The sequence below is a fragment of the Nicotiana attenuata genome, unplaced genomic scaffold, assembly GCF_001879085.1.
Source record: "Nicotiana attenuata strain UT unplaced genomic scaffold, NIATTr2, whole genome shotgun sequence".
Classification (NCBI taxonomy): domain Eukaryota; kingdom Viridiplantae; phylum Streptophyta; class Magnoliopsida; order Solanales; family Solanaceae; genus Nicotiana; species Nicotiana attenuata.
In genome coordinates this window covers 365,751-437,839 of record NW_017670765.1, presented here as the reverse complement: position 1 = coordinate 437,839, position 72,089 = coordinate 365,751, and the positions used below count along the sequence as shown (strand labels likewise).

General features: G+C 41.8%; 2 protein-coding genes across 2 annotated transcripts; both read left to right on the top strand.

The window, feature by feature from the left end:
- Positions 1-44,623: 44,623 nt before the first annotated feature.
- LOC109243116 lies at positions 44,624-48,044 on the top strand. The gene is made up of 4 exons (XM_019410013.1): positions 44,624-45,198; positions 45,327-46,167; positions 46,581-47,140; positions 47,237-48,044. Exons 1-4 carry the CDS (start codon positions 44,624-44,626, stop codon positions 48,042-48,044), a joined length of 2,784 nt encoding a protein of 927 aa, XP_019265558.1.
- Positions 48,045-49,171: 1,127 nt separating this feature from the next.
- Positions 49,172-51,140, top strand: LOC109243115. The gene is made up of 6 exons (XM_019410011.1): positions 49,172-49,199; positions 49,285-49,335; positions 49,866-49,933; positions 50,110-50,446; positions 50,603-50,841; positions 50,913-51,140. The coding sequence occupies exons 1-6, from the start codon at positions 49,172-49,174 to the stop codon at positions 51,138-51,140; spliced, it is 951 nt and encodes a 316-aa protein (XP_019265556.1).
- The last annotated feature ends 20,949 nt before the right edge of the window (positions 51,141-72,089 follow it).

Here is a 72,089-nt window from a genome sequence, read left to right as displayed (position 1 = left end):
AAAATAATCGGGCGTTTGCTCGAACTTGAGATAAAGATAGCCCTGAGGCTTTGTTAATAGTCCCTGAGTGAGAACTTACTCGACCTCGGGTAGCTCTTGGGCTTAAAATAATCGAGAGAGCGTTTACTCGAACTTGAGATGAAGATAGCCTTGAGGCTTTGTTAATAGTCCCTGAGTGAGAACTGGCTCGAACTCGGGAAGCCGTTGAGCTAAAAATAGCCGAGAGAGCGTTTGCTCGAACCCGACTCGTAGACTGTTCTTTAATAATTTCCGACAATCTGGTCCCCGAAGCCTGGGTCCTGACGTCAACATCATGACATTAGCGGTTGAAGAGACTGAAGGTTTGCTTTTTGCATGATTCCCAAAAGCATTAATATTAGGCGGCTGACGGTCAGTCTTTTGGCTTCTTCAGCACGTTCAAACGATCTTGATAAATAGACAAATCCCATAACCTTGCAGATATTACTCTCTTAGTGCTTTCGAAATTTCACTTTAGCCCTTTTCAATTTCCTTGAACTCTCCCTTCTCTTTTCTAACTATATTTTCCATCTTCTTGGATTTTCCACTTTAGAAATGGCAAAAACCTCTAAAATTGTTCCTCAAAAGGAAAAAGCTTAATCGTCTTCTCGAACGACCAAAGGTAAACCAGTAGTTCCTCCTAGTATCGAGGAGTGTACTCCCGAGCCTTGTGATACATCTTCTGATTTCTAGGTCGAAAACCCCTCCTCTGTTCCGGGACGATGCGAACCCATGTCTCCATATATCAGTTTAATAACTGAGATCAAAAAAGTGAAGGCCGACTACCGTTGGGGGAAGGCGGTGCAAGTAGAGATTCCTTCACGAGGAGAAGACATAACCAAGCACAAGGCCGGTTTGCTCAGTGTATACACATATCCTTTCACCCTAGGCCCGGTAGAAGCCTCTTTACCATCGATAGTGTTTACCTTGAAAATGGTAATTACAATTAAATTTTATTTTGTGTTTCTAAAAATACGTGATTTATTTTTATGCTTAGTTGTTTAGGAAATGGATGCGGAGTGCAAGACTAGAAAATAAGATAAGAGCTTGAACATAGGGTGGCAAGCAAACCTAGTGGCTGAGATTCGGGGTCTCGAACTAGCCTATATGGGGCCTTGAGGTCAAGCTAAAGCGTTGGACTGTGTATAGCCGATGAAGGACTAACAGTTCTAAGAGCTTCGATGAGGGCCCTTTATGATCAATGATGAGTAATAAATGAGGAACAATCAATGAAACGCAATAAATGTAAGTAATGTAATAAATATAAGCAATAAACTCAAGGGAGAATATGTTTAAGTTAGAGAGCAGAGAATGTTCTTGTTCTTGTATTCAATATCATGTGTGCAAAAAATGACAAGGATCCCATTTATATAGGGGGGGGGGGATCCCAACATACTACATGTGCATTTATTACAAAGACATGCGGCTGGTACAACCATTTATTACAAAGATCAACGGCTGGTACATCCATTTAATGTCACGGTACGGACTTGTACTATTCTTGTAGACCTGGTCAGCTTTAACAACATGCCTATTGGGAATTTCCCATTTGTCCAAGATAGCCGCCGATCTGCACTGCCCCAAGGTTGAGCATAGGGAACCCTCGGGGTCGAACCTCGAGCTGTGCGTTGGGCCTTCTGAAGACGGGCTGTGGAATGCCAAAATGATCGTAAAATCGGACTCTCCGATTTCATCCATATACAGATAGTCCCCGCGTTTCTTAGAGTGAAAATGATAAGAAACGACCTTGACATCGACTTCCTCGAGTCTCTCACGATGATGTCATGCTTATGACATAAGCTTTCATGATGACTAAAACATCCCATCAGTTCATCTTCCCATAATCATTCAATGCACTGTCGGTTTATTTACTCAAAAGCGGTGATATCACCGCCGATCCGTTTCCCAAAAAGGATTGATTGCGCCTGTCAGGCGTTGATTATGTCGCCGGTTACGTTACAGCTTTTGTATAAATGGGAGGTTGTTTGAGCCAAGATTTCATTCAATCTTATTCAACATCTTTTGGCTCTTTCCCTTCTCCAAATTTCTATCTTTATGGTTCAAACTTGTGATCATAAGGTCATACGGCAACCACTCAGCCAGTTATGCCATGGCTATTTTTCAAAGATTTTTCCCGCTGAGTGGGACTATATTGGGTTGATGTTGTTATTGTTTCTATTGTTACTGACCCGAGATAATGAGAGAGAGACTTCAAATTCTTCCAGCACTAGAAGATATACGGGCTTTAAACCGCTGCTCATCTCTCTTAACTTCAACCTGGTGTGGCGCCTCATTCCTTTTGCTTTCCATAGAGTGAGGTGGCATCATCTACTAACTTTTGCATCCCACACCGGTGAAATGTCTCAAGAAGTGGCTTCACAATAGTAGTGATGACGAGACCTGTACTGGCCAAATTTTTCACCAAGCCACAATTTTCTCTGCTTGTTAAAAGCTTTTGCTCTTTGATAGGCTATAGCTGTCTCAGAGGAGTCTCTCGAAGATATTGCTTTGAAGATCGAAACGGAGTCCTCGAGGGAACAGTTTTCGCAGATGTCGCGTCCGAGGATGTACCCTCGAAAGTAGTTTAGGCTCTTTAGCTGTTGTTTTTTGCTTCTTTGTTTCTATGTAAGGACCCCTTGTGGGCTTTTGTAATCGTCGCCTATTAATACAACAGTTTCTTCAATTTGCTTTTGTCTTGTGTTGGATTCCCTTTTGCCTGCGTTTGCAAAAAATCCAACCGTATGACTTTAGCGATCAGTCCAAATACTGGATTCGGACATAGGAATTCCTTTGGTTCTCGATTGGTTAATATGATATTCCCCGAAACCCTTTTCCATTCCTCGGACTAAGTCTGGATTGAACTCATACAAACTTAGGCCGCCGGGACTCCCGAGTTCGAATTGAATGAGGGAGGGGCCTCTAATTTCTTCAAAACAAAGCTTAGCCCTTTTAGTCACCATTGGTAGTTCTCAAGTGAATGTTCGCTTGATCATTTGAAGATAAAGACTGCCCTTAGGCTTTTGCAAATAGTCCCCGAGCGAGGATATACTCGAACTCGGGTGGCCCTTGGGCGCAGTAATTGAGCGAGCGTTTTCTCGGACTCAAAATAAAGATAGCCATGAGGCTTTATGAATAGTCCCCGAATGAGAACTAGCTCGAAATCGGGTAGCCCTTGGGCTTAAGAATCGGGTGAATGACCCGCACTTCTGATAGCAGAGATCCTCGAGATCGGGCACCATCTCGAGGCTAGGTTTATGTGGATAACTCCTCAAAGCCCATTATTATAGCAACAGAGATCCTCGAGATCGGGCACTAGCTCGAGGCTAGGTTGATATGGAATCTGTGACCCCTCAAACATTGTACGACTGCGTCGCTCGTACGACGTGGTCATGAAGTGCCTGAGGTGGTCCCGCCGGTTCACTTCTCCGAAAGTGATAATGGCCTAATCAGAATTAATTGGCCTTTAGAGTAGGTGGACAGTCGCCGCTTGCTCTATATATAAGCTTGCTTTCCTCTTACTTGAGGATTCAGCTACTTTGAGCAGTTATCCTTTTCATAGAGCTCTTATTCCTCACGTCAGCTTTTTCACCATTTTAATTCGAATCTCTCGCCTAAGTTCTTATTTCCCTTCTCTTGTTCCACCATAGTTATGGCTGCTACGCCCAAGCACATTCACTAAGAAGACGAGAGTTCTGCCTCTGCTTCCCGCTCGATCGGTGGTACACCGCCGACGTCTGGTGAGCCAACCTCGAGATGTTTTTTCTCGAGGAGGGATTTTACGTTAGAGAGGCCTCCCAATGTTCAGAGCCATTGGGAGCATGCATCGAGGTTTATCTCATCGATAGGAGGGGAATACCTCGAGGCAGTTAGGAGAAACTGCGGATGGGGAGAAAAGGTGATACTGAAGGTACCTTCCCCGGATGAGATCACCATGGCTCATGTAGAGGGGTTTTTGAGCGTATACATGTACCCCTTTACATTGGGCCCTCTCGATAAAGTCGTTCTTGAGTTTTGCAGAAGATATCGGGTTACCCTGGCACAGGTTCACCCGTCGCTTTGGAGGATAGTGTTGATGATAAGGTACTTTGCAGATAAAGCCGGGCTCGAGTTCACCCTCAGCCATCTCATTAGATTGTACCAGCCCTTGTATTACCGAGGCCTAATTACTCTACGACGTTGACCCACACGGCCCTTTGTTGCGAGTAATGAAGAAGATGGGGGCCGAGGGTGGATGAGTAGATTTGCCTGAGTGCGGACTGTCGCTATTATCCCTGCAGAGTTCCTCTCATTTCCTGAGAAATGCAATTGCATACGTAAGTGGTACACTTGTGTTCTTATTATTTTTGTCCATGGTGGAGACGGGCTCCGTAAAGACGTTTTTCTTCTCTTTTCTTCAGCTATCCCGTGGCTGCCATACGAGGTTCCCGACCTGGCGGATTGGTCTCGGAAACTTGCAGCTTGCTCGCATTACGATGAGCGTAAGTGGCGAGATCAGTCCAAGGGTAGATGGGAGGCAAAACACCACGGTACGTGCTGAGTGGTTTGTTTTCACTGAGAGGTACTTTCTTTTATGTGTATTAACTCCGTCACCGCAAGCATTGGAGAATTTTCTGAGATGAGACCGTGCCCCCTCGGAGAGGAGGAAGGATCATCGGCTTCGGGGCCGAGGAATGATAACAAACAGAGGGAGTCCTCGAAGGACGAGGGTGCTCAAAACGAGTCAAGCCCTACTCGGAGGCTCAAAGAAGAAGTATTAGCTGAGTTGGCTGCATCCGAGGCTTCTAGCCTCGGAAAAATGGTTCCTCTTTTGCCGCCGTCTTCTTTTCCCGTCGAAGTTACTTCGAGGGATAAAGATTTTCTGCCGCCTTCTTCTTTTCCCATCGAAGGTACTTCGAGGGAGAAAGATTTTCTGCCACCTTCTTCTTCTCTCGTCAAAGGTACTTCGAGGGAAATTCGAGGCCAGGGGCCGCCCAAATCGGGCGGGGTGTCAAGCGACCTTGTTCTAATCGGGAGTGGTTCTACCGGGGCTGATGAGACCAGGCCAGTAGTTGTGCACTCAACTTTTGAGGAGGCTCAGCGGCTCTGTTATGTGGTGAGTTTTGGCCGAGTGTATTGGCTTTTCAGTTTTTCACTTTCATTTTCTAATTGAGCTTTTTTTTCATAGGACTTTGACAAGCTCAAGTCCGAGCTGCTCCGCCGCGAATTCAGGTTGTGAAAAGCCTTGGAAGGGGAGAAATCCCTTAGGCTTCTTTGTGACAAAAGGGTGAAGGAGTTGGTATACCTCCGATACGAGGCGAGTCGATGTTCGGACAATAAAGGCTACCTTGAGAGATGGGTAACCTTTGTATCGAGGGGATGCATGTTTCTTCTTCTATCCTCGGAGACTAATGTTTCGATGCTTCAGTTGCAGAGAAAGACGGAGGACCTGGAACGCCTTTGGGGTGAAGTTGGTCAGGCCAAGTATGACTTTAATGAGCTAAGGGCCCAGATAGATGCCCAAGTTGCAGCCAGGAAGAATGCTTTGGCCAAGGCTTCTGCCTTCGAGGTGTAACTCCGGAATGCTCGTGAAAACAAATCGATCCAGACAAGCATGATTGCAAGGCTCGAATCTGAACATTTGAAGATGAAGGCCGAGGTTGTGGACGCCTGGGCTGAAGCTGAAGAGATTCGAGCTAAGGCTGACAAGAAAGTGGCCGTCTATTTAAAAGATGCTGTCGATTCTCGGTCTGAATTAAAAGGGGTTTGCGATCGGGAGAGCAGAAGTAATGAATATGCCCGATGCAGATCCCGTAGGGAAATCCTCGAGGAGATCTACGCTAGGGGCTTCGAACTCTCAAAAGAGATAGCGCAGGCCAAGGCGGATAAATATGGCGCCAAGTTCCTCGTATCCGATGTCGAAGATAGTGAGGAAGAGGCCGATGGGGCCGCAGTCCCCGATGGGAAAGTAGACTAGGCTTTTTCTTTTTGATTCTGCGTACAGTGTTCTTAGAGAACTTTGTAAATGAAGACTCATGTTATTTCGCATATACTTATAAAAGGAAACTTTTCGATTTCATCTTTCATGCATTTCCCTTTGCTTGTGTATGTCTTTCTTTGTTTCGAATTTAGACGTTTGTCGATGATTAGCCTGGTGGACTGGACCTCGAGGAAAAACCCTTATGTTTACAAATCGGCCCTGAGGCTTGTTGGGCTGGCCCGTAGGCTCTTACGCGTTGGGTCGGTACGACCTCTAACATAGGCTGGTGCTTAGGCTCTTATGCATTTTCCCTTAGGCGCTTTTTAGTTAACCGTTTCGCGCTCAATCTTTGAGTCGAATTTCGGCTCGAGCTCATGGACCCTTAGGTATTTGAATTTTAGGCTGGCCCTTAGGCTCTCACGCATTAGGTCGGCACGACCTTTAATATGGGTTGGCGCTTGAGCTCTTACGCCCTGGGTCGGTATGACCTCTAGTATTGGTCGACGTTTAGGCTCTTATGTGTTTGGTCGGTATGACCATTAATATTGGCTGGCGTTTAGGCTCTTACGTGTTGGGTCGACACGACCTCTAATATTGGCTTTATTTTTCCCTCGTTAAAGACTTTTTGAAGTTTTTGTGTTCGCTCGACTCTTTGATGGTTCGATAAGAACCTCGATTGTGAGTCATTATGTAGCGATAAATGAGCACCTCGAAAGGTTTCGCTCGATGGCTGAATTGTTTTGAAGCATGTCGTTTGGAGCTGACATGATCGAAGCTCTTTTGCTTATGCAGAGGGTGGCCTGATTAACCGGTTCTTTTCGAAGTATTTTTGAAGTAATTTGAAGGCCTGTGATTTTATGGTGATGGTCGGGCGTCCCCGAGTCGCGTTAGTTTGGCTGGTACAGCCTCGTGACCATAGTCATTGTATTTGGCCGTAGCCTTTTAGTCCCTAAGTGAAGTAGCTCCGGCGTCTATATCGAGGGTATGCCTTTTAGGGGTCTTACAAGTTCGAATATATAGCCTTAACTTTGAGATCGGGATTATACCTTTTGTAAGGTCTTATAAATTTGAACATGCCTTACATGAGGTCTTATAGATAGGTTACTTAGCACAAGTATGATTCATGCCTAGCTCGAGGTCTTACATATAGGTTACTTGGTACAAGTATAATTCATGCATGGCTTGGGGACTTACAGATTTTGTATTGTCTTCCGGAGGTCTTACACTGTTGATAACGCCTCGTGGAGGTCTTACATTTTCTAACATTGCCGCATGGAGGGCTTTCGGGCTCGAGGTCGCCCACATGGGGTCTTACGGCCTTGGGTTCTTGATACCTCGATGGGGTATCCGTCAGCGATAGTCCCCGATACATTGAGAGTTTTTGGCTCTGGAGCCGTTCTTTGTATATTTTGATGTTTCCTCATTAAGGGCTTACAAGCTCAAAGTTTCCCGTCCGGAGGTCTTACGGCTTCGAGTTTATGATGTCAGTCCCCGAGTGTTCAGGAAATTTCTGGCTCTGGGGCCGTTCCTTGTAAGAATAGTAAACTTCTTTTAAGCGCAAGGCAGTTTGACGGTAGAAGGTATTCCATTGATTTACAAGTATACATGTTTTTGTCCTCGAGGGTTTGATTATTCTATGCGGACACGGTTCCATCGATCATTTGGCCCGATACATCGTTTTCCTATTGAGACCCTTTTTGGCTCATCCTGACTTCTTCGAGGAGGTGATCTCTCGGGGGGATGCCCCCCAGTATTCGAGGTTGATTGAAGAGAAGCCTTGAATACTCGTTAAGTTCTCCTTAGGTAGCATATAGATATTGCCTCGTTAAAAACCTTGCCGGTAAAACCCTTCTTGGGATAAAATCCGGTCGAAGGAAAAGAGTGCAATGCATGCTTTAAACCGTAAGGTCTTCAAGCCGAAAAGTGCTTCGATTGTTCTAACTGGACTCCTGCACATAGGTTAGTGTAAGATGTAAATAAAAGGGAGATAGTTATACCTTAGTGGTGTTCAAGCCTCGATATTCTTCAAATGTTTGGTCCGGGAATGCGGTACAGTCCTTTGCTAATTGACTTGCGTACAACCGAGAATGTAGCTTGTGATTGCTACTTCACTGTTTACTCATCCTTTGGTTCCTCCGATGTTGAAAGTGTCGATGCTGGTGCCACATCGTGCACCGCGAACATCTCTCTTGCTGCATGTTGTTCCCCGTATATAGTTTTTATTTCGTCCTTCGTCGGAAACTTCATCATTTGATGAAGGGTTGATGGTACTGCTCTCGTGCAGTGTATCCATGTCCTTCCGAGTAGTAAGGAATTGTATCTCATGTCCCCTTCGATGACATGAAACTTGGCATTTTGGGTTGTGTCGGCCACGTTGACCGGGTGGGTGATTTCCCTTTTTGTTGTCTCGCTCGCCATGTTGAATCTGTTGAAGACTCGAGAAGCGGGCACGATTTGGTCGAGCAGTCCGAGCCGCTCCACCACCCTCGACCTGATAATGTTGGCCGAGCTACCTGGATCTACAAGTACACATTTAATTTGAAATGTATTCACAAGAAAAGAAATTACCAGTGCGTCGTTACGAGGCTGAGACAGGGTCTCGATGTCCTCGTCGCTGAATGTGAGAGCGTCCTCGGGGATGTAACCTCGCGTTTGCTTTTCCCTGGTGATAGATATTTTTGTTCGTTTGACAATGGGTTCCTATGGGATGTCTACTCCCCCAACAATCATGTGGATGACATGTTGTGGTTCTTCTATTTCATTTTCTTGTTCGCCTCTCTTTCCCGAATTGATTTTTGGCTCGGTCGCTGAGGAGCTCTCGGAGGTGCCCTTTGTTAAGTAGTCGGGCTACTTATTCTCGGAGCTGTCTGCAATCTTCGGTCCTATGACCGTGTGTGCCGTGAAATTCGCACGTTAGGTTGGGGTTCCTTTGCGAAGGGTCTGATAGTACGGGTTTTGGCCACCTAGTGTCTCTGATTTTACCTATTGCCGATACGAAGTCCGAAACATCAACGTTGAAGTTGTACTCAGATAACCGGGGTGCCTCCGTTAGCCCTGTATGTCTGTCGAATCTGGCTCTGCTCACGCGTCCCCGAGGATTCGGACCTCGATCTGTTCTTCGATTGTTTTGCGGTATGTTACACCTTGGGGCATTTCTTCGATCTTCCGTGTATGGTTGATACCTTTTGCTCATTCGGCCTTGGTTCCTTTGCCAAGAGCTTGCTAGGATATACTAAGCCCGAGGGGTTCCTAGTTGATCATCCTCAACCCTAATCTTCGGTTGATATCGGTTGTGGACATCCGACAAAGTTACGGCGGGATATTCAACCAAGTTCTGCTTCAGCTGCTTCGAAGCCACCGAGCTTCGTTCGTTCAAACCTTGAGTGGAGGCCTGCAATGCCCAGTTATTGGAGACTGGCGGTAATTCCATTTGCTCCATCTGAAAGCGAGATACAAACTCCTGCAGCATCTCGTTTTCTCTTTGTTTGATTTTGAAGACGTCAGATTTTCTTGTGGCCTTAATGGCACCAGCGTGTGCCTTTATAAAAGAATCTGCTAGCATGGCGAATGAATCTATTTAATTCGGGGCTAGGTTGTGATACCACATCATGGCCCCTTTTGAAAGTGTTTCTCCGAATTTCTTCAATAAGACGGATTCAATCTCGTCGTCCTTCAGGTATTTCCCCTTTACAGCACATGTGTATGCAGTGATGTGCTTATTGGGATCCGAGGTTCCGTTATACTTCAGGAGATCAGGCATTCTGAATTTATTCGCATGGGCTTTGGAGCAGCATTTGATGGGAATGGCTTTTGTACAAATTTCTTTGAATCTACACCCTTCGGAATCGGGGGTGCGCCTGGGATCTGATCGACCCTTGAATGGTCGGTCTCCACCTTTTTGTCGTTGGCTTCTATCTTCTTTTCGCCCGATTCAATCCTAATTGTGAGTTCCTTGAGCATCTTTATGATAGTGGGGTCGGCCGCTGACCCGTTTTTGCTTGATATTTCTAGTACTTGTTCGGCTCGAGGAGCCATTTCCGGTGCTGCTGTGCTCGAAGTTTTATGGTGGCTTTGCAGTTGAGCAATCTCCACCTGTTGTGCCTGCAACATCTCAAAAATGACATTAAGGCTAACCTCTCGTTCCTCACGAGTTGGGGTTTTTCTGAGCTTCTTATTGGTTTTCTTGGCGTATACTCCTGTTAGTGTGGGAGCTTATATCGACGTATTGGGCGTTGCACGAGACCACGTCCGCGGGAATGGTTTGTTTTGCATCCTCAAGGTTTTGCGGTGGTACACCGATCCCTGGAACAGCTACACCATTCTCTCCATGGTCCTCAAGACCGTTATTCTCATGTACATTCACTGAGTTAGACATTTTGACCTAAAATCAAAGATTCCTTGACAAGAAAAAGTGTGATAGATAACTTGCGTTATTCAGTAAACCAGCACGAAAAGAATCACTAGTATTTTTAGCCCCACGGTGGGCGCCAAACTGTTTACCTTGAAAATGGTAATTACAATTAAATTTGATTTTGTGGTTCTAAAAATACGTAATTTATTTTTATGCTAGTTGTTTAGGCAATGGATGCTAAGTGCGAGACTAGAAAATAAGATAAGATCTTAAAGATAGGGTGGCAAGCAAACCGAGTGGCCGAGGGTCGGAGTCTCGAACTAGCCTATACGGGGCCTCGAGGTCGAGCTAAAGCGTTGGACTGGGTATAGCCGATGAAGGACTAACAGTTCTGAGAGCTTCGGTGAGGGCCCTTTATGATCAATGATGAGTAATAAATGAAGAACAATCAATGAAACGCAATAAATGTAAGCAATGTAATAAATATAAGCAATAAACTCAAGGGAGAATATGTTTAAGTTAGAGAGCAGAGAATGTTCTTGTTCTTGTATTCAATATCATGTATGCAACAAACGACAACGATCCCCTTTATATAGGAGGGGCAATCCCAAAATAGTACACGTGAATTTATTACAAAGATATGTGGCTGGTACAACAATTTCTTACAAAGATCAACAGCTGGTACATTCATTTAATGTCACGGTATGGACTTGTACTATTCATATAGACCTGGTCAGCTTTAACCACATGCCTATTGGGAATTTCCCATTTGTCCAAGATAGCCGCCGATCTATACTGCCCCGAGGTTGAGCATAGGGAACCCTCGGGGTCAAACCTCGAGATGTGCCTCGGGCTTTCAGAAGACGGGCTATGGAATGCCAAAATGATCGTAAAATCAGACTCTCTGATTTCAGCCCTATACAGATAGATCCAGTGATCCTCGATTTCTGCAGCCAAACATGGTTGAGGGGATGCCTTTTACCCTCGACCATCTAATTAGACTGTATAGCCCCCGACTTTATCGAGGTGGCCTGGTTAAGCTGAAACGTCGATCTCCGAAGGCTTTTTTGCTAGCATTGATGAAGACAAGGACGAAGGGTGGATGAGCCGCTTTATCCGAGTCAGGACCTCGGACCTGATCCCTACTGAGAGAATGCCATTCCCCGAGAAATGGAATATAAATCGTAAGTAAACATGTTCCGCTGATCGGATACCTTTTCTTGGATTTGCACTAACTTCCTTCGATGATATAGCTATCGAGTGGTACCCCGGTGCTGTCAACGATCTCTTGGGCTGGGTTCAATGAATTGATTCGATCTGCCCATATACTAAGCGCGTGTGGCGCGATTTTACTAAGACCCGTTGGGAGGCCAAAAATCATGGTGAGTTTTTATCTCTGTTCATACTTGAGCTCATTAGAGAAGATATATCTCTCTAGTACCCTCATCCTACGTGCCTATGCAGGCCTTAGAGAGGCTGTTTTGATGAGGGAACCCCCGCCTAGGGAAGCAGATACCCCGAAGCTTGCTAAGGAGAAAAAGAGAAAGAAGAAATCACCGATCGTGTCCCCGAAGCCAAAAAAAGCTAAAGTTCAAAAGCCCGAGGCCGATTCAGTGGCCTCAACTCGGGAGGCAGCCAAAAGTCTTTGTGACGAGGGCGAAGAGAGTGATGACTGCCCGGTGGTACTTAGGGGGAGAAGAAGTGTTGCTGTCTCAAAATCTACTGAGCCGAAGGTGACTGAGCCGGAGGCTGTTGGAACTAAGGCCGCCGAGTTGGTCCCGCCCCGAGCTGAGGGAATTGTAAAAGGGGGCTTAGACGAAGTCCTCAGGCTGACCAACGACCAAAGCACATCGGGTGCCGAGGGTCACCTGGTTGATGAACCCGAAGAAACCAATGATGATGCCCTTCGTAGGAGGGAGAGGGCCCCCGTCGACCCAGTCGGGGTGATCAACGTAGATGAGCCTCTGCCGGGCCCATCATTCTCTCCTGGGCAGATACGGGATGCCCAAGGTATGAAAACTCCCATCGTGGGGGCATCCCCTGGGGAGAATAGTATGTTTTAAGGATATTTTGCTAGGGTTGAGGAAGGCCCCGATATCGACGCCTCATTGATCTTAGAAGAAGCCGAGAAGCTTCGACAACAGGTAATGTTGATTTGACCGCTGTGCTTTGAGTTTCGATTCTTGCCTTTCCGACTCTCTTCTTCTGTGTTTTCAGGCCGTGAAGCTCTCCAATCAAAATTTTTCCAAGTCACAAGCTGAGTTGGCTCATTGTGAGGACGAATTTAGGAAGCTCGTTTCTGAATTGGACGAACATAAGGTCCTTCATGCCCAAAAAGAGGGGGACCTTGGTGACCTTCGAGCTCATTTGGAGAGGATATCTTGAGAGCGAGCTGATCTCGATGAGCAGGTAATACGTCCTTCGTGGGCTTGTTTTTGTACTTCAGTCAATTGAGCGTTTGATGCCTTAATTTGACGTTTTTAGCTCAAGCAAAAAGATGATCTGATGCGAGAGGAGCTCAAAGTCGGAGACACCGAAATCCTTAGGCTGAAGCAGCGCGTGGATGAGGTGTCTTCCGATAATGAAACTCTTCGAGAGTAGCTGGCCTCGGTTGGGTGCCAACTTCAAGAGGCGAGGGGAGAAAACCACAAGTACAAAGATCTCCATGCCGAATCAATTGCTGAGCTATCTGCAGTGAAGTCCGAAGCCGCTGCGCTCATATCCTCATATCGAAAAGATGGTGTTGGTGCAAATTCTCGAGCCAGGAAGGTGTCCGAAGAGGCCGAGCTCAAACTGTCCCGAGCCTTGGAACATGCCCGATTAAGATCTCGGAGACAGGCTTTCGAGGATGTATATGCAGGGGGCATCGATTTGTCTGCTGAGATCGAGAGGATGAAGGCCATAGAGGAAGAATCGGCAACTCTTCTTTCTTCCGATGATGGTTCAGCCAGTGAATCGACCAGCGGCTCGGAGGATGATGAAAATGATGGTGCGGTCCCCGAGGGGTAGGGGGCCGTTGATGTTCCAGGGATCGAGGACCGGGCCGTTGAAGGCACAACTTCCGAGGGAGCTCCGTCTGGTCAAGTAACCCCGGTGGTAGATTAGGTTTTAATTTGTTCCTTTTTTGTGTATGGGCTCCAGGCGTGAGCCTTGTATATACGTCTTTGTGAAACATTACCATATATATATATATGGATTTTTGCTTTTCGTCATTTCTTGTTTTTGCTTTTCCTTTTTGGAATAAATTTCGATGCTTGTCGATAACCAGTTCGATGTCTGGCTTATGATATAAACCCCTCAGGTTTCATGCTCGATGAGTGATTGATATTAGTTGACCGTTCGGTGTTAAATCCTTGAGTCAAATTTTAACTCGGGCTCATTTACCCTTAGGTTTTCAACATATTGACCCTTAGGCTCTTTAGGCTAACCTTTAGGCTCTTGCGCATTGGCCCTTAGGCTCTTTAGGCTGGCCCTTAGGCTCTTATGCATTGGCCTTTAGGCTCTTTTGGCTGACCCTTAGGCTCTTACGCATTGGCCCTTAGGCTCTTTAGGCTGGCCCTTAGGCTCTTGCGCATTGGCCCTTAGGTTCTTTTTAGATTGGGTCGATGCGACCTCTAATATGGCTATAGGTTTCCCTCTTTTTGGCCAAAGACTTGATTATGCCTTGGCATGTTTTATGTTCGTCCGACTCTTCGACAACTCAAATAAGTACCTCGATTATGAGTCGATATGTGACGATAATTGAGTACCTCGGGAGGTTCTCTTGACGGCTGATTTTTCGAAGCCTTTTTGCTGAAGGCTGATTGTCTCGAAGCCTTTTTATTGTTTTGAGCTGATATGATTGAAGCTCTTTTTCTTATGCCAAGGTTAGCCTGATTAACCGGTTCTTGTCGAAGCATTTTTGAAGTATTTGGAGGCCTTTAGTTTTATGGCGGCAGTCGGACATCTTCGAGCCGCGTTAATTTGGTCGTAGCCTTTTAGTTCGACCGTAGTCTTTATGTTTGGCCGTAGCTTTTAGTCCCCGTGTGTGGTGACCTTGGCGTCTATATTGAGGGTATGCATTTTTAGGGGTCTTATAAGTTCGATATATAGCCTTGGCCTTAATATCAGGGTTATGCCTTTTTAAGGTCTTATAAATTTGCGTAAGCCTTGTCGAGGTCTTATAAGCTCGGTATTGCCTCATTGAGGTCTTATGAGTTCGGTCATGCCTTGCTGAGGTCCTACAGATTTGACGTTGCCTCACTGAGGGCTTATGAGCTCGAAGTTTCTTGATCGAGGTCTTACAAATTCGAGTTTATGATGGCCCGATGAACTGACTGTTGATGACAGTCCCCGAGTGTTCGAGAGTTTTTGGCCCTTGAGCCATTTTATGGGAAAGTAGTGAACTTCTTTGAGACATAAAGTGTTTTGATAAGCAAAAGGGGCTTCCTCAATCGCTTTATATATGCGTACTTGTTTTTTGCCTTTGGAGGCTCGATTATTCTACATGGACATGGTTCATTTGACCGTTTGGCCCAATACAACATTCTCCTATCGAGGTCCTCCTAGGCCTAGCTCGGTTTCTTACAAGGGCTGACCTCCTGGGGTGATGCCCCCCAGTATTTGAGGTTGATTGAAGAGAAGCCTTGAATATCTGATGAGTTCTCCTTAGGTAGCATATGGATGTTGCCTCGTTAAAAACCTCGCCGGTAAAACCCGTTCAGGATTAAATCCGGTCTAAGGGAAAAAGAGCGCAACGCATGCTTTAAAACCCAAGGTCATCGAGCTGGAGGGAGCTTCGATTCCTCTCAATTGAACACATGTAATAAGTTAGTATAAAACATTAATGCAAAGGGAGAGGTTTTGTACCTTAATTATGGTGTTCGAGCTATGATAAATTCCAATTGCTAGTTCCGGGGAGGCAGCACGGTCCTTTACTCACTCGTTTGGATGTAGCTGAGAATGTAGGTTGTGGTTGCTATCTGATTTTTTACTTGTCCTTTTGTCTCTTTGATGTAGTGGGCGTCGATGCCGGTGCCATGTCGTGCACCGGAACATCTCTCTTGCTGCATGCTGCTCCCCGTATACTGCTTTTACTCCATCCTCGGTTGGAAATTTCATCGTTAGATGGAGGGTCGAGGGTACTGCCCTCATACTGTGTATCCACGGCCTTCCAAGTAAGGCATTGTATCTCATGTCACCTTCGATGACATGAAACTTGGTATCTTGGATTGTACCGGCTACGTTGACCGGGAGGATGATTTCCCCTTTTGTTGTCTTGCTCGCCATGTAGAATCCATTGAGGACTCGAGACGAGGGTGTGATCTGGTCGAGCAGTCCGAGCTGCTCCAACACCCTCGACTTGATTATGTTGGCCGAGTGTTGGTACCCAATTTTCCCTGTATTTTTTTAAAATATGCAAAATACCCTTAAAATAGTCTATATAGGCATATATAAGTACATGCCAAGGTCCTATTATTTTTCCTTTATTTTTCAAAGATTTTTAAGTCAATTTACTGCCCTATTTTATCAAGAAAAACCCAATGATGGTCCCTAAAATTATCATTTTTTGTGATTCATTTATTGGATTCATATGTTTGTTCCAAAATATGGCTAAGATATTTTTTACACATTTTAATAAATTTATTTAGTATTTTAAGGATAAAATTGCATAATTGCAATATTAGCCATTTTGAAGTTTAAATTCGTCTCATATTTATAAAATGGGATTTTATATTTTTAAATTAATAATTATATATTATAAGACATTTTAGTACTTCTAATTTATTTTCAAAAATTTGTTTATTATTTTTTATAAATTAAGAGGGAAAAAGAGGCTATTTAACTTATAGCCACATGTGGCTTTCTAATTTGGCCTAATTAAACCCAAGCCCCAACCCAAATTAGACCAATCCAATACCCAGCCCAATCCTAATTATCCTACCCAACCCACCTACCCCATCCAATCTGGACCGTTGATCCCGTTGATCATTCAGATCAACGGTCCCCGTTTAACCTACCTAAATTAAACCAAACGACCCCCTCCCCCAATACCCCTCATTTCCCTCACTCGTCTCTATCTCTCTAACCTCTGGTTCTCTCTAGAACCTTCCCCACCCCCTCCTCTCCGATGAATTCTGTTCATCTTCTTCGGTCACTCTCTAACCTAGATCTATGGTGGTTTCACCACCCACCAATCCACCTATGGCTCCTCACGTTTGGTTGACTGAAGCTCCATGACTCGACCATGAAGGGTTATGTCCAGACCTATGTCGATTCGAGTTCCACGGCCATCTCCGGTCCCGTTCCGGCAAGCTATGTCGATTTCGAAGCCTGCTCTCGACTCTTTTTGCCTAGATCCAAGCTTTTCTCGTCGTTTGGGTTCCTCTGAAAACCCTAGTTTTGAGGTTTTTCTGATTTCTTTGGATCTGTTCCGTATCCATGCTTTCCTTAATATTTTAAACGAGTTTCCTGGATTTTCTTTCAAAAACTACTTTCAAAACCATTTCTTTTCCGATCTAGGGTTTTTCTGAAAGTCTTTAAATGTTTCTCTAACTTTCTTTTTTGTGTGTATTTGCCTCTATTGTGTTCTTGTATTTTTTTTCTACCATGTTCTTGTATGCTTCTTCTACGGTGTTCTTGTATGCTCCTTCTACTGTATTTTCTTATACTGTGTTCTGGCATGCTTTTTCTACTGTATTTTCCTCTACTGTATTCTTGTGTGTTTCTCCTACTGCATCTTCTTTTACTATGTTCTTAAAGTGTTTCTTATTAAGTTCCACATACTGAGTTCTGGTGAAGCTTCTTCTAAAAAATGTCTTAATATGCTTCTCCTACTATTCTTATCTATTTTCCCATTATGTTTCAAATTAGTTTCTTCTACTCTGTTTCCTTTGAGCTCTTTTATTGTGTTCTGCATGTTACTTTTCTATCATGTTTCTCATGAGTTTCTGTTGCTAAAAGAAACGTGTTAGAAGTTTCAGTTCTTTTCTGAGACCTCTGAACCTGCTTCGATTTAATTACTTTCCCTCTCATCTTTGCACTCGATTAATGGTGGAAACCCTAGAATTTGGGGGTTCTTCCAAGTTTAGCTATGTGATTTTCCTGAGCTAGGGTTTTATTTTAAAACCCCCAACTCTTCAGCCCAATTTCGAGTCTTTGAACTGAGTTAGGACATCCCTGCCTTTCATACGACTCTGACTTTTGCTAAACTCTCCTAAACTCTTTTACACTGGATTTTTCTACTGATTTTACAAAGACACGACATCTTTTTTCATGCTTGACATGTCTGTATGCTCTTTATATGTGATGAACTTCCCTCTAAAATGGCTTTCGAATTTGTGATTAGTTCAGACTCCCTTCTGAATGGGTCTGATTGATTTTTTTCCTTGTTTGCTGATTTTCCCTGTGACTCGACTTAAGTTAAAAACCTTTCTCAGCTTTTCTGACTTGGTTCATTCATACAAAATCTCTGACCTCCGATTTACTGGCTACTAATTGATTTTCTTACCTTAATTGTACAACCGCGTATTTCAAAATTCTGTACTTAAATAAAACTTCTATGTATTTACCCCTAATTGCCTACTTTGCACAAAGTGCTTATTTAATTTCTTTCCTCAAATAGTTTTTACCCGTTTCAGAATTCCTTAATTAAGGGAAGTCTTGTGTGATTGATTCTTAATTGATATTCAGTTCCTTAACTGCTTTCTTGCCTTATTTCTGCCTGATTTTCACACTACAAAGGCACGACCCTTTCACAAACTCAACAGAATTCACAATCCTTCTGAACTCATACTCACACACAATAGTGTTCTCTCTTCTTGTCTGCACTGTGGCCTGTTTACAAGACCTACTACTTTTCTCTATTTGTTTCTTTGAAACTGGTATGTCCTGATTTAAGCTTCAACATCACAACAATGTGTTTATTTACAGCTTGTGTATCCATGTCTACTTACTGTTCCTGTAGAGTTCAATATTTAAATTAGCATGCTGATTTCTTTCTGCCCGTTTCTGTTATGAATCCCTATTCCCTACCCCCTTTATGTGTTTGAGCTATGGTTTAAGACATGGCAATATGTAAGTTATTGTCCATGAATTAAACTTGATCCTTTGGGATCCCACCCTCTAAACAATATGTTCTAACAGGCATATGGGTATGCTAGCACTCCCTATTGCTGGGTATGCCAACAGCCTGCTCTTGCTTCTTTCAACTTCCCTATTTCCCCTGCACCCCTATGTGTATTTATTTGTAATTGTTTCCTTTTACCTTTCCCCCTTTCAGCACTTTATTTCTGCACTTGCACTCTCTCTTAGTCCCTAAGTTCTGCCGCCCTCTTGTGAGCCTTGCCTTGGGACCTTAAGTTCCCTCTGAACTTGGACACTTGAGGGTTGGCCCTTCCACACTGCACTATGTCTTAATCTGGTGATACATTTGGGTGTGAGCACTGCCCAGAGTCCATATGAGACTCTTAGTGAACTTTGACACATCCAAATGGGAGAAAGGCTTTGGATCATGATCTCATTGGAGTTGGTTTACTTCATATTTCAGACAGGAAGTCTGAATCAGGCTCTCCTTGGTTGTACTTCTAATTTCTGATGTATTCTTTTATTTTTCTGGGCTTTAATAATGTGTAATAAACTCTTGGGGATGGCTAGTGAAAAAGGGAGGGATAACTATGTATGTAAAGGGTAGATATCCTGTCTATAGGTACTTTCTGAATTTCTACACTCTGATATAGATATCCTGCCTATAGGTTATTTCTGAATTTCTGCATTCTCTCATATAGACACCATGCCTGTAGGAATTCTGCATTTCTCATATAGATACCATGTCTGTAGGAATTCTGCATTCTCTCATATAGATACCACGTCTGTAATTACCCAGAAATCTGAATTCTGTATATAGAAAATATGCCTATAGGTCTTTCTGAATCTCGCATATCCATTCTTCATTAGACAATCATGTTTATAGGTCTTAATCAATCAAGTGCAATTAGATATCATGTTCATAGGCTCAGCATCTAGATATCATGTCCATAAGGCTTCTGTATTTCCCCATGTCTATAAAAAGGTTTAAAATCAACAACGCATAGAAAGCATATCTATAGGAGCATTTAATCAAGTCTGAATCGCTTCACTCGCTTATAAGTCTAAAACCAGTAATAATGACGTACCATCAGTTGCAGAACTTATGATCCCTCGCTAAAACTTGCCTTTCTTTAATAATTGACAACTTTTCTCAAATAAGTATGTATTCAGTATACTTCATTGTTTCTGAATTCAGTAGATATCATGCATATAGGACCATCGTCCAACACTTAGGCAAACCATAGGGTAAATTTTATAAACTGAATCAGATTTTTATTAGCTACAACTAGCAGGCAGGCCTGATTCGGGCTTCTTATCTGAACTATGTAACAAATCAGTTTGCCTCAACCTTTAAGTTTTAATCAGACCCTAAACAGTATGTGCAAGACATGCTAAATTATGTGCTTCTCTGTCAAAGGAGGTATATCTGAGCCTTTTACTTGTTATGTGCTCCCCCAACTTGCTATACGTGTTTTTGTATGTCACCTTAGAGTTTTGCCTTTGAAACTATAAACAAGCCTAATATCCCTTCCCTTTAGGATTAGTAATCCTAAATGCCTCCGGGACTGATAGGATTAGGGCGGGTAATAGCATGCAATAAGTAAAGGAGACCATTCCGCGCTTCAATACCCTAACGGGGTAGAAAAGGGTAGATATGGATATGATGACCACGCGATAACATCACGTGTAGCCCCTCACTGAGGAGTTATTACCGATGTTGTGTGGGGTGATCCATATTATTTATAAACCTAGGACCCCCCCCCCCTCCCTTTGTTTCTTTGTTTCTTTGCTTTTTCTCAAATTTCAAACTATTTCTTTAAGAAAAATTAGCTTTCTTTTGGTTCTTTCTAACTTTGTTTATTTGTAACTATTATGTGAAAATCCCCTCTTACTTGAAGTCTTTATTTGCCTATGTGTTATTTGCGCTTGAGTTCACAACAATAGTTTCGCCGGGAACCACACTAGTGGATCTTGAGGGGTGCCTAACACCTTCCCCTTGGGATAATTTCAAGCCCTTACCCAATCTCTGGTTATTCAAATCAAACCCTTCTTAGTGTCCTAATGCACTTTAATCATTAGGTGGCGACTCTTCAAATCAAACCCAATTCCCCAAAAGGGAACGAGTTGTCCTCCCAAATGTCATAAACCCGATTTCGCGAGAAAAAGGGGCGCAACACCGAGCTACCTGGGTTCACGAGCACACGTTTAATCTGAACTTTATTCAAAAGAAAAGAAATTACCAATGCGTCATTATGAGGCTGAGACAAGGTCTCGATATCCTCTTCGCTGAACGTGAGAACATCCTCTGGTATGTAACTCCGAGTTTGCCTTTCCCTGGTGATGGATATTTTTATCCGTTTGAAAACGGTTTCCTATGGGGCGTCGACCCCTCCAACGATCATGTGGATGACGTGCTGTGGTTCTTCCGATTCGATTTTTCTATTCGCCTCTCTTTCCCGAAATTGGTTTTTAGCTCGGTGACTGAGAAATTCTCGAAGGTGCCCTTCGCTGATCAGTCGGGCTACCTCATCTCGAAGCTGCCTGCAGTCCTTGGTCCTATGACCGTGAGTGCCATGATATTTATACATCAAGTTAGGGTACCTCTGTGAAGGGTCTGATAGTACGAGTTTACGCAACCTGGCATTTTTGATTTTCCCTATGGCTGATACGATGCTTGAGATATCGACGTTGAAGTTTTACTCAGATAGTCGGGGTGCCTCTACCGGCCCAGTATGTCTATCGAACCCGGCTTTACTCATGAGTCCCTGGGAATTTTGACCTCGATCTGTCCTTCGATCGCCTCGAGGCATGTTACGCCTTGGTGCGTTTCTTCGATCTTCTACATACGGCTGGTACCTTCCCTTTTTGATCTTGGCTCACAAACTGTAAACCTTTGCTTCTTTGTAAAGAGCATGCTGGGATATACTCAGCCCGAGGGGGCTCCTAGTTGGTCGTCTTCAACCCTGATCTTTGATTTGTACTTGTTGTGCACATCCGTCCAGGTCACGGCGGGATATTCCATCAAATTTTGTTTTAGCTGCCTTGAAGCTGCCGAGTTTCGTCCGTTCAAGCCTTGAGTGAAGGCTTGTACTTCCCAGTCATTGGATACTAGTGGTAATTCAATTCGCTCCATTTGAAAATGAGATACGAATTCCCTTAGCATCTCGTTCTCTCTCTGTTTGATTTTGAAGACATCGGACATCCTGGTGGCGACCTTGATGGCGCCACCGTGTGCCCTCACAAAAGAATCTGCCAACATGGAAAATGAATCTATTGAATTTTGGGGCAGGTTATGATACCACATCATAGCCCCCTTCGACAGTGTTTCTCAAAATTTCTTCAACGGGACAGACTCAATTTTGTCATCCTTTAAGTCATTCCCTTTTACAGCGCAAGTATAAGTAGTGATGTGCTCATTGGGGTCCATGGTCCCGTTATACTTCGGGACATCGGGCATTCTGAATTTCTTCGCGATGGGCTTTGGAGCTGCGCTCAGTGGGAATGGTTTTTGTATGAACTTCTTGGAATCTACGCTCTTCAGGATCGAAGGTGCGCACGGGATCTGATCGACCCTCGAGTTATAAGTCTCCACCTTTTTTATCGTTATCCTCTATCTTGTTTTCTCCTGATTCAATCCTTTTGGCCAGGTCCTCGAGCATCTTCATAATAGCGGGATCTGTTGCTGACCCGTTATTACTCGATCTCTCCGGTGCCTGCTCGACTCGAGGAGCCGTCTCCAGTGCTACTGTGCTTGGAGTTTTTTGGTGACTTTGTAGCTGAGCAATAGCCACTTGTTGTGCTTGCAACATCTCAAAAATTGACAAGAAGGCTAACTTCTTTATCCTCCCCGCGCACACTTTCGTTGGTATGAGAGCTCACATAAGACATGTACAGTATTGCGTGAGTTTACGTCGACGGGGGTTTGTGCTGATGCCACACCTGGGTTTTGCGGTGGTACACCGGCATTTGCACCATTCTCTCCATGAAGCCGAATGCCGAAATTTTTGCGTGCATTTGCTGAGTTAGACATTTTTTGACCTGAAATAAGAGATTCTTGGACAAGAAAAAGTGTGAAGAATAACTTGTGTTTTTTAAAAAGTAGCACTAAAACAATCACTATTATTCTTAGCCCCACGGTGGGCGCCAAACTGTTTACCTTGAAAATGGTAACTACAATTATATTTGGTTTTGTGGTTCTAAAAATACGGAATTTATTTTAATACCAATTGCTAGGCAATAGATGCTAAAAGTAAGTAAAGAAAATGAGAAATGCAAACCAATAGGGTCACAAGGCTGGGCCTCGAGCTGGCTGGAGCAGGGCCTCGAGGTCTAGATAGGGCTAATAGAAATGAACAATTGATGAAGAATCAATGATAATGAGGGCCTCAAAGATGGCCTTTGCGGTTAATAATGAGCAATAAATGAAGAACAATAAATGAACTTTGAATGAACAATGAAAGAATAAGCAATAAATGTGTAGAACAGATGTTTTAGCAAAGAGCAGAGAATGTTGTATTGTATTCAATATGTTGCGTAATAACCCGAATCCTTTACAAGATGGCAAGGGTCCCCTTTATATAGGAGGGGTGAATCCCAACACGGTACATGTCTAATAAATGGCGAAGAAATGCTACTAGTACAGCTGTATAACGGCTCAGTACGGATTTGTACTGTTCTTGCAGACTTTGTCAGTCCTCACTGCGTGCCCTCGGGGGTTTCCCGCCTTTCCATGACTATCACCGACTTGTGTTGCTCCGGGATTGACCTTCGATATGCCCCCTTGAGGGAAGTACCTCAGAGTCCGCCTTCGAATTCCACTTCAAGCTCCTCAAGGTCAGGCGTGGTGTTCCACAGTAGTCCCAAAGTTGAACTCTCCGATTTTGGCCGTATACAACCATATCACACCATCTTCCCCCCTCTCTTCATCTTTGGCGTCTTTTCACATGTTCACTGACTCTTACTCGCCTTATGGTATACCCCAATCAAATCCTTGAAAATCCCCTCGAAAATCACCTAGAACAGAGCTCTCTAACTCAAAATGTGTAAAATGAAATAAAACCCTCGATTCCACCCTTTTATGCCATGTGATTTCCACTTCTGCGGACATTTAGTCGCTTATGTAACTCCACATCTGGGGAAACTACATCGCAGATACGACTTCCACTAAAGATCAGGGAATTTCGCTTCTGCAGACAAAATTCGCATTTGCTCTTCCGCTTCTGTGGACCCCTACGCGCTTCTACGCTTCCGTTTTTGCGGAACATGACCGCACTTGCGGTCCTAAGCCAATCGATCCAACTGCGCTTCTGCAGAGATAACCGCATACGCGATTGTGCGCCTACGACCAATGGGCCGCTTCTACGGTGCGGCACCTACGGCCATGCCCTCGCAGGTGCAATTGCACCAGAACTCAGTAGGCATCAAATTCTTCAAGTCTCAAAATGAGTACAAACTCAACTTGAATCATATCTCGGGGCCCCTAGGACCCAGTTTGAACATACAATCAAGTCCCAAAACACATAACAAACCTACTCGAGGCCTTAAATCAATCAAACAACATCGAATCTACGAATCACATCCCAATTCAAGCCTATTGAATCAATGAATATTCAACTTCTAAAACTAATGCCAAATCATATCAAACCAACTCCGAATGAGCTCAAATTTTGCATGCCAGTTCCAAATGACACAACGACCTATACCAACTCCCGGAATCACAATCAAAGCTTGATATCAATAAAGTCAATCCTCGGTTAGACCTATCCACCTTTCGAACCTTCAATCTTCCAACTTTCGCCAAAAGCCTCAAACCAACCTACGAACCTCCAAATCAATATCTGGACATACGCTTAAGTCCAAAATCACAATATGAAGCTATCAAGACCATCAAAATTCCAATCTGGAGTCGTCTACACAAAAGCCAAACTCCGGTCAACTCTTTGAACTTAAGCGTCCAACATTGGGACTAAGTATTCTATTCACTCCAAAATTCACCCGAAACAAAACCAACCACCCTGGAAAGTCACATAACCACAATTGAACATAGAGGAGGCAATAACTAGGGAAACATGGCTCAATACTCAAAACGACAAGCTGGGTCGTTACATTCAGTAATTAAACTATGAAGGTATTCCCATGAAATGGTAACTTCTAATTCAAGTACATAACATATGATTAACAATGTAAGAAATAGCATGAAATAGCAAGTACAACTAAATCCATGAGAATAACTCAAAACTGGAGAGAATAGCACGTAACAACAACTACTAATAAATGCAAATAAGAGTAATATTGACAATGAAAACTAGCATGTAACAAGAACTTCAATTAAAGCATGTAAGAATAAACTTGACAATGAAAGATAGAACAAATAATAATAACTTCAATTAAATACTCATAAGTAACCTAAGAGTCTAAAACGGTTAACTACCACATATAAGCCTGTGAAAACACTCGTCACTTCATGTACATTTCTTCCACATAATTCAAATAGTACAATCAAATTCAATCCTAGGGGGTTGTTCCCCCACAAAAAGTTAGGCAAGATACTTATCACTTTGATTCTCATGAATTTGATGTTAAATCTCATCTACAATCAGGTAATGTAATAGGAAATTGATCAAAATCACTTACCCAATGGTTGTATGTGAAAATCCCCTCTCCAAATCACCACCTACCAAGTCTAGGGTTCCAAAATATGAAAAATGAAGCCAAATCCTGTCTGCCCAGCCCTTTTTTCAGGTGCAAAAGCCGCAATTGCGACCCTATAGTTTTGCAAATACGAAAGAGGACTCGCAGATATAGCGCGTGACAGCCTAAAGGGATGTCGCAAATGCGATATTGGATCACCAGCCTAGCTTACACATCACAAATGTGATCAAGGTATCGCAAATGTGACACCAGAGACCCTTATGCTATGATCAAATTGAGATGTTGGTGCTCGCAATTGCGATAAGTTGAGCACCAACAAATCTGAACTAGCCCAAAACCATTCCGAGACACGTCTGAAACTCACCTGAGCCCTCGAGGCTCCAAACAAAATATTCACACTAGTCTGAAAATACCATACAAAATATCTCACGCGAATAAAATACCAAATAACATCTTGAACCACGAATCGGATATCAAAACGCATGAAATTCAAAAGAAAACTCAAGAACCTCTAGAATGGCAACCAAGCGTCTGAATCCTATCAAACCAACTCCATATGACACCAAATTTTGCAGAAAAGTTCCAAATAGCGAAACAAGCATATTCCAAGTCCCAAAACAAATTTTCGAACCTGAGAGCAATAAAATCAACCTATGGTAAAATTTAAGGAAACATCGAAATCTCAAATTGCCACCTTTTAGCAAAACAAGTCAAATCAACCTAGGGACCCACAAATTCAATTCCGGGCATACGACCAAGTCCAAAATCACGATACGAAACTATTAGAGCCATAAAAACCGTTATGGGGTCGTTTTCACAAAAATCAAACCTCAGTCAATATTTCCAACCGAAGTGTCTAAAAACTGAAGGGTCCAAATCATTCTAAAACATCCCCGAAACGAAACTGACCATCCTTGCAAGTCATATAACCACAAATATACATAAGGGAAGCTTAAAAAGGCGAAACATGACTCAAATACACAAAACGGCCAGTCGGGTCGTTACATAAGGGAAACAATGATAGTTCTAATCATCAACTATTCCGAGAAAAGATTTTCAAGAAGAATCACCCTGAGGTACCGCTCCTCATGATCAAAAATCACAAGTCACAAATCATGAATCATATACTCATGGAACCTCGTGCCCACACTGTCAATCACCTTCGCACGACAAAGACCTCGTGCCACAACATAAGTCAAACTAAAACGGCAAAGACATCGTGCCTCAACAAATACCACAATCACACGACAAATACCTTGTGCCACCACATATATCGTATCCGTGTAAATTACCAATGAAATAATAAAAAAGAATTCATCAAAAAAAGGAAATAATGTAAAGCATGTTAACAATTTCTTTATTTAAAATTTCTCAAAAATAAAATAAAGTAAAATATGATAACAATTTCTTTATTTAGAATTTATCAAAAATCAGATAAAGTAAAACATGATAACGATTTTTTTATTTAAAATTTATCAAAAAATCCGTTATGGTACCAACAACTCAACAAAATAAGAGACAACAACTCCACGTAGGTAAATCCATCTTGACAACCAATTAATAAAGTAATAGCGGAGATACAGATTAGCACATTGAAAGCCAACAAATCACGTAAAATGCATGGCACAAGAAGTCACAAAATGTTCCAACACAAAATTAATAACAAGAGTCACTCTGATGTGCCACATATCAATATCACAATCATCCTTATGTCGCCACGTGAGCTTCACATTTTAAAAATATTTTTTCAAAATAGCTTCATGCGCTTTAGCCCCCTTATATCACCCCATGTGCATCACAATAATGTATTTCCCCTTACTTGTACCACGCACATAAGTACACCCTTTTGTTGCCGCATGCACATCTCAATCACAACATAACAATCAATCGCACACCATGTGCCCATATGCCATGACAATTCTCAAACAACAATACAAATGCGACATCAAGACATAGCCCACGACTCAACAACAATGGGTACAAAAATAACAATATTAACACAAGTGTACGGGAAGTAAATCAACAATGAATGAGCTTCATATAACAACAACTTCAAATCAAGGTTATTAATAACCTAAGGGTCAATTCAGGTCAATTACCACAACATAAGTCCGTTCACACACTCATCACCTTGTGTACACGTCTTTTCACATAGTACAAGTAGTGCAAATAGACCAAATCCAATGGGGGAATTCTCCGGTACAAAGTTAGGCAAGATACTGACCTCAAAGAAGCTATATCAATACTCTATGAAGTTTTTCCCGCATGAAACAACATTCATACGGCTAAAATCTAGCTTAAATAACTTAATATCATAAATCAAAGCCATTGGAAACGATTCCGAACAATAAATCTGCAATTTTTAAATAAAATAAAAAGTCAACTCAAAAAGTCAACCCGGGCCCGCACCTCAACACCCAACAAAACGCACAAATTTCGAACCCCCATTTCCATACGAGTCCAACCATACTAATTGCATCCAATTTTGACCTATAACCGGCCTTCAAATTATCAATTTATGATTTGGAAAAGTTTTTATTAAATCCCCAAGTTCTTTAACTCAATTAATGAATCAATCGCTATACTCAATGTTGGAATCATGAAATTTAAATAAATCAGAGTAAAAAATACTTACCCCAATTCAAGTAGTTAAAATCCTACCCAACATCGCCCAAAACCGAGCTCCAAAGACTTGTGAGAAAAAGTAACTAAATTCCGAAGTAAGTAAAAATGCAGCAGCTATCCCAGCCCGAATCAGATCTTAGATGATTCTGAAACTCACGTTTCATAAGCCCAACATGATCCTTGCAAGATTACACCCAATATTGCCCTTTGAAACACCCAATTTGGCCTTAAAAATGAGGGAGATATGATGTTTTGAAGTTTTAAAGGAAGTTTGAAAATTTCAGGGACATAAAAGGTATTTTGGTAATTATTTACACCAGAAAAAAAATAAAGTAGCTATAAGAAAAACTTCGTTTTAGCAACCAAAACTCATTTAGAACCTCCCGAATACAAATCATATATTCATTTCAATCATAAAACACGCTACGGACCTGCTCCCACACTCAAAACACCGAAAAGATGTCATCTTGACTCGATATTGACCATGGTCAAACTTCAAATCCGTAGCTTAACTAGTTTCTCAACCAGTGATCCAAAACACATCTGAGCCCCTTGGGACCCCATCCAATCATACCAGCGAGTACAAATGCATCATCCAGACTTATCCAAAGCCTCAAAACACCCACGAGAACATCACAACAATGAATCGAGACTCAAACTGAATAGATTTTCTCTTAAGTTGTTGAATCTTTATTCTTTCAAAAAAGTGTCCGAATCACACTTAAACACTTCAGGTAACTTATAAACTTTGCACACAAGTTTAATTCAGCTACATAGACCTATCCAAAGTCTCGAAATACCAATTGTGGTCTAATAACATAAAAGTCAACTCTTGGTCAAACTTATGAACTCTTAAGTTCTTAATATTGTCAACTTTCGAGAAATAGTGTTGAATTCTTCTAGGAACCTCCAAATCCGAACATATGTACAAGTCCAAAATATCATATGAACATATCAGAAAAACGGAAATCTGATTTCGAGTCCGTTTACTCAAAAGTCAAACCTTGGTCAACTCTTCCAACTTAAAGCTTCCAAATCAAGAGTCATTCTTCCAAATCAATCTTGAACCACTCGAAAATCAAAACCGACCATACACTCAAGTCATATTACATCATATGAAGCTACTCAAAGTCTTAAAGCACAGAATAGAATGGTAAAGCTCAAAACGACCGATTGGCTCGTTACATTCTCCCCCACTTAAACATACGTTCGTCCTTGAACGTGCCAAGAGTCGCTCCAAAGCCATCAAATCGCTGTATAAAATTTCCATACACAACAAATGGGTGATCCCACAAAACCTCAACCTATATAAGCCCGTCAACATAACTTAACTGAATATTCTTTCTTCAACCTTAATATATCAACCATAGACCCAAATTCCAGCATTCAAAATTCCTGATACGATCCGATTCTCGCATATACATATTATATCAATCTGAACAATCTGTAGAAAATCATAAATATATTCTTGCTATATAACCACACGATGTAACCCATCGCTCATATGTCCGTAGCAATATCTCTGACCATAATATCTGCCCATTAACAAACCCAGTACCAATAACATACCTCATATCAAATATAATCTTGTTCCAAAAAATCACAACACTGCTAATAATGTAAGAAACATGTATAAAGTCATATCCACTCACTCAGTGGAAGCTATTCGACCGACGAGCCACACCAAATGCCACCTAGTCACATACGATGCAATCCGTACCCAACAAGCAACAACTCGAATATAGTTGGAGGTGGAAAGAGAATTAAATGAGAGAACCACCTAACAAGTCCAACAAATACCACCACAAAGAGCAATGCGATGAACACATCACACCAAGGAGAAACAATCTCACAAAATAAGCACAAGGGATCGCATCCCAACATAACTCCGCTGTGATGCGTGACACAATCCAAATACCGGTCCACATGGATTACATCGAGCTATGATGCTCACATTCAACAACCATACCCGTACCAATCAACAAATACACGAAGAGCATGACCATAACCATAGAGAAACATATATCATTAAATACCACCAATAGGAAGACCATAACGAAGGCGCCACCAACCATCTAATACCCCAAGAACTATCTCGCTCTAATTTTTGCGAAATGGCATAGACGGAACCTCATCATGTGTGTACATAGTCAATAGTCTCACAAACCATCGTGGCACAGAAGAGTAGCACGTCAACCTCTTAACATACCTTCACCGTTTGCAACCATGGAAAATCTGCCTCTGAGAACCCTCTTAGTCTTCAAATCCCTAGAATACCAGAATCTCGATACCAGATCCCAACTACATTACTCAAATGTCTGATAGATTCCTCAAAAACAACTATCCCACAAGAAATGCTTCTATTATTCTTTCATACCCCATAGAAAAATCTGAACATCACTAGTCAATCAACCAGGCGATTACCATAATACTAGTCAAGCATCCGAAAGTCAAAACACAATGCGCTTTCTCATGTGCGCACATTTCTTTGGTGGTACTAGATAATGCTAGCATTCTTCTAACATCTGAAACCGTCAATGCTATACAAAAATCGTGACCCCACCCAGGAGAAAAATTATAACGCGCAACATATTCCTTATGCCTGTAGTAGACATTCGGCCCAAGCCGTGATCGGCTCTATCAAGAAATCTTCGAAAGCTGTACGCATGTAACCAAGCTATCGGAACTGAATTTTGCCAACTCAACCAACTCACGCAGGCAGCCAAACCCAAGAGTATTGCCACAAAACACTGGTAAAGCATCACCACACAAAAGGAATAATTTACCTTTATACTATTCTGACCTAACGCAACCGAGATGACCCATTTCTTTGAATTCTCCTCAACTTGCCTTCAAGTTAACACTTTTAATTACTAGTACACTATGATTCTAAACCAAACCTCACCATAGGAGATCATAGCATGAACCACGTTGTCCGAAAGCCCATAAACCATTGTATTTCCTCCGAAACACTCAATCATGCCGCAACCGAGATACACACTCTAAAGATACCTTCTGTGAATCTAAAGTTGTCCTCTAACCTCTCTAATACTGAAAAGTAGAATTAATAATGATACAAAATACCGCAAGTCTCGGCACTATCCCATACAAATCTCATATCTTAGCCATTGTTTACCGTGAAAATTGTAATAACAATTAAACTTGTTGATGGGACTCTAAAAATACGTGATCTATTTTTATGCTAGTTGTAGAGCAGTTGATGCTATGTATATGAAGTTTAAGGATGAGATGCAAACCAAAATGGAGTCGTAATCGAACCGAAAGATAGTTGTTCAGGTCCTCGAGCTAGTCGATTTAAGGCCTCGAGGTCGATTCCCGAGCTCGGGCTCGGGCTATTCAGGGCAGTCGGGGAAGGGCTAACAGATGCGATAATATTAAAGGAGGCTCGTTATGGCCAATGATAAGCAATAAATGAAGAACAAGTATGAAGATAATGAAATAAAGCAACAATATCGAGAGGGTGTATTAGAGAGAAAAGAGAGAGAGGGTTATCATATATTTCATGTAGAGTAGTTGGAGCAACATCACTCCCCTATAAAATGGTAAGGATCCCCTTTATATAGGAGGGGAAACCTGACATAGTACAAAAGCATTAATTACAAAGATAAAGGGGGATGGGACAACTAGGTGACACCAGGTTCTGCCAGAGCTAGTTGCATGCCTTGGGAACTCCCCCTCTCCGGCATTACCATTAGGTCAGGCGTCAGTGGACTTCGAGGGGGAGAACTTGACCGCAACCTCGCGGCCTCGAGGTCTCGAGATTATCTTCCTGAAATGCCTTGCTGGCGAGAAATTTGGCCCTGTAATTTTGCTGATACAGATAGTCTCCACATTTTCTAGAATGAAGTAATAGGAAACGATTTTGAACCGCCATTTCGAGGGCATCGTTGCCCTGACGCCAATCTATAAGAGCATTAAATGCCATACCTCAAAAAACCGTGCAAGGGTCGCCGTCAAATGCGATTATCGAGGAACCTACAAACTGCTTATCGGCTCGCCTTTTCCGCTCCCCAAGCTGCTCCTATAAATATATCAACTATTTGATACTTTATATTTTCGCTGCATCTTCAAATTGTAGAGTGAAAAACCCATCATCTTTTACACTCTTCATCTTGTTTTAGAGAAAATTTTACCATTGATATGGCTAGGACTTCTAGAACGGTTCCTCGGTGGAATGAAGTTGCATCACCATCTCGACCGCCTAAAGAGAAAGCCAGAGCGATACCTTCCTTGGAGCATTGCACTCCGCCCAATCTTGATATGTCGAACGATTTTACCATCGATGCCACTTCATCCACACCGGGCCGATGTGAGCATGTATCCCGATACATTAGCATCGTGACTAACATAGGAACGGTGAGGACAGACTGCCGATGGAGCGAGGTAGTGGGGGTGGAGATTCCCGGTCCTAATGAGAATATATCGGATTATAAGGCCGGCTTCCTTCACGTGTATACCTACCCATTCACCTTGGGTCCTGATAATTCTTCTGAATCCTCTCCCCAGAGATAGACCCGGTTATCCTTGATTTCTGCAGCAAGTATCAAATGACGCTTGGTCAGATCTATCCTTCTTTTTGGAGGATAGTATTCATGCTCCGTCATTTCATCGAAGGGTTTGAGGGCGAGACCTTTACCCTCAACCATTTGATTAGGATGTATAGCCCTCGATTTTATCGAGGTTTGATCAGGCTCCATCATTGATCCAAAAATCATTTTTCTCGAGCGTCGACGAGGGAAAGGATCGAGGGTGGATGAGCAGGTTCGTCCAGGTAAAGACCTCGGATATCATCCCGGCTCGGAGGATGCCTTTTCTGGAGAAATGGAATACACAGCGTAAGCAGTTTTCCCTTAGTCGCATTTTATAAATAATATTTTTCTTTTGGAATAATGATCTCTCTACGTATCCTGCAGCCGCTACTTGGTACCCCAAGGCGATTCTGGATTTGCCGGGATGGATCAAGCGGTTGGACAAGGCGTTCCCATATCTTATTCGGTCTTGGTCTGACCTGGCCAAGGAGCGATGGGTGACCAAGAATCATGGTAGGGTTTTCTTACCGCCTATGCCTCAGATTAGTGTTTCTCCTTGCGCCCCTTGGTGATGACAACTTGCGGTTACTGCACTTGTGCAGGTCTTGGCGAGAATATGCTGATGAGGTCATCCCCTGGCGGCGATATAGAGGCTTCGGAGCCTGGCAAGGGCAAGAAGAGGGAAGGTAAGGCGGTTATTAATCCTTATGTTGCGAAGAAATCCAGGTCACTCAAGCATCAAGCCGCTACTAGGACCTCTGCTTCAACTGTAGAGGCAAATCCTGGTGCTGAGGATGAGGACGACGATGATTCCTCGCTAGCGCGGATGACGAGGTCAAGTGCGGGAGCCTCACAAGTTCCTTGTTCGGAGGCCGCCGAATTTGGGACGGCCGACTCGGGTCGGTCCCGTAGACCGAAGACCTCTGAGGAGGGTGTTAATGTGGCCTCGGATCGCATGACTGAGTTTGGCACAGTTTCCGTTAGGGGGACCGTTGCCATCGATCCTGAAGGGTCGGGGCCCGAAGCTTTTCAGGAGCAGGGGTTGCCTCTTGGGGAAATCGGCGACATGAATGATTTCATCTCGTGCTTTCAGTTCTCGTCGGGGGAACTGAGGGACACTCGAGATGGGAACGTCGTCAAAACGGGGATTCCTCTCAAGGGGGGAGGCTCACTTGCCAACATATTTGACGGTGTTAGTGATAACGTCGGTTTTGACGTTCCTGACACCGTTAAGGCAGCGGAGAGATCCATGCAGCAGGCGATAGCTATCTTTCGTATACCTCTTTTAGTCTCGGGTGTCATTCTTTATTCTTTCGTATAACTCTTCCGCTGTGTCGCAGTGCAAAGATATGTACGGTCATGCCATCTTTCAGCTCCGTGAGGAGCTTTCTTACCGTAAGAAAGAGTGCAAGATGCTTACATCGATGTTGCGGGAGTCGGAGGCTCATTCTGCCCGAGGAGAGAAAGAATTAGGAGAGCTCCGGGCCGCTTTGGAGAGAGCATTCCACGAAAAGGCTGATCTTGCTGCGCAGGTATTTCGTCCTGATTGTACCCGACCTTTTCACCCATATCTCGATGAAGATTGGCTTACTTTCCTTTTGCAGGTTGAGCAAAATGATTTGCAGATTAGTCTACTGAACGTGGAGATTCTCGGGATGAGGAAGCAAAGCGAGGTAGCGGCTGCGGAACTAGCGTCATCTCATAATCTTCTCGAGGATGCTCGCAAGGAGATCACTGTATTGAATGCGGCCATGTCCGAGATTGAAAGAAATGCTGCTATTTATCTGGAGGATGCAGCCACGACACACAAAATAGCTCGTGACATATCGATAGCAGCTGATCAGAAACTAGCTCGGGTTATTAAACATGCTAGGGCGGAGGCGAGGAGAAAAACCCTGGAGGAGATTGAGGCCAGGGCCATCGATCTGTCAGTTGATCTCGGGGAGGCCCGTGAATTGGAGAGAGAGTTGGCGCTTTTGATTGCCCCCGATGAGGACGAAGATAGCAGAGATGAAGAGTAGTCCTTACGTCATTTTGCTTCCTTTCTTTTTTCTTTTGTATGTAATCCCCGGGGGATGGATTTTGTAAAGATGTCTCTTGTAGATATGTTTTTGGCGATGTAAAAAGAGGGATTTTTCTTCTTTCCATTTTCTTTTTGTTCCTTTGCTCTAGCGATTTTAACCTTTCGACTTTCGGCGTTAGCCTTTCAAAATTCGTTCTTGGAGTGATCGGGATCCTTAAATTGGGCCGTGACCCGGAGTTAAATCGACAGCTTCCATCGGGCTGGTGCCAGCGATATCGAGGAGCCCCCGAGGCCTCGCAGTTTCTCGAATTCTACGGGGCAATAACATTTGCTCAATCTGGTAAAGGAGTCCCGGAGCGATTATGTCGCTACGTTTCCCTAGGAGAGGGTGATATTAATGCGGCTAGGATTAATTGGCCTTTTGGTTAGGCGGGCAGTTGCTGCTTTGCCCCTATATATTCATTCACTTTCCTTTTCAATGGCAACTCTCCTGCTTTGAGGGACTATCTCTTCCACAGAACCTGGCGTCTTCCACAGAACCTGGCGTTTCATGCTAGTTCTTCCATTGTTTCAACTCAGGATTTTTGTCCAAATCCCCGCCCTTTTCCTCCTATTCCATCGTAGCCATGACTGCTACATCGACGTCCGACCACCAAGGAGAGGGGAGTTCTTCTTACGCTCTGCATTCGGTCAGTGATAGCGACACATCGTCAGTGCCCGGTGAGCGGGCCTCGAGGTGCCTGGCCTCGAAGAGAGCCATCATGTTTGGGAGGCTTCCCAATGTTCTGGGTCACCGGGAGCACGTGTCGAGGATCATCTCATCAGTGGGAAAGAAAAACCTCAAAATGATCAGAAAAGATTGCGGATGGGGAGAAGGAGCGGTATTACAATTACCTTCTTCGGAGGAGAGCATCATGACATACGTTGAGGGGTATTTGAGTGTTTACACGCATATTTTCGCGTTGGGTCCCCCCGATTGGGTCGTGCTTGATTTCTGTCGGGGATATCGAATTTCCTTGAGCAGGCCCACCCCACTCTTTGGAAAATAGTGCAGACGGTGAGGTATTTCACCGATAAGGCCGAGATTGAGTTTACCCTTAGTCATCTTGTGAGGTTATATTGGCCACTGCGTTATCGGGGTTTGATCGCTCTGCAACGTCGATCTACCCGAGCCCCTGTCGCCAGTAACGAATAGGGAAAGGACCATGGATGGATGAATAGGTTTGTTCGGATTTGAACGATCGATGTCATCCCTAGAGAATTTTTGCCATTTCCTGAGAAGTGGAACTTCACACGTAAATGTCTTACCTGAACTATCATCGTTTTGGCCGGAGGTGTAATGATATATTTTTGTTCCATATCTGTAGCAACTTATTGATCGCCGAACAAGATCCTCGATTTAGCCGAGTGGTCTCGTAAGTTGGCAGCTTGCTCGTTTCACGATAAGCGCCAATGGCGAAATCTATCCAAAGGGAGATGGGAGGCGAAGCATCATGGTAGGTGTCCGGTGTCTCTTTTCCTGAAATTGGCGCCTTTCTTTTTGGCTTACTAAATCAACTGCCGCAGGCGTTAGAGATTTTTCCGAAAGGAGGTCGTGTCATCTGGTAGAGGAGGGGAGATTGCTAGCCCTAGGATCGAGGATCGATGAAAAATGGAAAGGGCCCCCGGGATGCGAAGGGGCTTTCAGTGGGGCGACTCCTTATCAGCGGTTAAAAAGAGGCGATCTGATCGATCGGTTATCTTCGGAGGGCGGTAAGCCATCAGATGTTTGCTCGGCCTTTGGTGAGGCTCAGCGGTTTGGCCTCACGGTGAGTTTTAGATTGCTGCGAGATTATCTTGATCCTGCACTCTTCTTTTTTCATTTAGCTTTCTTTCGTAGGCCTTAGATATTCTCAAATCCGAGCTGCTTCGCTGTGAGGCCCCGCTGCGGGAGGCTTTAGATAGGGAAATATCCCTTAAGCTTCTCTGTGCAGAACAGGAAAGTGAGCTGGTTTCCCTGCGGTGTGAGGTGGACTGGAACCGTAGCCATAAGAGCTGCCTAGAAAGACAGCTACCCTGTATTCCATTTTGGCTTGCATTCCCCCTTTTATCCCGGCGGATTAATGTTTTGACACTTCAGTTGGAGAACAAGGCAGAGGAGCTGGGACAGCTCTGAGGCGAGGTTGGTTGAGCCAAACGTGAATTCAACGAGCTGCAGGCGCATGTAAGTACCCATTCTATGGCCAAAGAGAGTGCTTTAGCCATGGTTTCTGCTCTTGAGATACAACTACGGACCGTTCGTACGAATGAGTCGACACGGGCGAATCTGATCGCAAGGTTTCGTCCGAGCTCTCGGAAATGAAAGCCAAAGTGGTGAATGCCCGGGCCGAGATAGTAATAAGCAGCATCAGGGCGGACCACAAAGCGGTGGCCTATTAGAAGAGTGCCGCTGTTGCTAAAGCCGAACTGAGGAGAGCCCTTGATCACGCTAGCAGTGTGTGGCCCTGAGGCTCGTTAGGATGGCAACAATAGCTCTTACGCTTTGCCCTTAGGCATGTGTATGGCCCTGAGGCTCGCTAGGCTGGCGACAATGGCTCTTACGCTTTGCCCTTAGACATATGTACGCTTTATTCTTCTCTCGTTAAGAACTTTTGCAATTATTTTGCTTGACCTGTCTTCGGTTCGGGAAGAACCTTGATTTCTAGTCGTTTGTGGCGATGTTCGAGCACCTCGTAAGGTTTGGCTCGTAGGTTGAGTAGCTCGAAGCCTTATGATTTGGAGCTGACATGGTCAAAGCTCATTTGCCTGTCGAGGGTAGCCTGTTTAACCGGTTCTTTTCGAAGTAGATTCGAAGTAATGGCCTATGATTTTGTAGCGACGGTCGGGCGTCCCTGAGTCGCGTTAGTTTGGCTGGTGCAGCTGTATGACCGTAGTCATTTATGTTTGGCCGGAGCCATTTTTGGTCCCGAGTATAATAGTTTGGGCGTCTATATTGAGGGTATGCCTTTTGAGGGGTCTTACAAATTTGATATATAGCCCGAACTTTGGGATCGATTTTATGCCTGTAGTATGGTCTTACAAAATTTTCATGCCTTTTGAGGTCTTACAGTTTGTGTCGTTGCTTTGTGTAAGCTTTACAGGACCATGTTTGCCCGCTCGAGGTCTTACGGCCTCGGGTTTTTTACTGAATTGCGATTGGCGACAGTCTCCGAGTCATCGAGTTTGTTTTGGCTCGAGAGCCGTTACTCGTGAGCTCGGATTACCTCATTGAGGGCTTACTACTTTGGAGATTCTGACACTGAGATCGTGCCTATTTTGAGTTCGTTGGCGCCAGTCTCCGAGTATTCAAGACGCTTTCTTTTTGGATATATTTCATGATTTTCGTGCTACCTCGTTGTGGGCTTATTAGTCTGGAGTTTCGACCTTGGGGTCATGCGAGTGCCGAATTATCAACACCAGTCTCCGAGTATTCGGCACGTTTTTTTTATGGAGGAATCGTTCTGGCGAAAATGTTGGGTTTTCTTTCGAGCATGAGTCATGTTGGCAGAAAGCAATCTTTGATTATTTGGCACTAGTACATGTGCTTCCGCCATTGGGGGCTCGGCTATGCGGACACGGTCCATTGGACTGTTTGGTCCGGTACATCATTTCCCATTGGGTCCCCGTTTGGCATTTCTTGGTTCTTCCCAGCGGATGATCTTCCGAAAGGATGTCCTTCGACGCTCATGATCGATAGCAAAAGAAGCTTTGAAGACTTGTTGGATTCCTTCGGTAGAATATAGGTGTTGCCTCGTTAAAAACCTTGCCGGCAAAACCCTCTTCGGGACAAAAGCTCGGTCGAAGGAAAAGAGTGCAACGGATGCTTCTAAAACCTTAGGGTCTTCAGGCTGGGTGAGCCTTTTGACTACGTTGATCGAGTGCCTGTATAAAGGATTAGTATAAGATATAAAATGAAAGGGGAGATGGTTATACCTTATCGTGGGATGCGCTTCGCAACGTTCCGAGGTCTGTTATGCCCCTGTTATTTGTAATGAGGGCTCGGTACGGCCCTCCGTTGTGTTCAATCGGGCTTAGCCGAAGAAATAGTTTGATTATCCTTAGGCTCTCTCGAGGGTGAAGATATTGGCACCAGTGCCATGTCGTGCACCGCGAACATTTCCCTTGTCGCATACTGTTCCCCGTGGACGGTTTTAATCCCATCTTTTGTTGGGAATTTTGTCATCTGGTGGAGGATGGACGGTACTGCTCTCATGCAGTGTATCCACGGTCGTCCGAACAAGGCGTTGTACCTCATGTCTCCTTAGATGACATGGAATTTGACATTTTGGGTCGTGCCAGCTACGGTAATCGAGAGAGTGATTTCTCCTTTCGTTGTTTCGCTTGCCATGTTGAATATGTTGAGGACTCGAGTGGCGGGCACGAGTTGGTCTAGCAGTCCGAGCTGCTCTTCTACCTTCGACCTGATAATGTTAGTTGAGCTACCTGGATCCACGAGTACACGTTTTATTTTACGTATTTACGAGTAAAGAGATTACCAGTGCGTCGTTGTGAGGTTGGGACAAGGTCTCGTAGTCCTCCTCGCTGAATGTGAGGGCATCTTCGGGTACGTATTCCCGTGTTCGCTTTTCTCTTATGATGGATATTTTTTTCCTTCTCATCACGGGTTCCTGGGGAGCGTCGATGCCCCCTAATATCATGTGGATAACATGTCGTGGCTCGTTCACTTCGTTCTTCTTGGCCGCCTCTCTTTCTCGGAACTGATTTTTGGCTCGGTCACTCAAGAATTCTCTGAGATGACCCTTACTGAGTAACCTGGATACTTCCTCTCATAGCTGGTGACAATCCTCATTTCTATGGCCATGCGTGTTGTGAAATTCACATATCAAGTTATGATTCCTTTGGGAAGGATCCGATTTTACAGGCCTGGGCCATATGGTATCCTTGATTTTTCCGATGGCGAACACGATGTTTGAAACATCAACAATGAAGTTGTATTCTGATAGGTGCGGTGCCCCTGTTGGCCCCATGTTCCTGTCGAATCCGGCTCTACTAATGGGTCCCCCGGGATTCCGCCCTCGGTTGATCAGTCAGTCGTTGTGAGGTGGGTTGCGTCTTGGGGTGTTTCTCCTGTCTTAGGTGTATGGCTGATACCTTTCTCAATTTGGCTTTGATTCCTTCGCTTAGAGCCTGCTCGGGTATACAGAGCCCGAAGGGGCTCCTAATTGATCATCCTCGACCCTAATCTTCGACCGATATCGGTTGTGGATGTCCGACGAGGTTACGGCATGATACTCGATTAGATTTTCTTTCAGCTGCCTTGAGGCTACTGAACTCCGCGCGTTCAAGCCTTGAGTGAAGGCCTGTACCGCCCAGTCGTCAGAGACCGAGGGTAGTTCCATTCGTTCCGTATGAAAGCGAGATACGAACTCTCGCAGCATTTTGTTTTCCCTTTACCTGATCATAAATACGTCTGACTTCCTTGTTGCTACCTTGATGGCACCGGCGTGTGCCTTTATGAAGGAGTCTGTCAGCATGGCAAATGAGTCTATGGAGTTGGGAGCTAGACTATGGTACCACATCATGGCCCCCTTTGAGAGCGTTTCCCCGAACTTCTTTAGTAAGACGGACTCGATCTCGTCGTCTTTTATGTCGTTGCCTTTCACTGCGCACGTGTATGCGGTAACGTGCTCGTTGGGGTCTAAGGTCCCATTGTATCTCGGGAGTTCCGGCATTCTGAACTTCTTTGGAATGTGTTTCGAAGCCGCTTCCTCTGGGAACGGCCACTGCTCGAACTTCCTCGGGTCTACGCCCTTCAGCACCGGGGGCGCCCCCGGGATTTGGTTGACCTTGGAGTTGTAAGTTTCGACCTTCTTGTCATTGGCTGCTATCATTTTCTCGCCTGACTCGATCCTTCTGGTAAGATCCTCAAGCATTTTTATGATAGCAGGGTCGGCTATCGAACCATTATTTCTCAATCTCTCCGGTACCCGTTCGGCCGGGGGAGTTGTTCCCGCTGCTACGGTGCTGGGAGTTTTTAGGTGGCTTTGCAGCTGAGCGATAGCCAGCTGTTGTCCCATGATTCTATCTTTGTTTTTGCATTTTAATTAGTGGATTAAAATAAAGAAATGGGGGATTTTGTGGAAACTTTGTATAATGAAAAATGGAGGTTTGAAGGTCGATTTGAGGCCAGAATTAGATGATTTTAGGATGGTTGGACTCGTAAGTGAATATGTGTTTGGATTTTGTGAATTTTGTCAGGTTCTGAGATGTGAGCCCCATGTTAAGTTTTTGGGTTGACTTTTTAATTTTAGTTAATGATATTAGCTTTATCATCTGGAATCATTTGCTATAACTTTTATTGATAGTATTACATTATTTTGACTAGCCCTTCCGGAGGTTGATATGCGGGAGAAGGGCCTGTTAAGGGAGTAATTTGGCTTGCTTGAGGTAAGTATCTTATCTAAACTTGGTTGAGGCATTACTTGTCTGGATTATTTGTGATAGCTACGTACTCTGGGTGACGCACATGTGCAGGGTAGAGCTCATATGCATGTACCGAGGTACTATTTCCATGTTCGGGTAGTGTTTAGGCTATGACATACCTTGAAATGACTGATAAGCTTCAAGTTGAAATATTTCTCCTACTTCTACACCTCTATGGGCTACTTGTACCATATTTGATATTTCGTTGAGGTTATTCTTCCGGTTGAACCTGATAACTGCCATTCCTGGTGTAAATTATTTGTTTTAGTTGTTATAGCACACATTGAGCGTGCCAACACTGTAGCATACTAGATATACCAGTCCAGCAGTATGAAATTGGTAAATATTTATCACGTACATATACTCTTGTATATTTGTTTTCTCTGTGTTATGAGCTGGACTGGTAGCCTGTGACCAAGCCGGGCGAATTGTGATTGTTGGCACGTGAGTTGTATGTGTGGTTGATATTATAGGCACGTAAGTTGTCCGTGCAGATCCAGATATTGATGTTATTAGCACGTGAGTTGTCCGTGCGCATTATATTATTAGCACGTGAGTTGTTCGTACAACACGTGAGTTATTCGTGTAGCGTGTGATACGGATGCATACCCCTAGGGTCACCCTCTCATGTTTATCTCTTGATGGTGTACACGCGATTATTGAGGAAAAACTGATAAGTTAGTTGGTAGAGATATGGAAAAGTTGAGAAAAGTTTGAGCATTGTTATTTTTGAATTGCATTTCATCTCTACTTGCAATTTGTATAGTTTGTTCTCTGATTATCTGCATATCATCTTATATGTTGTATTCGTGAGTGAGTAGAGATTATGAGTAATGGTACACACATGCACAGATAGTCCTCTTAGTATCTTACACATGTTCACATTACTGTTATGTACTTGTTGAGTTATATGAAACTGTACAGGTTATAACAGTTATCATTTATAATTCTTGTTTCTTTTGACGATATTTATTCTATATATTGGGTCTGAACTCATACTACACTATGCACTTAATTATGCAGATCCAGGTGTGGGGACCAACTATCACGAGTAGGCTCGCTTGTTGGCCTATCTACGAGAGGCGGGGTAGAGCTGCATCCTTGGACATAGTTTTGACTTGTTTTTTGCTTCCATACTATTGTTACAATTTAGACAATGTTATCATTGTTCAATTTTAGACTTATATTCCGCGTTATGGAGCTCATGACTCTGTATTTACCAGATTTTGGGGGATTAACTTTGTATTAACAGACTTTGTCGCATTGATATTTCAGACTTATGCTATTTTTATAAGATACGTTGTTTTGTTCTACTTTATTATCATATTTCTCCATACCTATCCAGTTTGTTAGGCGCCATCACGATGGGTTGGGATTTTTGGGTCGTGACAAGCTGGTATCAGAGCCCTAGGTTCATAGGTATTACGGGTCATGATCAAGATTAGTAGAGTCTTGCGGATTGGTAAAAAAATGTATGTACTTACCATAGAGCAGCCACTACCAGAAAATGAGCCTATTGTAACAGTTGTTTTGTAACGGTTATAGAACCGTTGCCATAAAGCACATATAGCAACGGTTATAACCGTTCCCGTAGAATGTGGATGATATCAGCACTCTTTTGATATAAAACCGTTACCATTGACATTCAACCATTGCCATAGCACATTTTAACGGGACTGTTAGAACGGAATTTTGGGAAAAGTTATAACGGAATGATTTTTCTTATTCCCTCCTAAAATTTTGTTAAGCCCGCCAAACAAATTGTTTTTTTAATTAATTAGAAAAAAAAATATAAAGTGTCTAATTTAATTAATCCATATACAGTGTCGACATCCCCAAAGTCCCAAAACCCCTAATCGCGCATCTCCGCCCATCTCCGACCAAAATCTCCACCATCTTTCAGCCATTAAACTTCCACCAAATCTCCATGGAAAAGGCGACCTTCTTCTCCTATTAAACCAGCATCGATTGCTCGAAGAAAACCATATTTAAATCTCTCTGTTAGAGATAACGAAATTGCAGAAATCCTTTTTTGTGATATCCGACTGCTCGACGGATAAATTGTTGGCGTCTGCTGAAATTTGTTGGCGTCTGAAACTCCAAGGAAACAAAGAAACTAACATCATTCCAAGACTTAGGATTTGAGCGGGTGAAATCACAGGTACTTTCTATCTCTCAAGTTTTTCGCCTACTTTTTTTAATGGGTTTGTGTAAAGAGGGTTGCTAAAGGAACGATAAAGAATTTTTCTTCTTTTTCTGTTGTGGGGTTTTCTTGAATTTAATGTTTTTGGTGGTTGGAGGAAGAAAGATGTGAAATTTCTGTTAGTGGTGGAAGTTGGAATGTTAAAGATTTGAATTTTTTAACCTTTTCGATACGTGAGTTTGAACGAGTTAATGGATTAGCTGGTTTGAGATTTTTATTGAATTACTTTAGCTAGTTTGCTGCTTGGTTTAGTGTTCATTGTTGTTGTATTTCTTCCTTTTATAAGTACAGAAAAATAGGGAAAGAAATAATCAGAGTAATGTATGCCAACCTGAGGAATGTGTCGACGGGGTTTAGCAGGCTTGGCCTGTTGAACAGATGATGAGAATTCATTGGGAAAGGCCTCAACAGGAGTGTTTCTGCAAGCTGCTTCATATATGCCTCTCTGGAGGGAGAGTCAACAGCTGGATTTTCCTTACCTTTCTTTGCCTCTGTCAACATGTAATGTGCATAGTCCATATCCATCGCTGATCGATTCGGAATGAACCTATCCAACTGCAACAACCCAAATCAGCACTCAATTAGATATTACTATGTATAGAGAAACCCGTTCGTAAATGGAGTGTTATTTGGTTTTAGCAGCCTGAAAAACCTATTAAATAACCCACTCCTAGATATCATGCCATTAGGAAATACTTACCTCTCCAATTACATCGATGTCTCTGTTGCCTACAATGACCTCTAAGAATTTTGAACAACTTGTTAGTTTAGGTGTTTGGTGAGCGAAGGTTCCAGCCATGTGTATGCTAGCCCTGGACTGATTTGAAATGTCTACTGACCTGCTCTAGTTATTCCGAACCAGTTAAGGGGTCTCGAGATGATAAATTTTTAGTAGAACTAATGGGACTGGCATATGTTTTTCTGTGTCATCTTCTAGTGCTCGGATCACTTAAATAAACCTCTCTGAAACCTTAATTTATTAGGAATAGTACTTCTAAGTGTTCTGAGACATGTTAAGATCAATCTTAAAGTCACTAATATTACTAGACTCTCTTAGTCCATTTGCTATGACTTATACTTGTGTTAGTGTTCTGATAAGGGATTCTGGGGTCAATATTGTAATTGGCTATGCACTATTTACATCTTGGTACTTTGATGGTAGTAAAACGTCTTCTATATATGTTTAATTTAATGTGTTGAATATTTGTGCATCTGAACCTTTGAAAGGCTTACCATGATCGTATATGCCTACTACTTGTGTTCTGGCAATATGGAATTACTAAGTTGACAATATAGATGTGCCTAAAACTTAGAGTAAAAGTAAAAATGGATGACTAAAGGTAATTGGGTTCATGGTTAAGATACCCCTCCCTGGCATAAGCACTGCTCCGGGTCCTTGACATCTTTGTAAACTCTAAAGTGCTAGGTCCTTGTGCTTGTGAATCTTAGCTTTAAAACCTTGAAATAGTGCTGGACTTGGACAACAAACAAAAAGGATAAATTTTGATACGTGTTTTCTAAAAACTATTGATACTGCATTAGATCTGTTGTTTCACCATAGAGAGACTTGAACTTGAAATAATGTCTATCTAGGCAGCACTGTATTCAATATTAATGTTATTGTTTTGCGAAAATAAATCCCAACTTATTTCTATTTCTCCTCTTTTTCTCTCTGTTAGTTTATTGTGTTGATTTACTTTTGTCGTATAGGATTTTCATGGATAATGTAGATAAAAGTTGGATGCATCTCCTTAGATGGACGGATGAGTATATCCGTGGAGTGAATGATTTCCTTGATAAGGCATTTGAACGAGCTTCCCATGGAAATGAAATATTATGCCCTTGCACAAAATGCATTAATCGCTATTGGAATTATAGAAATATGGTGGAGGATCACTTGGTCATTAATGGCTTTTTTGATGGTTACACCGAATGGGTTTTCCATGGTGAAGGGTTTTCCTCTAGAATTATACCACGTCAAAGCAATAATGATGAAGGTTCTAACATGCGTGATGATATTGATGGATTACTTCATGAGACATTCAGAAATGTAGAAGGCGAGCCGGTACAACAAGAAGGGATGAGAGAGGCTCTATCTGAAGATGCTAAGAGATTTTTTAAATTATTAGAGGAAGGGAAACAAGAATTATATCCAGGGTGTGAAAACTTCAATAAACTGAGTTTCACCATCCGGTTGTACTTGTTTAAGTCTTTGCATGGGTTGAGTAATGTAGCCTTTTCAGACTTGTTAGAGTTGCTAAAAGAGGCATTTCCCTTTGCTAAGCTGCCAGAGTCTTTCAACAAGGCTAAAAATATGATAAAAGATTTGGGTATAAAATACATGCATGCCCTAATGATTGCATGCTATTTTGGAATGACAATGCAAAGGCCGATAATTGCTCTGTTTGTGGGTCTTCTAGATGGAAAAGTTCTAATCGTGCCTTGACAAATGCAAGTTCTAAAGTTCCTGCAAAGGTTTTAAGGTACTTTCCCTTGAAGCCTAGGCTTCAAAGGATATTCATGTGTCCTGAAACAGCTATTGCAATGAGATGGCATGCTAATGAACGACCTAATGATGAGAATTTGAGGCATCCTGCTGATGGAGAAGCTTGGAAGGATTTTGATTCACTACATGCCGACTTCTCCAAAGATCCACGTAATGTTAGGTTGGGTCTTTCAAGTGATGGTTTCAACCCATTTCGAACCATGAGCATTTCTCATAGCACGTGGCCTGTCATGTTAATGAAATACAATTTATCACCATGGATTTGCATGAAGCCAGAATATATCATGTTGTCAATGATCATTCCAGGTCCTTCATCTCCAGGAAATGATATAGATGTGTACTTACAACCACTTATTGCAGAATTGAAGGAACTATGGGAAACTGGGATAGAAACATATGATGCTGAGACAAAGCAAACATTTCAAATGCGTGCAGCTTTGTTGTGGACAGTTAGTGATTTTCTAGCATTAGCTATGCTTTCAGGATGGAGCACCAAGGGGAGGTTGTCATGCCCCACTTGTAATTATGACACATGCTCTCTATATCTCAAACACAGTCATAAGATGTGTTATATGGGCCATCGAAGATTTTTGCCTCATGATCATCCTTTGCGAAAAGATAAGAAGTCATTTGATGGTAAGAAGGAACATAGACCTGCACCTACTCCTTTGTCGGGTGTAGAAGTGGTTCAAGAGCTGCTTGAATTCAATAATGTTTTTGGAAGGGCAAAAAGAAAAGACCTCGGGATAACAAGGGTCCGTGGAAAAAAAATTTATTTTTTTTAATTGCCATATTGGGCGCATAACAAATTGAGGCACAATCTTGATGTGATGCACATCGAGAAAAATATATGTGACAGTTTGCTTGGGACTTTATTGGAAATGGAAAAAAAGTCAAAGGATCATGTAAATGCTTGCTATGACTTACAAGAAATGGGGATATGAAAGGAGTTACAACCAAGAGAAGATGATGATGGAACAGTGAGTTTGGCTCAATCTTGTTTCTATATGAACCAAAAGAGAAAAGTTTATTTTTTACCGTTATAACTAATGCCAAGTTACCAAAAGGTTGTGCTTCAAATATTTCAGAACGCGTGCACGTGAAGGAGATGAAAATATCAGGGTACAAGAGTCATGATGCTCATTTTTTAATGCATTACTTGCTCCAGGTTGTTGTTACAAAGACGTTTCCCAAGAGTGTTTCATTGGCCTTGATTAGGTTGGGTAATTTTTTTAGAGCTATCTGTAGTAACGTCATAAGGCCAAGAGATCTTGAAAAAATGAACTCTGAAATTGTTGAAATAAATTGTGAGCTTGAAAAGATTTTTCATCCAACATTTTTCGATATAATGCCACATTTGCCTATTCATTTGGTGAATGAAATTAAGCTTGGGGGTCCAGCTCATCTTCGTTGGATGTATCCCATTGAGAGGAACTTATGTAAATACAAGGCATTTGTTCGTAATCGATCTTCTCCAGAAGCATCGATAGCAGAGGGATTTTTGGAAGAAGAGTGTTTGATTTTTTGTTCAAGATACCTACATGACAGTGTGAAGACAAGATTCAGTAGATACCCAATTGTAGATGATGAGTGCCCTCAAAATTTGTCATCCATATTCCCTGTTATAGGCCATCCAATTGGAAGTAAGAAGAAAAATACTTTTCACATGGATCCACAGTTATGTAATGAAGCACACGATATGCTCTGTTCAATACTGAAGATGAACAAGTGAAAAAGTTTATCGAGTAAGATAAATTATATAATACTTATTCTATACTTCATTTTTTAATGATATAATTGATCTTGAAATATTCATGATTGCAGGGAACATAAGAATTTAATTGGTAATCGCAGTAGATTAAATGCATGGGAAAGAGCAAGAAATCATAGTCGGGAATTCAACAATTGGTTTGCTGAGAAAGTTAAAAATATTGAAGTGCCCGATTATGTAAGATGGCTAGCTAAAGGGCCTAATGCGGTCGCCAAAAGATATACTGCATATTTCATTAATGGATACCGATTTCAAACTGTAGAACGAGATTCTCGATGCAAGACTCAACATAGTGGAGTGACTTTATCAGCAACAACCGATAGCTTTGCTAGCTCTAGGGACCAAAATCCCATCGATGGTGAGGTTTTCTATTATGGAGCTATTCGGGATATCATTGAGATTGATTATTGGGGTTGTTTTAGTGTTGTACTATTTAGATGCAACTGGGTTCGTAATGAAATAGATGAATATGGGTTAACCCGTGTGTACTTTAAGAAATTATGTAGTACAGATGACCCTTTTGTGTTAGCATCACAAGTTTATCAAGTTTTTTATGTGGAGGATCCTGTTGAGAAAGATGTTTATTATGCAAGGAATAAAGTCCCTGTTGATTTATATGATTTAGAGGAAGAGAATTGCCCCAATATTGAAGACGCATTTTGGAGGGAGCCTAATGATGACATTGGTTCCTTAAGCGGATTAGTTGATGTTGACGTTGGATGCTCAAGAAACGATGTACCCGTTGATGTCATTGATATTCCATCTAATGCACAACATTCAAATGATACAATTATAGAAACATCGGAAGAGGAGAATGAGTTTGATGATACTGAGTGGGACTGGATGGAATCAGATGATTAAAGAAGAAACTTCTTATATTCTTTTAAATATATACTGTTTAGAGTGAGTAATAATATTTTTTATCAATATTTTAGAATTACTCCTGTTTATATAATTTTAATTAATTTTTATATAATATTTCTTGTTGGAATGTATAAGTTACACGTACTACTTCTATGTTTTAACCTTAACTCTATGTCGTATCGATAACTGGAGTATATGGGCTGATTATTTACATTTTTCAGGTGGATAGAATCATCCCAGGGACTTTACCATCCCAGGTGGATTCAATCATCCCAGGTAACAATGCCAAGATCTGTTTTGTTCCTCTAGTTCCAAGTCTTTGGTACATATCTTTGTATGATAGGTTTTTTTCTGTTTTGGTTCTTGAAATTTGGTTGTTGCTTGTTCGGTTTTGTTTTGGCTCCTCCCTGCTGATAGAGTGATAGATACTTGTATTTTAGTTAGTATAGGATATGTAAAAGGCATAACGTCTATCTTGGGATAATGTGGTGGTAAGACCTCAATCTTTGACTATCTGGTCCAGTTTAGGAGAGGTTACCTGATTTGTGATAAATTGTTTAAATGAACTGTTTAAATGAACTCCTCCCTTTTTGTTCAGATCATCCCCTTTACCATCTGCAACTACTCTCCCATCGTTATTTTCAATCCTCACACTCTTATTCCCGACTTTTTCTTTGCCTAAAATCTGGGCAGCAACTACATTATCAGGGGTTTGCATTGGATTTTTTTCCACCTCAACTCCTGCATCCTTTACATCAGATGTTTGTGGAATATGCTCAGCTCGATCTCCACATGCCTTAGTAATTACGCGAGCAGTCTCAACATCTCCATCATGTGAATTACTAGCATCCTTTACCTGTTGAATCTTCTCACCATTACCCTCATTAGCTTTAACAGTTTGGACCACTACCTCTGCATGATCAGCATCATTCTTTGATCCTTGTCCATCTGCCAAATTTTTTTTTGCCCTAGCCAACTTGTCATATGCCTCTACAATTGGATCCACAACCTTGGATAACCTTGCTAATGCTATTTTGGCTGGCACATCTCGTGAAGGTGGTGGTGGACCCATGTCAATCTTTAAACTATCCCCTACCATGTTATAAGATATTAATGTTCCAATAATGAAGCTCACAGTAATTGCTTTGCCAAGTTCTTTTCTCTACTTGAGTGGAAGTCGTAACATTCAACTCTTTGTTGACAAAATAAGTAGTTCAACATCTTATTTTTCTGGCAGATTCTGGAGCTCTGAAGTTGGATGCGTGGAATCAACTTGCCTCTGAAGAAGGTGAGTGACTTGCTGTTTTTGCTCTAGGTAATTGAAGTACTTCACTTGGTTTCAGCAGTAAAGCATTAGCCAATCCAAGTGGGATTGAAATTACAGAATCGTATTGTTTCATATTGGTAGTACAGCGGAATTATTTGCCAGTTCTTCATTTGAAAAATTGGAAAATTCTTTGAAAGGGAAATGGTATTTTATTAAATTTCTAAAGTTTTCTGGGGCCCCTACAAGAGAATGAGAAAATGGGAATGCGATAGGATTTGGCTGCTGCTAGTACTGGCGTATCCATCTGGAGAGCTAGTGACATGTCATCCGTGCATAATCAGGGATCTTATTGGCACTTTTAGTATCTCCATATGAGGCAATGAGTGTGGTAACTGTTTCCCAAATAAAAAAAGATTCGTAGATATATAGGTCAGATTCTTTTTAGCTGAAAGATGTCTTTCAGTCCTGGTCTAGTTTATCTAATGTTATTACTCTATTCTTCTGACTCGAGTGGTATATTAACGATCTTCTGAACCTTGCATGTCTAACAGGTTTGGCGAAGAAGTTTGGAATCTCAAATCGACTTTTTGATTTGGCAGCTTTCAGGAATTTCTATCAGGTTGGTTGCATCTTAATTCTATATCAGGAATTATATAATTCCAACTCCAGCATCTAAATAGATGTCAACTCCAACTGTTCAAGCATGATGTAGAAGCATGTTCTATTCTTTCTTTAGTAACTTATTTCTTATTTAATTTTTTGATTTTGACAGGAATTTGAATAGTCTTGAGTCAGGAAGGGCACTCAAGTAAAAATAAAAAGGCTAAAAATTGCATTGCAGCCGGATCACTTGTATCTTTGCTGAACCAAATGGTTTCATTGTTGAAAACAAAAAGAATTGTTCAAGCTACAAGAACAAATGACAAGCATCAGCTGAATTCAATTGAAAAACAACTTCCGCAATTAGGAGCTCGAGTGCAAGAACAATTGTTGCAACTGCCTCTGCCTTCTGCTTCTCCTCCAGCGCAAATTGTACATGAGCAAGTGCAACAAAAGTCACTGAACTCTACCTCTCTTGCACCACAAGCATTACGTGAACAATTGCAGCAAAAGTCACTGGATTCTACCACTCGTACTTCACAAACGGTACATGAAAATTTGAGGATTCTTCCAATCAAGAAACAAACGAACAATCCGAGGAACAAGGCAAGAACATATAAATTTTATTTTGTTAAATTAACAAATAATATTGACGTTTGGTGATTATTCTTACTTAATATTAATGCAGGTCCTTCTGCCGAAAAAAGAAAAATAGGAAAAACTTTGATGCCAAGTGTTCATGGTAGGAAAGAGCGCAAGCTAATTGTGGTAAACGAGAACAATCAACCCATTGGTCCTAGTGATAATGATTTAGCAGAGTTGGGTAGCTTCCTCGGCACATTGGCAAGGAATGCGGCGTTTTGTCCTCTTAATGTGTTTAATTGGAGGAAACTTCAAACAAAAGAAGATATGTGGAAATATATCAAGGTTTGAAGTTCGCAATATTCTGTGTAGATATTTCATATTTTTACACTAACCTAACTGTACCTAATTTGTAGGGAAAATATGACATTCCTGATGCTTCAAAAAACTGGGTTTTTGAATCAATTCAAAATGCTTGGAGAAAGTATAAGATTCAATTATTTAACGACCATTATAAACCCTATGAGAATGACGAGCTACGAATGGAGAAAAGGCCAGTTGATGTTCCTGAATCTCAATTTAGGGATCTTCTTAATTATTGGAACTCTGATGCCTACAAGGTAAAACTAAGTACTATCCCATGATTTTGCTGAGAATGTCTGGTTTATGTTTAATTAGAAATTATTTAACTCTGTATTCATTGGCTGATTTACAGAAAATGTCCCAAACCAATATCGAGAATCGCAAAAAGTTGAAATATCCACACACTGCTGGCAAAAGAAGTTTTGCTCGAATATGCGAGGTTTCATATTTTCTTTCTTATTATTGTTTTAAATATGAACTTATTAACTTTATACCACTTTTTATATAATCAGGAAAAAAAGAAAGAAACTTCTGAGCCTCTATCAAGCAAGGACATCTTTGTGGCCACAAGAAAAAGAAAACCTGATCGAGTTTACAAGGCCTCGTACGCGGATACTCTTAATAAAATTGTACGAGTAATTCATTTAATGTTTTTTGTTATCATTTGTCTGTTCTTAGTTATTGACTCAGTGTCATACACTTTCTGATTTGACAATGACTCAATTTGGTCTTGTAGGCTGAAATGGAAAGACTACAACCAACACAAGAAAGTGAAGATGGCAGCCAATCAGTTGATGCATTTGCTTCGGTCATGGGACCTGAGCATCCAGTTTGCCTAAGATTATATGGTCGTGGGGTTACCAAGACTTCCTTAAAAAGAAAAGTGGGAGATTTGGGACCCTCTACTGATGAGGCGATGCAACAAAAATTGGAGGAAATGGAAGAAAGGATGCATCAAAGATTGCATGAAACATTCAATGCACAGAAAGATGCCATGGAACTACAAGTTGCAGTTAACATCATTTCTCAACTTAAGCTTCTGAATCCAGATTTACGGGTTGATCCCAGCATGCTAGGTTTGAATGCTCGTTCACCTGGTGAAGGTTCCTCTGCACAACAAGCTGTTGTGCAACCAATCAATTGCCTATCTACTGGGAGTAATAATCAAGGTCAGTACGTCTATCTTTGTTTGTTTTTTGCTTTCTTCTTCTCCTCCTTCTGCTTCTTTTTTAAAGTTTCACTTGGAAGATCTTTGATTTTGGTTGCATTCTTATTTTTGAAACTTCTTGGTGATAAATTCCCTTGTTGAACAACTTTGTTGATTTCTTTTTGAACTTCCTGATCTTGCATTTGAGGGCCAGGAGTTTGGTTAAGAACTTCAGTAGTTTCCTTCGAGCTTGCAATTGAAACTTGTTGTTCACTGTCGTACCCAGTCTCATCCTCTTCAACGTTCTGTCCTGCATTCTTTTCTTTTTCTTAGCTCTTTTTCTTACTCTGCAGCTTAGTGGGTTGTCTTCACTGTGAGCTGGTAATATCTCGGCTGGTTTGGTTTTTGGCTAGCCTATTACATTGGATAGAGTTGTTGTTGCATTGTATAGCATCAGGAGCAGTACTGCTATGATCCATGTGAGCCTTATTTTGGACAATATCAAGATTTGGTATTATATCAGTAGGTTTCTCTTGGATCATGGTAGTTCGAACCTCCTTGTTCTGGAAATCAATCTCCATAGGAATCTGTCCAGGGATATCCTTTATATCCTTTATTGTTGATGCATTTTGTGTACCTTCTGTGTTTAAATGTAATTTTGCTAATACCAACTAAATTTCGCTAGCCTCCAATTACAGTTTTATTGTTGATGCATTTTGTGTACCGATCTTCAAATAATTCTTCGATCAGTTAAAATAATCTCATTGATAGAGTGGCACAGAGCAGGCATAGTCATATCACATATGTGGCTGATCCCTTTTATAGCTATAAGGAGTCAATTGAGTCCAGCATATCATCTATTGTTTTTACACTATTCATCTTGCATAAAAATGATGATTTTCAAGATAAGTTTTTTACATATACAATCCACGCATTTCAAGTTTTATAACATAGTAAACATGTTAGATTTTTTCATCTATATATAGAGTACCAACACTAACAAAATTAATTTGTTGAGGCATCAAGTGATTATTTCACGCTAGCCATCATATAGTAGAATTGATCAGTTTCTTAGAAATAATTTTCAGCACATCCTGTCGTGGATAACATGAAAGAAACTATGGCATCTAATTGTAGTATATTTGGACTTCCTGTAATTCAAACATTTGAAAAAGAAAGGTCATGCCGACTTGTAGCAATTGTATAGGCATTGCATATGTTCCACATGACACATTCTAGTACATTTGAAAACTTTGTGCTTTATGCATTGTTTATGGGCCATACCCATTCTTATAATGATAAACCAACTCTTGAAGGATAATGATTTTATTTATCCTCTTTTGTAGGTGGAGCAATTGAAGAAAGGAAAGATGGAGATTGTGAAGATCTAGACCTTACTTAAGAACTTTGAATTGTTGTCCATGTTCTAGGAATCTTTTGTTATCAACGTTTGAAACTTACTCTAACTCTTGAAGTGTTGAAATGTAAAACTTATGTGATATTGGGTTAAAATATTTTTGTTTTATGGAGACAATGTAGATTATGAAGTGTTTTATCTTTTTATTTATATAAACTTCAGGTTATTACAAATTTTGTATATCTAAATGTTCATTTATAGGCGGCTTAATAGTCCAGTAGAACCGTCCCAATAGGTCTTGCAAACCGTTCCAATAGGTCTGACAAATTGTTCTAAAATAGTCTACAAGAACCGTTCCAATAGGTCTTCAAAACCGCTCCATTAGGTCTTACAAATCGTTCCAAAATGCGCAACAAACTGATACAATAGGTAGTTACAACCGTTGCAAAAGAAATAAAACCGTTACAGTAGCGTAATGAAACTGCTACTGTAACCGTTAGAATATTTGTATATAAATGTTGCAATAGCTTACATAACTGTTGCAACAAATTATATGGTAACGGCTGCCAACCGTTGTTGTAAAATCTATGGCAACGGTTTGTAACCGTTACAACTGGAAAGAAATACTCGTTGCTTCGGACAGAGGAACAACCGTTGCCATAGATATCCCTTAAGCAACGGTTTAGGTAACCGTTGCAAGAACCGTTACTCTAGATCTACTGGCACGGCAGCGTATGTAACGGTCGCTAAACCGTTCCAATAGCTCTATGGCAACGGTTTACCTCTCTGTTGCAACGGTTTTCCGGCTGTTGCAATAGGCTTTTTTCAGTAGTGAGCTATCGAACTGTTATGAAACTTCACTTTCTTGTATTCTTGTGGAGCGTATTTGTTATTTCCGTAATATGGACTTCACTCTTCTATTCTCATAGATGGTGAAGACATGTGCTACCGGATCAGGCGGACGGCCACCAGTACCACCAGATATGGCCGAGGTATAGGGCGAGGTGTGGATCGTACTGCAGCTAGAGCAATACCCGTGGAGCCACCAGTTGCTCCAGCTCAGGAGCAGGTACCAGATGTGATCGAGCTGGTGGGACCAGCTTAGGCACCAACTGTGCCCATTGTGATTCCAGTCCTTCAGGAGGCTTTGGCCCAAATTTTAATTATATGCACGAGCTTTCCTCAGGCAGTCTTAGTTCTAGCTGCACCAGCCACTTCTCAGGCCGGGGGAGCTGCTCAGTCTCCCGCCGCCCATACACCAGAGCAGGTAGCTCTAGGACTACGAACACCGGGGGTACTACCAGCCCAACTGGTTGCTGCTGCTCGGGCCCATGTTGGCCTACATATGAGTGATGAGGAGCAGAAGAACCAGAACGGTTTGGGAGGCTAGCCTCTAGAGTTCAGTTGAGCGGAGTTGGAGGATGCTTAGGATTTTATTGACCGCTATCAGTAGATTCTTCGCACAACGAGTATTTTGGACACCAATGAGGCTTCATTCACTACATTTCAGTTGACTAGGACAGCCTACCATTGGTGACAGGCTTATGATTTGAGTAGGGTAGCCGGTGTAGTACCACTTACATAGAATGAGTTCTCAGTTCTCTTCTTAGAGAAGTTTGTCCCACGGACTAGCAAGGAGGAGCGGGAGGCCAAGAGGCCTCGTAGTTCGGGTGATTTCAACTGTGCCTCATCAAGATGTCACTCCCATTACAACAGGGGTCGTTCTTGTAGACCGTTCAGGCAGCTCGCCATGTTCCTCGTGGCTCTTCAGTTAGACACAGTTCTTTCATTGCATGCCCAACTCAGTCATCATTTAGTACATTGCCAGCACAGAGTTCTTATCACGCTTTATCTACACAGGGTGCCTCGGGCAGCTATTCAGACTATTAGGGGAAGTAGCTCCGTCAGAGGAGAGTTTCGAGTGCGGGGACTTGAGTCATCTCAAGAGGGATTTCCCCAGACTATTGGGTAGGATTCCACAACAGAGTTCTCAGCCGATGATTCTAGCACGAGTAGCTACACCACCAGGTGGGGTGGGGCCCAGTCAGTTCAAGGTAGCCCTAGACTGTTTGATCTTAGGCACTGGTTCAGTATGCCACATAGATGCTCCGGTATTATTTGGTCCTGGTTCCGCTTATTCATACGTGTCATCATACTTTGCTCGTTATTTGGATATGCCCCGTGACTCTTTAGTTATGCATGTTCATGTATCTACATCGGTGGGAGATTCCATTTATGTGGACCATGTGTATCGGTCGTGTATGGTTACTATTGGAGGATTAGAGACGGTAGTGGATCTTTTACTGCTTAGCATGGTTGATTTTGGTATGATATTAGGCATGGACTGGTTGTCACCATGTCACGTTAAGACCGTGATGTTGGGGATGCCTAGTTTTCGTAGGTTGAGTGGAGGCGTTCTCTAGACTATGTTCCAATGGAGTGATTTCATATTTGAAGGCTCAATAAAGAACAAGTACCCTTTACCACGCATTGATGACTTATTTGACCAGCTACAGGGTGCTCGAGTGTTCTCTAAGATTGGTTCGAGGTCTGGGTATCACCAGTTGAAGATTTGGGATTCTGATATTCTGAAGACGACATTCAGGACCCGTTATGGTAACTACGAGTTTCTTTTGATGTCATTTAGGCTGACCAATGCCCCAAAAACATTTATGCATCTGATGAACAGTGTATTCCAGCCATATCTTGATTCTTTTTTTCATAGTATTCATTAATGATATATTGGTGCACTAACGCAGTGAGAAGGAGCATGAGTAGCATATGAGGATTGTACTACCTACCTTGAGGGAGAAGAAGTTTTATGCTAAATTCTCCAAGTGTGAGTTTTAGCGTGATTACGTGGCGTTCTTGGGGCACGTAGTGTCAAGTGAGGGGATCAAGGTAGATCCAAAAAAGATTGAAGCAATTCAGAGTTGGGCTAGACTATCTTCACCTACTGAGATTTAGAGTTTTCTTTGTTTGGCTGGATATTATCGCCGTTTTATGGAGGGTTTCTTGTCCATTACTGCACCTTTGACCAGATTGACCAAGAAGTGTACTCCATTTAGGTGGTCTGATGAGTGTGAGGAGAGCTTTCAGAATCTCAACACTGCCTTCACCATAAATCAAGTTCTAGTTTTGCTTTCAACATCAGGTTCATACACGGTTTATTGTGATGCCTCTCGGATTAGTATTGCATGTGTCTTGATGCAGGAGGGTAGGGTGTTTTCTTATACTTCACTCCACTTAAAGCCCCTTAAGAAGAACCACGATGTTCATGATTTAGAGTTGGCAGCCAGTGTTCATGCATAGAAGATCTAGAGGCATTATCTCTACGCCGTGTCGTGTGAGGTATTTACAGATCATCGGAGTCTATAACACTTCCTTAAGCAGAAGGATCTAAATTTGAGGCATTGGAGATGATTGGAGCTGTGAAAAGACTATGATATCACCATTTTGTATCATTCCGGGAAGCCCAATGTGGTGGTCGATGCCTTGAGTAGAAAGACGGAGAGTATGGGCAGCCTTGCTTATGTTCTAGTTGGTTAGAGACTGCTAGCATTGGATGTTAAAATTTTTTCCAATCAGTTCATGAGGTTAGATGTTTCGGAGCCTAGTCGGGTTCTTGCTTGCGTGGTTTATCGAACTTCTTTGTATGAGCTCATCAGTGAGCGTCGGTATGACGACCCTCATTTGCTTGTCTGTAAGGACATGGTGTTGCGCGGTGATGCCAAGGAGGATACTGTTGGAGATAAAAGGGTGTTGCGGATGCAAGGTCGGATTTGTGTGCCCACTGTGCATGGGTTACGTGAGTTGATTCTTGAGGAGGTCCACAGCTTGCAGTATTCCATTCATCCAGATGCCGCAAAGATGTATCAGAACTTGAGGTAACGTTATTGGTGGAGTAGAATGAAGAAAGATATAGTAGAGTATGTGGGTAGGTGCTTGAACTTTCAGCAGGTGAAGTACGAGCATTATAGGCCGGACGTGTTGGTTTAGATACTTGAGATTCCCGAGTGGAAATGGGAGCATGTTTTATGGATTTCGTTGTTGGGCTCCCATGGACTTTGAAGAAATTTGATTTAGTTGGGGTGATTGTGAACAGGTTGACTAAGTCCTCACATTTTATTTCGGTTGTGACCACCTATCAGATCTATATCTGTTAGATTGTTCGTCTTCACGGTGTACTGGAGTCCATTAGTTTTTATTGGGACACGCAGTTCATGTCGCATTTTTCGAGAGCAGCGTAGCGGAGCACAACGAGAGTTGGGCAATGGATTGAGTTGAGTACAACATTTCACCCCCTGACGGACGGACAGTCCGAGTACACCATTCAGATTCTGGTGGATATGATATGCGCTTGTGTTATGGATTTCAGGGGTTCTTGCAATCAGTTTTTACCGCTTCCCGAGTTTACCTACAACAACAGCTACCAATCGAGTATTTAGATGGCTCCTTTTGAGAGTTTATATGGGAGGCGATGCTATTCTCCAATTGGTTGGTTTGAGCTGGGAGAGGCTAGGTTGTTGGGTACTGATTTGGTTCGGGATGCCTTGAAGAAAGTCAAAATGATTTAGGATCGACTTTGTGCAGCTCAGTTTAGGCAGAAGAGTTATACCGATAGGAAGGTTCGTGATGTTGCTTATATTGTGGGTAAGAAGGTTTTACTCATGGTTTCGCCCATGAAGGGTGTGATGAGATTCTGTAAGAACGACAAGTTGAGCCCACAGTATATTTGACCTTTGGAGGTGCTTCAGAGGATTGAAGAGGTGTCTTACAAGCTTTCATTGCCACCTAGTTTATCGGGTGTTCACCAATTTTTTCACATTTCTATGCTCCGAAAGTATTATGGTGACCCGTCACATGTGTTGGACTTCAGCACGATGCAACTAGATGGACATTTGACTTATGATGTGGAGCTGGTGGCCATTTTGGATAGACAGGTTCGAAAGTTGAGGTCAAAGAATATTACATCTGTAAAAGTTCACTGGAGAGGTTAGACAGCTGAGAAGGCTACATGGGATATTGTGCGGGAGATGCAGAGCAGCTATCCACGCCTATTCGAGACTCTAGGTATGATTCTAGACCCATTCGAGGTCAAACGTTAGTTTATGAGGGGGAGAATGTGACGACCCTGCCGGTCGTCTTGAGTATTGTAGCCTCGTTCCCCTTTTTATTGCTTATTTTATTTTCACTTGTGGTTACTTGACTTGCCGGGGTGGTCGATTGGGTTCCAGGGATGTTTCGAAGTGAATTGGGACACTTGCTCCCAAGGTTGGAAGCTTAAGTTGAAAGAGTTGACTAGATGTTGGCTTTACTCTGGAATGGAGTTTTGAGAGTTATGATAGCTTTATGTGCTGATTCGGGACTTGGGTGTATGTCCGTATTTGTGTTTGGAGGTCCGTAGGTCGTTTTGGCTTGAATTGGTGAAAGTTTGAAAGTTGAAGGTTTGGAAGACTGAGAAGTTTGACCGAGAGTTGACTTTGTAGATACTGGGCTCGAATTTCGGTTTCGAAAGTTGGAATAGGTTTGTTGTGTCATTTATGACTTGTAGGCAAAATTTGAGGTCAATCGGAGTTTGTTTGATATGTTTCATCATAAGTTTTAGAAGTTGGAAGTTCAATATTTCATTAGGCTTGAGTTGGTGTGCGATTCGTAATTTTGATGTTGTTTGATGTTATTTGTGGCTTTGACTAAGTTCGTATCGTATTTTAGGACTTGTTAGTATGTTTGGATGGGGTCTCAGGTCCTCGGGTGTGTTTTGGAACAAGTTCCCACTCATTTTGGACTTTGTTGGATCGCTGATATCTGGGCTTCTGGTTTTCTCTATCGCGATCGCGGGAAGAGGGGCGCAATCGCGTAAAGTCTTCTCTGGCAGTTGGCAATTTGCTCTATGCATTCGCGAGGTTATGGTCGCGATCTCGGAGTTCTGGGATTTTGTGATACGCGAACGTGGGTGTATAGACGCGTTCACGAAAGAGGTAGGAGCGGTCTTGGATTTTCAGGTGCGTTGTTCTTCGTAGTTACGTGAGGCTGTCCGCGATAGCGTAGGTTTGAAGGATTGGTCACAACATGCGCGACCTTGAGGGTGTGTTTGCGTAGAAGGGTTTTTGGTCACCAAAGATTTTGTTCTTCGCGATCGCGTGGAATTTTCCGCTATCGCGATGTGTAATCACTAGGCAACAACTTTAAAATTCCAAATCGAGGGTTAGGCTATTTTTTTCCTATTTTGAGATGGAGAGCTCAGTTTTCGGCGATTTTGGAGGGGATTTTCAGATCTTTGATCGGGGTAAGTGTTTTTATTTCGGATTCATCATTATTCCTATCTTTATTTTGGCATTTAATTAGTGGATTAAAGTGAAAAGTGGGGGATTTTTTGGGAACTTTGGAAAAAATAAAAATGGAGCTTTGAAGGACGATTTGAGGTCGGAATCGGGTGATTGTGGTATGGTTGGACTCTTAAATGAATGGGTGTTCGGATTTTGTCACTTTTGTCGTGTTCCGAGATGTGGGCCCGGGGTTGACTTTTTTATTTTGGTTAAATAACCTAGCTTTATCATTTGGCATCAACTGCTATAACTTTAATTAATAGTATTACGTTATTTTGACTAGATTCGGGCCTTCCGGAGGTTGATATGCGCAGGAAAGTCTTTTTATGGGAGTAATTTGGCTTGCTTGAGGTGAGTATCTTATCGAAACTTGGTTGAGGTATTAGTTGCATGGATTATTTATGATAGCTACGTGCTATAGGTGGCGCATATATGCAGGGTTGAGCCCATATGCGTGCATCAGTATACTAGTTCCATGTGTGGGCAGTGTTTAGGCTATGACATGCCTTGAAATGGCTGATAAGCTTCAAGTTGGATGTTTCTCCTACTTGTACACCTCTCTGAGCTATTTGTACCATATTTGAGATTTCGTTGAGGTTATTCTTTTGGTTGAACCTATTAACTGCTATTCCTGATGGAAATTATCTGTTTTTATTGTGATAGCACACATTGAACATGCCTAAACTGTAGCATACTAGATATACCAATCCAGGAGTATGAAATTGCTAATTGATCATGTACATGTACTCTCGTATATTTGCTTTCTCTATGTTATGAGCTGGACTGGTAGCTTGTGACCACGCTTGGCGGATTGTGATTGTTGGCACGTGAGTTGTCCATGTAGTTGATATTACTGGTATGTGAGTTATCCGTGCATCACGTGTGTTGTCCGTGCAACACGTGAGTTGTTCGTGCGGATCCAGATATTTATGTTACTAGCACGTGAGTTTTTCGTGGAGCTCGTGAATTGTCCATGCGGCTTATATTATTAGCACATGAGTTGTCCGTGCAACAAGTGAGTTGTCCATGCAGCGTGTGGATACAAATCCATCCCCCCTTGTGTCACTCTCTCATGTTTCTCTCTTGATGGTGTACATGCGGTTATTAAGGAAAAACTGATCAGTGAGTTGTTGCGGTTATGGCAAAGTTGAGAAAAGTCTGGCTAGTGTTATTTTGGAATTGCGTTTAATCTCTACTTGTAATTTGCATGGTTTGTTATCTGATTATCTGCATATCATCTTATATACTGTATCCGTGACTAAGTAGATATTATGAGTAATTGTACACACACAGACAGATAGTCCTCTCAGTATCTTGCACATGTTCACATTGTTGTTCTAAACTTGTTGAATTATATGAAACTGTACCGGTTATAGCAGGTATCATTTATAATTATTGTTTCTTTAAGCTCGCCGTGGTTGGTTACGATACTTATTAAGTACATTGTGTCGGTTTTACTCATACTACACTCTGCACTGAATTGTGCAGATCCATGTGTGGGGACTAGTTATCAATTGTAAGCTCGCTTGTTTGACTACTACGAGAGGTGAGGTAGAGCTATATCCTTGGTCACTATTTTGATTTGTCTTTTCCTTTCATTACGTTGTTATAGTTCAGACTGTGCTATTATTGTTCAGGTGCTGACTCTTATTCCGTTGTAAATCTCATGACTACATAATTACCAGATTCTGGGAGATTTACTTTGTATTAACAATATTTGTTGTAATGAGATTTCAAACATAATTATTTCAATAAGACCCGTTGTTTTGTTTTCCTTTATTATCATGTTTCGGCTTGCCTAGCCGGTGTGTTAGGCACCATCACAATGTGTTAGGATTTTTGGGTCGTGACACAATATAGAATAAAGTAAAGCATGATAACAATTTCTTGTCTAACATTTAACAAAAATCAAATAAAGTAAAACATGATAACAATTTCTTTATTTAGAATTTATCAGAATAATCTGTTATGTTACCAACAACTCAACAAAATAAGAGATAATAACTCCACGTAGGTAAATCAATCTTGACAACAAATTCATCAAATAATAATGGAGACACAGATTAACACATTGAGACAACGCCAACAAACCACGTAAATGCATGACACACACAAGAAGTGACAAATTGTTCTAACATAAAAATAACAACAAGAATCACTCCGATTTGCCACAAATCTTGACACGCTTTAGCCCCCTTATCTCACTGCATGTGCATGACAACGAAGTATTTCCCCTTACTTGCACCACACGCTTAATTACTCCCCTTATCTCGTCGCATGCATATCAATATACACGCCACCCTTATGTCGCCGCATACGCATTTCAATCACAACTTAATAATCAATCGCACACCACGTGCCCATATGCCACGACATTGCTCAAAAAATAATATAAATGCAACATCAATATATAGTCCACGACTCAACAACAATGAGTACAAAAACAACAATATTATCACAAGAGTAAGGGAAGTAAATCAACAATGAATGAGCTTCATATAAAAACAAATTCAAATCATGGTTATTAATAACCTAAGGGTCTAATCCGGTCAATTACCGCACATAATCCCGTCCACAGACTCGTCACCTCGTGTACACGTCTTTTCGCATAGTACAAATAGTGCAAATAGACCAAACCATACGGTGAAATTTCAAAGAAGCTATGTCAGTACTCTAAGAAGCGGTTCCCACGTGAAACAACTTTCGGATTGCTTGAATCTTGCCAAAATAACTTAATATCATAAATAAAAGCCATATGAAATGATTCCGAATAATTAAGCTTCTTCTTTTAACAAAAAATAAAGTCAACTCAAAGATTCAATCTCTAGTTCGCATCTCAAAATCCGACAAAAACTCACAAATTCCAAACTACCATTCCGATACCCGTCCAACCATAACAATTTCATCCAATTCCGACCTCAAATCGACCTTCAAATCTTCAATTTATAATTTTAAAAAGTTTTTACTATAATCCTCAATTTCTTCAATACAATTAATCAATCTATCGCTAAATTCAAGGTTGAAATCATGAAATTTAAACAAATCGGAGTAAAAAATACTTACCCCAATTTAAGTAGTGAAAATCCCTTCCGAAATTGCCCAAACCCGAGCTCCAAAACCTTGTTAGAAAATGTAACCAAATTTCAAAATAAGTAAAAATATAATAACTGTCCTAGCCCGAATCAGATACTAGACGATCTCGAAACTAACGTTTCATAAGCCCACCATGAACCTTGCAAGATAACAACAAAGATAGCCTTTTGAATTTGTAAGGCCTCGGCAGGCCGTTTTGAGTATTGTAGCCTTGTTCTCCTATTTATTGCATCCTCTATGTTCGTTTGTGGTTATGTTGCTTACCGGGGGTGGTTGGATCGGTTTCGGGAGAGTCTCGGGGTTAATTGGTACACTTAGTCTCCAAGTTGGAAGCTTAAGTTTGAAGAGTTGACCGGAGTTTAACTTTTATGTAGATGACTCTGGAATAGAGTTTTGATGGTTCTGATAGCTTCGTATGGTGATTTTGGACTTAAGCATAAGTTCGATGTTGATTTGGAATTCCCGCTGATTTTTGACTTGAATTGGCGAAAGCTGGAGAGTTGTAGGTTTAGAAGGTTGATAGGTTTGACCGAAGGTTAACTTTATGGATAACGGGCTCGAATAGTGATTCTAAGAGTTGGTATAGGTCCTTTGTGTCACTTGTGACTTGCATGCTAAATTTGAGGTCTTTTGGATTTGTTTAGGCCTAATCGGTGCAAGTTTTGAATTTGGAACTGTTTATTAGTTCATTACGCTTGAATTGAGGTGTTGTTCATAGTTTTGATGATGTTTGGTGTGATTTAAGGCCTCTAGTAGGTTCATGCGATGTCTTAGTACTTGATGGTATGTTCGGACGGGATCCCGAGGGGTTCCACGTGTGATTCAGATTGAATTCTGATTTGTTTTTGAGTGTTGAAGGACTACTGAAGCCTGCTGAGCACTGGTGCAATCGCACATGTGATAGTTGGGCCGTAGGTGCGGTGCTGCAGAAGCGAAATCTAAGCCGCAAATGCAAGGTTTGGGCCTGGGGGCTGGGTCCGCTGGTGCGGTCAATGGCGTGCAGGTGCGCGACCACAAAAGTGGATTTCTTCCGCAGAAGCGGATATGGGTCTGTTAGCGAGGGAGCATATGTGTGGTGAATTTCCGCAGAAGCGGATGCGCAAACTTGAGGTTTGGGCCTGGGGGCTGGGTCCGCAGGTGCGCTCAATTGCGCGTAGATACGCGACTGCAGAAGCTGATATGGGTCTGTTATTGAGGACCACATGTGCGATTATATTTCCACAGAAGCGGATGCACAAATGTGCGTAAAGTTCAGCAAAACTGGAATTTCCAAAGTTAATGACGGGCCGCATCAGCGATGCTTTTTCCGTAGAGGCGGTGTCGGAGAAGCGACTGATGGACCGAGATATGAAAATCACTAAGAAGAAATAGGCTAGATCTACGGATTCATCCCATTTCCCACTTTTTGAGTTAGAGAGTTCGGTTTTGCACCATTTTTTGGGGGGATCTTTAAGGTTTGGATTAGGGTTATTGGTTTCTGCTCGGATTAGTTTATTATTCGTTAATCGATCTTTGTTTTTATCATTTAATTAGTGATTTGAATTGGAGAAATTGGGATTTTGTTAAAAAAACTTTCCTAAACCATAAATTGAGATTTTGAAGGTTGATTTTAAGTTGGAATTGGAAATTTTTTGTATGGTTGGACTCGTATGTGAATGGGTGTTCGAAATTTATAAGTTTGGTTGGGTTTAGATGTGTAGGCTCGGCATTGACTTTTTGAGTTGCTTTTTTATTTTCATTAAACATTGAAACTTTATTTATCCGGAATTGCTTCCTATGGCTTGTATTTATTGTATTGAGTTATTTTTGCTAGATTCGAGCCGTCTGGAGTTGTATTTGCATGGAAAAGGCTTATTAAGGGATTGCTTTAGATTGTTTGAGATAAATATCTTGCCTAACTTTTTGTGGGGGAATCTACCCCTTGGGATTTGGGTTGATTGTGTTATTTGAATTATGTGGAAGACATGTAGGCAAGTGTGTATACGAGCTTATATGTGGTATTTTGACTGGTTTTAGACTCTTAGGCTCTTTCATGCACTTCATTGGAAATTGTCATATCATGCTATATCTCTATTGTTAAATGTCAATTGCTCGTACATGCTTTACTTGATGTTTTATCTTTATTTGTCAAACATGCTCTTATATGCTTTATTTGTCATTGTTATCTCTCTTATTGTCATGTGCCTCTTTATTTGTCGAGTCATTCTTATTTGAAGTTGTTATTTCATGATGTCTCTGTGTGTTGAATTATCCGTATGCATTAGATGTATTTGCTATTTCATACTATCTTATTCATCGGTAAGCTTATGTTGTACATATGAATTGGAAGTTGTCTTTTCGTGGGAATACATTCATTTTGAGTTATTGAAGTTGAAGTTATGAAAGCTATTATCACATTGAGGTTGAAATTGTTGATTATTGAGATATCTTTCTTTGTTGAGAAATTCTCATTCATATTGTTACTATTGAGATTTGTGTGCTCATTATGGTTGAGTCGCGGGCTATAAGCTGTAGTAATATTGGTATTGTTGATTATGGAAAATATTGTGACATATGGTCATCTGTGGTGCAAGTTGTTAATTGTGTTGTGGTGTTGATACACATGCGGTGGTATAAGGATAGGGGTTGATACGCATGAGGTGAGATAAGGTGGGATTTATACGCGTGTTGCTAGTAAGGGAATTACTTGAAGCACGCGGTGAGATAAGAGGGCTAAAACGTGTGTAGATACTTCGGAAAAAATGTTTTCAAAATTAACACAAAGCTCACGCGGTGATATATGGAAGATTGTGATTGTGATTTTGGTTTGTGAAATGAGGTTGTGAGGTCTGGTACCTCGGTTGCGATTCTTGCTGTACATTCTATATTAAAAAGGCTTGCTGGTTGAACTGTTTCTTGACCCGAAATTCCAACCTCGGGGTCGTGGCGGCGCTTAATATCCACTTGCTAGGCAAGCCGACGTGAAATAGACAATTAACGAATTTTAACAGTTCAAAACAAAATAACAATATTCAACGAGAAATAAATGCCAAACCTAGCACAGTACGAATGTAAACCACGTCCTAGTCTGAAATAACTACAATCGAAAGGGATAAACAGTAAAAGTAGGAAATAGAAGGGGAATTCATGGTGAGAATGCCAACAAATCCACCTTAAGTGTCCAAGTGAATGTGCCCTAAGCCGTCGTACCTCAGGCACCGCTGGTACCAATACCAGTATCTGCACAAGAAGTGAAGAAGTGTAGTATGTGTACAACCGACCCAATTTACTCCGTAAGTGTCGAGCCGAACCTCGATGATGTAGTGACGAAGTTATGACAAGACACCTATGTAAAAGCCATATACAAGTATGTATAAAGCAGCAAAATAATAATAAGAATGATAGAATATTAATTGGGAGGGGACATGCAAAAGGAGGAACATATTATAAAAACGGCAAGTATGAAAATCATGAAATAACATCTTCCCAATTAAGCAACAACATAACCAAGTAAATCAAAAAAACCGGAAATCAAATTAAACAGTGATATGAAAATAGCACGACATCACCCTTCGTGCTTTTACTCTCGTCCTCACGGTGTAATATCATGAATATAATGGCATGACATTATCCTTCGTGCTATTACGCACCGGTACGAAATCACCCTTCGTGATTTTACTCTCAAATCTCTCAATATGTGATAATGAAAATAAGGCACGGGAATACCCTTCATCCTTCTCTCTCTTCCTCAACAAGCAACAATATAAATCTGAATAACAAAAACAATCCAGGGAATAATTTCACTTCAAATATTGTGCCATGATATAAAACTTCAACTTCAAAAATATTCAACATCTTCAAAATAAACAATAAATACGAAATGAATAAATAAAAGAAGTGATCATCTAACCTAAGCATGAAAAAGAATTATTAAAAAAAACTAAGCATGGATAACATTATTAACGAAACAAAATAATACAAAAAAGTAATTTTCACCCGCATGCTTTAACCCAATGACAACTCATAGGTACTCGTCACCTCACATATAAGTTGTCCCCACACATAAAACACGTAGCAAATAGACCAACAAGTCTCAGTCCCTCAAGTCAAGGTTAATCACGACACTTACCTCACTCCGCAACTAAGTCAATGGTCAACCGCGACTTTTCCTCTAGAATTAGCTTCCAAACCAATCAAATCTAACCAAATATTGTTCAAATAATTCAAAAAAAGCTTTAGAAACTACCCACGAGTGAAAAAGATTCTATCAATTAATTTTTTAGAAAAAGTCAACAAAAGTCAAACCCGAGCTCGTTTAGTCAAAACCTGAGATTTGGACCAAAACCCAATTACCCATTCACACCCGAGTCCGGTTATGCGATTAGTTTCAAAATTCGATCTCAATTTGAGGTCTAAACTCAATTACTCAAAATTCCCAATTACTACCTAAATCCCTAATTTCTACCATAAAAAACATAGATTAAAGGTTACAAATCAATGGGTATTTATGGAAGTAAGGAGAATAGTTTAAAATCTGCTAACCTATAAAGTTGCGGTGAAAAACCTCTTCAAAATTGCTTCTAGGCCGAGCTCAAACTTGAAAATGGCGAGAAATGGGAAAATTCCTGATTTTTGGACTATTTTAAATCATTGGCATCAGATCTTCTTCACATTCGAGAAATACCTGACGTAATATCGAAGCATAGAGGCCCAATTGGCCTTCGCATTCGTAAGATACTCTTCGCGTTAGCGATCACCTCTCCCCTAGCCTTCGTGTTCGCGAGCCTAAGGTCGCATTCGCGTAGAATATCGGAGATCCTCTCCAAGACCCCATTACCCTGCGTGTTCGCGAATGGACAATTGCGTTCGCGAAGGGTAAGCCCCTCACTACATCGCGTTTGCGACCGTTTCCTCGCGTTCGCGAAGAACGATTTCCACCCCGGATTCCCCTTTGAGATTGCGAAGCACAATTTACCAGACATCAGTAACAACAAAAACCAATAAATTTTCAAGTTTAAATTGGTCTGTAGGCCTATCTGAAACTCAGCCGAGCACCGTGGGCTCCAAACCAAACATGCACACAAGTGTTATAACATCATATGAACTCGCTCGCGCGATCAAAACACCAAAATAACGCCTACACCTATGAATCGGACATCAATATGAATGAAATTTTCAAAGAAACTCAAGAACTTCCAAATTCACAGCCAAGCGTCCCAATCTTATCAAATCAACTCCGTTTTGCACCAAATTTTGCAAACAAGTTTTAAATAGTAAAATGAACCTATACCAAGTTCCAAAATAGAAATCCAAACCCCATTGCAATATAGTAAACCTACGTTCAAACATAGGCATATGTCCAAGTCCAAAATCACGATACGTACCCACCGACATCGTCAAAATACCGATCCGGGGTCGTTTACATAAAATATTTACCATAATAAACTCAAGTAATTTTTTAATGCTAAAATTCATGTTTCCTCCAATTCATTACGTAATATATTTTCGAAAAAAGACACGGACTGTGCATTCAAATCGAGAAATACTAAAAGGAGCTAATCGATGTCTGGGAACACGAAAATAAGGGCTAGAACTCAAAATGATCTATCGATTCATCACATTCTCCACCTTTAAACAAAATTTCGTCCTCGAACAAACATAGAAAGGTACTTGGACTGGGAAAAGGTGGGGGTATCTACTTCGCGTATCGGACTCGGACTCCCACGTATCTGCCTCAATCGGGTGACCTCTCCTCTACACTTTAACAGAATTATAACTCTTATACCTCAACTTCAAGACTTGCCGTGCTAGAGTGGTCACCGGCTCCTCTTCGTAAGTCAAATCCTTGTCCAATTGGACTGATTTGAAATCTAATACATGGGACGAATCACCGTGATACTTCCGGAGCATGGAAATATGGAACACTGGCTGAACTACTGATAAGCTAGGTCGCAATACAAGCTTGTAGGCCACCTCACCAACATTCTCAAGGATTTCAAAGGGTTCGATATACCTAGGGCTCGACTTGCCCTTTTTCCCTAACCTCATCACACCTTTCATGGGTGAAACCCGGAGCAAAAACCTCTCTCCAACCATGAATGCAACATCACGAACTCTCTGATTGGCATAACTCTTCTGCCTAGACTGTGCTGTACGAAGCCAATCATGAATCATCATAACCTTTTCCAAGGCGTTCAGAACCAAATCAGTACCCAACAACCGAGCCTCTCCTAGCAAAAACCAACCAACTGGAGAACGACACGGCCTCCCATATAAGGCCTCATAATGAGCCATATGAATACTCGATTGGTAGCTGTTATTGTAGGCAAAATCCGAAAGTGCCAAGAACCCCCGAAATCCATAAAGCATATTGGTTTATTGTTCCACAAAAGTCATGTCATTGGATTCATGACTCGTTGACGTTAGGGTGGCTTACCTAATTGTGCGTCGATACCAAGGACCGACTCACCTAAGGTTTATGCAATATGACCTATGTTTGCTAGAGTAGAGTGTTTCCTAATTTTTAATTGGACTGAATACTACGAGAAGTTATATCAGTTGACCTGACAAAGCCATTCTCTGAAACTAAAGAATTATGAAAGAAGGATCGGTGGGGTGTAAAAACAACCCTCGCGTCCCATTGTATGTGATAGTGTACGGCCTAGACTCGATAGGAAAGAGTGTGATGAGAGATATATAAAGCAGCAACAGATAATTTAATGTTAGTAATTGTATCAGTCAAAATCAAACTAGAGAAATTCGACACGCAGAAACGATTGTGACGAGTGACCTGCAAATCAACATGGGCAGTTGGGCCAAGGTCGATCAGTGACCAACACAACAAGCCGCCGAGTGGTTCATCAGGGCCGAGGTCGAGCCTCATAAATAAAAGTAACGGCTAGTGTAGCTTTGGAACTTTTATTTGTACCTTTTAGGGTTCTTTGGGAATATCCCATATAAATAGTATAAGAGATAAGGCAAAAGGCATGTAATATTCGAGGTGATAAGAACTATTTTGAAAAGCAAGCTCTCTAGATAAATACAAAGAATGCCTTTCTAAAGATATTGGTCCTTTTGGATTATTCCTTGCCATTTCCACCAGATGCGAGAAAGTCTTCAATGTTCTTATCTGTTTCTTGTCACTCATTGTCACGACCCAAACCAAAGGGCCGCGATGGGCACCCGGTGCCATACTCAACCGAGTACCAACGTAACATATATTTCTTATCATACTATCATGAGTAAATGAGCCAGAAAACCCGTCATGAGATAACAAGAATAAAACATAAGGGAATGCTCAACATATGATGACCCAACATGATATACAAACTTATACATATGACATACGGGCCTATAAGGCCGACATGACCATTTGTAAACTCAAAACATAGGCCGACAAGGCCATACAAGTATCCATACACCTGACATCTGTCTACAAGCCTCTAAGAGTACATAAAAATCATAAAGGTCAGGACAGGGCCCCGCTATACCAATCAATACATATCCAAAGCATACTGACCAAATAGGCAACTCCGGAGCAAGTGGAGTGCGCCAACACCTTCGCTGAGCTGATAGACTAATAAGAGGACTGTGAACCTATCAATCGGGACCTGCGAGCATGAAACGCAGTGTCCCCAGGCAAAAGGGACGTCAATACGAATAAAGTACCGAGTATGTAAGGCAGGAAAGCATAAACAAGAACAGTAATGTAAAGAGTGATAGAGAACATACAACCTGTAACATCTGAGTGCCTCTGGGGGCTACTGACATGAAATGCATAATACATATATATACATAAACTTTTGAAAACATACGCCTCTGTGGGCATCATCATCATCATATCGTACCCGGCCTCAAAGAGGACTCGGTAAAAACATACCCGGCCATCATAAGGCTCGGTAGAATCGTACCCGGCCACGTGGAGCACGGTAAACCCAACTGATCAGTGGTTGCACAATAGGTGCCATACCCGGCCGTCTATAGCGCGGCTCGGTAGAGTAAAATAGATACATATATATAATGCATGCTCGACTCATTGACTCACGTTCTAAACCTTTCTGAGTAACTTAAGAACATTATGGACATCCATACCCTCAATATGAACCTTAGTAGGATTCAAGGATCATACACACTTGGTTAGAATAATTTTATAAGGAAAGAACAACATGGACAACCTTAGTTGCTAGGAGTAGATCCGTTATGATTAGCGTATTCGTTTCACTTTAGATCATGCCAAAAGAAAGAAGAGATTGCCTTAACATACCTTAACTCCATTGAGTCCTTAATACCTTCCAAGTAATTCTTCGAATAACTCAACCCAATCTATCATAGCATAAGGAGATTCAAAATTAGTGTTGAGTAAAGGCTATGTCCGCAACTTAAGCTAGTAGCTCGTTTATGTAAATTCGGGCAGCATCTCCCTTGTAACAAGGGCCTCCTCCAATACCATATACCAACAACAACAGCCAGGGATGTCCAGCAACCTATAAATATCAATAACAAGACACCATATAACAACAACAAGTCACAACTACTTCACGACAAGCGGCAAGCTCCGATTGGAATCCGTATAACCCATATCACCCCTTATAGACTTCTTACATTAATTTAACAGTATCATTAACATGATAATGAAGTCATTCATCAATGATTCCATCCTTATACCATATATTTATAACAAAGGAAACAATCCTCAACTCCAACTATCTTCAATTAGTAGCTTTATTCACTAGTTCATGTCTACTCCATCCATTTAACTTAATCAACATCAAGATAACCTTAAGCACATGCAAGAAGACAATACACACAACTCCTATAGTAACTTCAAGTCGAAATCCAAGTTATATTCAGCTCACAACAACCCTCAATAGCAATACAACACCATAGAAGTGACTTAAGCTAATCCAAGTACTATCTTGTAGTTTATCATCCTAACAACTTAACCAACATACAAGCAAGCTTAATCACAATTATTAGGCTGTTATACTCATCTTAGACAGCAGCAACAACTTGGAATTTCATCCAAATACAGCCCACAACAATCCTCAATGACAACACAACCTCAAAGAGGTGTTGTTCTTCACTAGAGCTAAGTTTTGATGTTGAGATATGGTGTAATCACTTTGGAATCACTTCAAACACTTGTGGAATATGTTTAAAAGGGTTAGGAGAAGCTTGGAGACGAAGTTGAGTTGAAAATAAGTGAAAAATAGGCGTCCAAATCGTTTATAAAGTGAAGTAGGTCGACCACCGCCTAAGTGGGTCCCATTGGGAGCTGCTTGCGCGGTCTCGCAAAAATGCGAATATCTCTCTACTCCGATGTCGT

Excerpts from the sequence above, each read along its gene's own strand:
- LOC109243115 (XM_019410011.1), top strand. The coding sequence starts at position 49,172 with ATGAAGCTCACAGTAATTGCTTTGCCAA. Across the intron at positions 49,200-49,284 it reads CACAGTAATTGCTTTGCCAA|ATTCTGGAGCTCTGAAGTTG; the intron begins GTTCTTTTCTCT and ends TTTTTCTGGCAG. Across the intron at positions 50,842-50,912 it reads ATATGTGGAAATATATCAAG|GGAAAATATGACATTCCTGA; the intron begins GTTTGAAGTTCG and ends CCTAATTTGTAG.
- LOC109243116 (XM_019410013.1), top strand. The coding sequence starts at position 44,624 with ATGGATAATGTAGATAAAAGTTGGATGCATCTCCTTAGATGGACGGAT. Across the intron at positions 45,199-45,326 it reads CCCTTTGCTAAGCTGCCAGA|ATGGAAAAGTTCTAATCGTG; the intron begins GTCTTTCAACAA and ends TGGGTCTTCTAG. Across the intron at positions 46,168-46,580 it reads AAGACCTCGGGATAACAAGG|GTTGTTGTTACAAAGACGTT; the intron begins GTCCGTGGAAAA and ends TACTTGCTCCAG.